This window comes from Callospermophilus lateralis, chromosome 19 (genome assembly GCF_048772815.1).
Source record: "Callospermophilus lateralis isolate mCalLat2 chromosome 19, mCalLat2.hap1, whole genome shotgun sequence".
In the NCBI taxonomy this organism is placed as follows: domain Eukaryota; kingdom Metazoa; phylum Chordata; class Mammalia; order Rodentia; family Sciuridae; genus Callospermophilus; species Callospermophilus lateralis.
Window position 1 is genome coordinate 31,351,228 of NC_135323.1, and position 72,089 is coordinate 31,423,316.

A 72,089-nucleotide genomic window follows, 5' to 3' on the forward strand; every position below is an offset into this window, starting at 1 on the left:
TCCTGAACTAAGTGATAGGACCTGTTGGGCTTTTCTACCACTAGTATGGGAGTATGGTAAAGGGAATGAGCAGGACGGAGGTACCCCTTTGCTCAGAAGGTCCTGAATAATAGGTTGTAGGCCCAGAAGAGCTTTTGTGGACAGGGGGTATTGAGCCTGATTGGGGAAGGTGTTAAGATCTTTACTAGTGGGCAGGAAATGGTGGAGGGGTGTGGGTATCCAATACAATCGGGTCAACCAGGTTCGTAGGTAAGGGTCCTTTTTAGTATGGTGTTTCATTTCAGCCTCACAAGTGGAGCAGAATGGCCAGTCTTCTGCCAAAAGGGTCAGAAAAGATGAACAGGCCAATTCTGGGGCCTGACAGATGCCAGGAGCCCAGATGTTGATTGTTGTATTGAATTTAGAGAGAATATCTCAGCCGAGCAAAGGAACTGGTCATCGGAGCATAACTAGTAATGCCTCAGAGAATGGGAAGTTGTCTATGGAACAGAGTAATTAGGGGAGTCTTTTTTTGATAGATGGTCTTTCCTCCTACCCCAACAATAGGAGAGGTGTACAGCACTGTTTGCCCCCAGAATTCTGTCAGGACTGAGAAGGTAGCCCCAGTGTCGAGGAGAAAGTCAACCTTGCACCCATCCACCTGAATCCGCACCCTGGGTTCCTGTCTGTTGATCATTATGGCCGGGGACAAGGACCCAAGGTTCCATCAATCTTCCATTGCCATGCTCAGAAGGGTGGATGGTAACCTGGCCATAGGCCTCCTATGGGATCTAGGACAGTCAGAGCCCCAATGACCTTGTTGTTGACATTTAGGGCATGGGGTATGCAGAGTGCATGGTGCAGGGCATGCCCTGGCCCAATGTTCCTCCCTGCCACACTTGAAGCAGGTACCCAGGGGGGATTTCTGTGATAGGCAGCGACCCAAGGAAGCACTCTGCAGGGCCTGGGTGAGCATCTGAAATTTCTCAGTCTGGAGGGTCGCAGGGCCTTGTTTGAGTTTTTTAAGTTTGGCCCAGATGTCGATGTAGCTCTGCAAGAGGAAATATGACATAAGGACATGATGGCCATCTGGGTTTCAGGATCTAAGTTACTGCTGAAGGGCTTTCGTAAGCCGATCCAGAAATTTTGAAGGGGTCTCTTGTAATTTTTGGAAATTGACAGCCTTGCATGCCACTTTTTTGAGCCCAGCAATAATACATGCAGAGAATCTGTCCCTACTCTGTATGCCAGCTTGTGTATTATCTGGGGCAGCAAGTGGCCCTGGAGGGTGATTGGGATTAACTCTGTGAGTTTCATCCGCATGGGCTCTGGCAAGTTCCCAGACTCTGGTACATTCCTAAAGAAGAATAGTATTAGCCAATAACATATAAGTGAAGCTATAAGCCTGGAGGACCCATTGAAACTCTCTTCTGTGGTGAATGAGCCCAAACTTTGCTCGAGTTGCATGATGTCATTCATAGAGAATGGGACATGTACTCAGATAATGCCCTCAGGTACAGCAACATCTCTTAAGGGGGCCATGATTTGTGGGACTAGGGAGTGGGACCTAGTTTGGGGGGAATAAAGGTGTCAGCCAAGTCAGGGGGAGCACCTGAGTGGCTGGACAGAGCCGACGGGGGGAGATCAGTAGGGAGGGGTTTCATCTGCTGGATAGGTCGGGGTGAGAATGAAGAAGAAAAAAAGCCTCAACATGGGGGATCTCCTTCCACTTTTTTGAGCACTTGCAGAAGTTAAACAGATCTCTGAGAATTGCGGGATCTAAGGATCCTCCTGGAGGCCATTGACTTTGATTGTCTAATTGATAGTAAGACCAATCTTGTCTGCAGAATTTAATAAGGAGGAGTCTTCAGGGAGGGAAGAAGAGGCCCCCATAGTTCAGGAGAGGGACAAGGGTGGTTGAGAGAGAGAGAGAGAGAGAGAGAGAGAGAGGAGTGCCTGTTCTTCCACCCCTCAGGACCTCTCACTCATGAACCGGGTCCAAGAGAGTCCACCATGACCGTGAAGGTTGTCGTGGGGTGCGTTCTCTCCTCCAGATTGGGCACCAAAGGTTTGCTGGACATTCACGGTCAAAGCCCCTGTATATAGCCCATCTGAAATTGGATACCTGATAGGGGAACTCACCTACTGAAGAGCTGGTGTTGTGTGAGTAGTAGCAGCACTCAAAAGAGTGGACGAGGATGGCAAGCCTTGAGAGAGGGGGCCCTCAAGCAGTGAGGCATTCCCCCCTCCCAGGTTTCGGCACTGAAGAAAGAACAAAAAAAGGCACATTGTCAGAGAAAATGCCTGTTTATTTAGGAAAACCTCTGTATATTTATAGAACTGGGTTTGACAGTTATGGCAGTTTAACAATTTAATGGTTTGCAGTTGGCATGGGGTGCTTTCTGATTGATGGGTAAGGATCATGTGAGTCAGCAGACCTAGTCTGATTGGTGGGTAAGGATCATGTGAGCCATCAGGGCTAGTCTGATTGGTGGGTAAGGATCATGTGAGCCAGCAGGGCTCATCATTGGACAGTTCTTCTCGGGAGATGGGGAAGTTAGAGGGAGAACTTGTTAGAGGGCAGATTGGCAAATGTGGCTGAATCAATGTGAAAAACCTAGCTTTGTTGGCATTTTATGTAGTCTGTTGACTCACAAATCTACCCAGGACACAGGTATGGTTGCTTTGTTTTGTGTCAACACAGCACTCATGCATTTTTTAAAAAAAATTGCTCATTATTCAAATAAAGACAACATAAAATATTCTTCTATCTAATCTGACTCTTCTATGGATAACCTAAGATGTCATCAACATTTCCCAAGAAGAGTATATAAAATATACAACCCTTTCCTCATTAAGGGAAAAAAATCCTTTTTTTTTTGCATTTTGTGTGAATTTATTCTGTTTCTACTGATTCATATTCCTTCATTTATATCCAGTTATTTAAATGCTGAGATATGATTTTAGGTATTATTCACACCTCATGTTTGATAAGAGGATGACAATGAAATAAAAACTTAATATGTATAATATAAATAAACAAATTCCTATCAGCATTAAGAAGAAATGCAAAAGTATGGCAGTCTGTGATCCTGAGGGTTGTCCACATGGTCATTACTGGTGTTTATAAATATCCTATTTCACTCCCCAGTACATACTGCCTTGGTTCACAGCTGGTCATTGTTCTTAGTGAGATGGGTGACGGAAACCTTCATCTCTGAAGGATCTGAGCCTTTATCAGTGTGACCTGACTTGGGATTTAGTTTCCTATTGCCCTCCATCACAGGACCTGGGAGTTTGAAGAGGCACTAGGAAAATGTCCTATGTCACACTTGCTCTTTCTCTCTGTATTGTGTAGTAGCAACTCAGTTTCCCCTTCCTAGTCAGAATCAGTCACTCCATGCCACAGAATCATTCTTCTTCACCTGTTGATTCAGCTATAATGAGCATCCTAAAGTGGCAGTAGAGCAATCTCAACTCTCAGAAAATGGAATCAATTTGTGTCTGGGTAGAAGAATCTCTCTCTTTGTCGCTAAGAATTTTCTAAAGTAGCAGAACTGAAAAATGCAGGAACCCATAATGTTGGTGGGTCATAGACATCAATGTTATAGGGGAAGAACACACTCTCATTTTTATCCATTGAATGCTTGGGGTCTGATCCTATGAATCCTTGTTGTGGGAGAAGCAGTACCATAAATTAGATGTAGACGTGGAGTATGTACACACCCTGGAGGACATTGCCCCAGCAATGAGAGATGTTTCCAGCTACGTGTAGCTTGAGGCAGAGTCTTACAAGGGTATTTCACCATTCCATCATGTTCTGTGTTTCAGGAAGTTGGAAGACCTATGTTTAGTATAAGAAATCCCATGAACACAGGCCACATTGCACACTTGTTTGCTGTGAATCATGCTCCTTGATCAGGAGCAATGCTGCGTGGAATACTCTTATGGCGAATAAAGCATTCTGTGAGTCCAGAGATGTTAGTCCTGGCAGCAGCACTTCAGGAGAGGAAGGAAAATCCATACCCAGAGTGAATGTCCAGTCCAGAAAAAAAAAGAGTGTTCCTTTCATGTTGAATGTGGTCCAATGTCATCAATGTGCTATGAAGGGGCTGGCTGATCATCCCAGGGAATGATGCGATGTTGGGAACTCAGATTGGTCTTTGCTATTAGCCATGAGTATTCAGCAGCGGCTTCAGACAGATTGGCCTTGGTGAGTGTACGTCCATCTTACTGAATCCAGGAATAATCTTTACCCCTGATGCCATGTCCAGTTTGTTCAAGGATCTATTGGGAAGATGCCAGGACTGAGTGAGGAAACATGGGTTGATATCCAAATTACTGGTTAACCCTTTTTTTTGGATAAGAAGATCTATCCCGTGATGGGTAGTAATAAGTATTTCTTTGTTGTTTCTGAAAGAATGACCGGACAAGGCTTCTCATCGGAGAAGTACCTGTTTATTGAGGAACAGCTTTCCACTTTTATAGAGTCAGGAGCCGTTCAACAGAGCAAGGTATTGGCACAGGGCACTTTCAGATTGGTGGGTAAAAATCATGAGGGTCAGCAGGGCTCACCATTGGGCGGCTCTTCCCACCACTGTCTTGGGGCATGGGGAAGTTAGTACCAGAAGAGAAGCGTGGTCGGCGCCATCTTTGGAGCCAGGGCAACTCCCAACATTTTCTGTATGAATCTTCTTCATATAAATTATCCAGAAAATTTTGATGTTCCAGGATATTAAAGGGGACACATGTATCAGAGGAATGAATATCTCCCCTAGGTGAAATAAAGAACTTTGGATTTTCTCCTGGAGAAAGGGTTAATGTGTTTGCCTTCATGATGGATGTATTGTCATAGTTACACATGTATCATTTTTGTATTTGGAGGTTAACCTGACTGATGGAGGTGTGCATGTGTGCCAAATTGGCAGAAGGTGGACTGTAGTGACTTTATGATGTGTGAGGTTGGCTAGGATGAACTACATCTCACCAAATTCCCTCTAATCTATCCTTTCTAGTTAAGGTGGGCCTTAGAGTAGCTTCCTGGGAGATTAGAGGGCAGAAAGTAAGCAGTCAACCTGTAGTATTAATATGTTGCTGAGATCTGCTGGCTCACACCTCACTGGCACGTAGCAGTGGCTGGGCTTACAGTTGCTCTATCTTCCCCAGGATTCTCCTTTAGGCTCTTTGAATTCTGGGCTAGGCATGTGCATTCCGCTTCATTAGAAATCTGACCTAAATTTCCCATGTACCTAAAAGAACATACCATATGGATCTCATCTGGATTTATATCCACAAGTAACTAATAAAAAGCTATAAATAATAGCAGATCAGCAGAGTAGAGGGAAGGGATCAGAGGAAGGGAGGAGGAGAGGGAAAAGGGAAGTATGGGGACTGAATTGAGGCCTATTTTACGTTTTTTAATTATGTTAAAAGAAACCCAAAAATTTTGTAGAATTCAAAAGAACCAATACAAAAAGAACCCCAGTGCCTAATTCCATAGGCAAGCAGAACTGACTCTTTTTTGTTTGTTTGTTTGTTTTCTCTTGTGGGGTTATAGCTCATGCTATTGGATTTAGTCTGTCTCTTGTCTGCCCTGCTTTGTACTATCTTCCCTTTCTACTGCTTGCCCTGTAGACTTAAAGTTTCTACATCAGACTTAAACATGACAGCAGTACACCAACTCCTTAACCAGCTTCCACAAAGAAATAAGGCCAAAGCTCTGTAATGCAACCCTTAACCATTACATGTATTAATCGAAATGTCTTAGTGGTTCAGCTGCTCTTGTTATAAGCTGCCTGAAAAATAAGAAACATAATCCAACAACCATACAACATAGACACACACTAACACAAATCACACATATGATTACACACACATATGCCTATATTTAGTAAGAGGAATCATAAGCTGTGGCCCTTAATAGAGTCTTTGAATTTCAACTGACCATGATTGTGATGACAAATTTTAGGTTTCTCTTGTTTTGAAAAACTGAACTTCAATAATTTCAACTGCAGATTAATTACAAATAGAGAAAAAAATCTCTTCACAAATGTTTGATTGGATCAAAAAAGCTGATCGCCATGTACACAGGATCCCATATTTCTGGCATCACAATTTGTCTCCACTCCCTGTTTCCCCAGGGGCTGAGAAGGGACCATGTGGTTGAGGAATCAGACGTCTCTGGCAGACTTCGTCCTTGAAGGGCTCTTCGATGACTCCCCAACCCACCTTTTCCTTTTCTGCCTGACCATGGTGGTCTTCCTTGTTGCACTGAGTGGCAACACCCTCACCATCCTCCTCATCTGTGTGGATCATGGGCTTCACACCCCCATGTACTTCCTGCTCAGCCAGCTCTCCCTCATGGACCTGATGCACATCTGCACAACCATCCCCAAGATCGTTACCAACTACCTGTCTGGCAGCAAATCTATCTCCTTCCTGGGCTGTGCCACCCAGCACTTCCTCTGTTTGTCTCTGGGTGGTGTTGAGTGTCTTTTGCTAGCTCTCATGTCCTATGACAGGTATGTTGCCATCTGTCATCCTCTGCATTACACTGTGCTCATGAGCAGGAAGGTGGTACTGATGATGGCCCTCACCTCATGGTTGAGGGCATCTCTGAACTCCCTAATTCACACAGTCATCTTGATGCACTTTCCCTTCTGTGGATCTCGGAAAATACACCACTTCTACTGTGAATATCCAGCTGTCATGAAGTTGGTATGTGTTGACGTCACTGTCTATGAGACCACAGCGCACATCAGTACCATCGTGATTCTCCTCCTCCCAATAATCCTGGTTTCTACATCCTATGGCTTCATCCTGCACAGTGTCATTGAGATTCATTCATCTGGGATTAAGAGAAATGTCTTTGCCACTTGCAGCTCCCACTTCACTGTGGTCTCTCTCTGGTTTGGTGCCTCATCTTCTCATACATTTGGCCCAGGTCCCAGCACACTCCACTGCAAAACAAAGTTGGTTCTGTGTTCTATAGCATCATTACTCTCACTCTGAATCCTCTGATTTATACTCTCTGGAATAAGGATGTAGCTAAGGCTCTGAGGAGAGTGATAGGGATACAGATCACCCAGTGATTCCACTCGCAGTTGTCCCAAACAGAGAATGGAATAGGATAAGCTCCTTATGTTGATCTGAATAAACCTTTCAAGAATCCAGGTCTCTGATTCTCTTTGCAAGAAATAGGTGACTTATGTATAACTTCACTGTTTTAGCTTGGTCTCAGGCATCCAAGCATCATGGGGCACATTTCACACCCCCTAGAGCACTAGGGAAAAAATATTAAAAGTCTCTCCAAAGAAGACTTGCAAAGTTCAGTGACACTCCAAAAAATATTAAATAAAGATATAAAGGCTTTTCTCATTAATATTTTCATCCACAAAATAGATATAAATGATGCCACTCAAGAGTATTTATGAAATATAAAATGAGAAGATCTTGCTTAATATCAGAAGCATGGGACATGAAGTGAAGGGTTTCTTGAAAGGAAGGATGAGAGATAAGTTATGTTGTTAGACTTGTAGAGTTTCCTGTATCAGTAAGTTTTTAGAAGGGAAGTATTATTACATACAATTCAATAGTACCTGTACATACTTTTTGTAAAATATGTATATAATATTAATTTGTTTTAATTAGTTCTACATGACAGTAGAATGCATGTATGCACTTTGACATGTCATACATAGTTTCTCATTTTTCTGAGTGTACCTGTTGTGGAATCATATTGGTCATGTAGTCACATATATACATACAGTAATAATGTCTGTTTTATCTACTGCCTTTTGTATCACTACAACCTCTTTCCTCCCCTCCCATCAATTCTCTCTACCTAATCTAAGGTAATGCTATTCTTCCCTAGTGTCCCCTGCCTTATTGTGAATTAGCATCTGCACATTAGGAAGAACATTTGGCCTTTGGTTTTGTGAGATTGGTTCATTTCACTTAGTATGATTTTCTCCAACTTCAACCATTTACTAATAAATGGCATAATTTCACTCTTCTTTAAAGCTGAATAATAGTCCAGTGAGTATATATACCACATTTTCTTAATCCATTCATCTATTGTGGGACACCTAGGTTGGTTCCACAGTTTAGCTATTGTGAATTGAGCTACTATAAACATTGATGTGGCTGTGTCACTATAGTATGCTGATTTTAAGTCCTTTGGGTATAAACCAGGGAGTAGAATAGCTGGGTGAAATGATGGTAAAATACATATATTTGACAAATACTTACTGAGTCCTTTTTACTGCTATGATCTAAGTACTGAGTCATATATTTGGAATTTGCATCTATGAAATTTTTCATTCTTATTTAATATATATTTTAGTTGTTGATGGACCTTTATTTTATTCATTTATTTATATGCAGTTCTGAGAATCAAACCCATTGCCTCACACATGCTAGGTAAGTGCTCTACCACTGAGCCACATTCCTATCTCCAAAAATTTAACATTCTTTAAACATAAATTTATGATTTATTTTGTCTGTATTGGTCCTGCCATATCAATTAGTGATATTATTTTTTTTTAATTTCAAAGGTTAAAAATACTTTTCTGTTTTCTGAGAGTTTCTAGTCTCACTATTTGGAATCATAACTCTGTGGATTAGAGTCTGTCACTTGCTACCACTGTGATATATGGTAAATTAGTCTCTCTAGTCACATTAATCTCAGGTCTTTATCTAGAATACTTGAGATTATGAGTTGAGAACATTAGTTCTGAGCAGATAGATAGATTCCAGGTGATATTAGCAGAAAAAAAACTGTGTTGAAGTGATGTTGGAATGATGAGAAAATAGTGGGGGAGCCCATCTTGAAGTCTATGTCCCCATATTCACCTACTATAAATTGTGGGTAGTCACAATGAATGACCACACCTTCCAGTCATGATGCCTCAGATTCTGACCAATTACTGCATTCACTGTGGCTTGGGCAGGGTCTAGCTCAGAGCAAGTGTTCTTCTTTGTAGGATGTTCCCCTAGGGTTGAGTTTCAATCACCTTTCTCTTGTATTCCTGCTCCTCCTGAAGGTTTTTGGATAGAACTTTCTAAACAAGAGTCCCCCCAATGAAAGCTCACCTATGAGCCTGTCCCTCTCTCTCCTCAGCCTCTCCTGACTTTCTCTTGCTCTCCCTTTTAGAGAGCCTGAGGCTGAGGGCTGGGGAAGCCATCATGAAGATTATGTAAAAGTAAATTGTGTCTATGTTTTATTTGGTGTCCCTGCAAATTCACATCAGTGATCTTAAGTTCAGCTGCCCACACTGATGGGGGCGGCAGGTGGTGCCTGGAATCAGGGACCGCTCAGAGTGAATTTCCAGGTAGACTGAGTGAATGTACTTTAGAAATTCATTGAACTGTTTGGGGGTTGTAGAAGAAGAAAGCATTCTGAGAGTCAGAGGATGTTAAAGAAATAATGGGCAGTTCCATGTCTTCAGAAAAAGAAATTTACTTAATGATCCTGGAGATTCTAATCAACTGAAGAGGAATACAAGTCAGGAGGGCCCAGATGGATCAATTCCTGAAACAGTTAATGACATATGCCTGTGGCTTAGTGATGAAGAGTCACCAGATTTGCGTACTTGGGAAGGGATAGGTAGAAAATTGTCTAAAGGCTGCCTCTCTGCTAAGCTATCTAAGAGTACAATAGAAAATATTCAAAAGGTCTGAACTGCTTTAGGAATGTTTCATTTTGAATATTGAGAGGAGGAGCAGTGGTCTTCAGAAGACTTGTTGAAGGGGCTCCAGAAAGCAATTAGAAGTTTGGAATCAGAGAAGTGGCCCACGGCTGCTCCCAAGCGGTTTTCTATATCTGTAGAGGGACTGAGGGCCAAGTCAATTCTCACAAAGTCTGTAGCTCACAAACCACAGTCAGGGCAACACCTAAAACCAAACATTCAGTCACAGCTGTACCAGACAGAAGCAGTGATTTAGAAGTGTGTCAACAAAACTGGATGGTAGGGGTGTGTGCTGGAGAGGAAACTAGCCCTGATGGGGTCTCTGTGAGGCTGACTCAAGATGGGGGCGAAGAAAATGGACAGAAAGAGACTGGTGAAGCTGAGCCACAATATGAGGAAACTCAGTCAGAGCGTGAGAATGATCTGGAGGAGGGTTTTGGTAGATTATGTCTGACATTTGGATCTGGCCACTGTCCTCTGGGAGAACAAGGTTTAACAACTACTCTGAATTGGCAGTAGCCATGCTTACACCCCTCCAACATGGCCTTAGAACAGCACAGGAAGCAGGGGAGGACATTACAGGTTTTCAGCTTTTTCCAGTCTTTGAGCAGATTAATGAGCAAAATCAGTGTGTCCGTATGCATGCTGCAGTTTCTTTTAAGACTCTAAAGGAGCTCAAAAATGCTTGCTGTCCAAATTCACCTTTGTTCAAAGTCAACTTGATTCCTTATGCAAAGAGCCTTTACCCCCACATTACTGGATTTCTATGGCCAAATTTTTTATGGGGGAGGGGGCAACTACCTCTATTGGTGGTCTCACTGGACTGATTATTGCACTGAACAGGCTGAGAGAAACTGGAAACAAGTCTTTGATGCCACTTTGGAGATGTTAACTGGAACTGGAGAATTTACAAATCTGGAAAGGCAATTAAATTATGATCTGGCCATATATGATCAAATTACTGCATGCGCCAAAAGGGCATGGAGAGAGATACCTAATTAGGGTGAATCAACTTTGGATTTTAGTCAGATCTAACAAGGATCAGCGGAGCCATTTTCAGATTTGGAGAAATATCTATACCAGGCAGCAAAGAGATCAATAGGAGACTTGGATGCCTCTGAGTTCCTAGTCAAGCTGCTAGCATTTGAGAATGCTAATAAAGTTTGTCAGGAAATCCTTCAACCCCATTGAAAAAGGGGTATGGTCTCCAAGTTCATTGCCTTTGTGCGGATGTGGGTCCCACACAGCTATAGGGCATAATGCTCACCTCGGCTTTGAAGCGGGTATTACAACCTAAGTCTCTGAGCTGCCATTCTCATGGGTGCTGGTCCAATTTTGGTAGAACTGGGCAAATGGCTTGGGACTATGGAACTGCACAATAGGGCACAGACCTCTCCCAGTTTGCACAGATGGCACTACCAGGGAGATGACAGCTTGGCATGGGAAGATTTGGATAGATATGGTGGCAGTGGTTCACAGCCAATTCGGCCTTCACCTCTGCCTTCTTTGGGGCCAGGAAACTGGGAACTGGGCCTGCCCTGGGCCCATCAAACAGTAGGGGCACTGCAATATACACTGGAAGAGCAGTCGCAGACTCTGACGTCATCAGGACTGGCCATGCCAGCTTGTCACTATTACCAGCCAACTCCAACAAGACTGTACACTTATGGCCAACCTTGGGAATTACTTTAATGTCTGAAATGTGGCCAACCGAGTCCCTACTGGGGTTCATGGGCCATTACCCACAAATACCATAGGCTGATTTTTGGGGTGAAACAACTTTAAAAAGGGAATTCAGGTGCTGCCAGGAGTGATTGGTTCAAACTTTAGAGATAAAATTGAAATTATTGTGCAGTCAGAGCCCGCTACTTAGCTCTCTTTAAGAGATGATTGGCACACCTAATACTCCTCCTTGTCACTCCATGGAAGGTGCAGAGTAGACCTCAACTTCTGGGTCCCCAGACCAAGTGTACTGGGCTCAATTAGTTCAGCAAGAATGCCCTCTACTGGATCTTAAAATTAATCATAAAAAAATTCAGGTATCATAGACACTGGGGCTGATAGATCTGTTCTATCTAGATTATGGCCTAGGGGCTGGCCTTTACATATTGCACCTGCCAACATGGAGGGGATAGGTCAGACCTCTCAGCCTTCACAGAGAGCTCAATATCTTCACTGGGGCAATAAAGATGGCAACTCTGGAATTTTCAAGGCTTAGGTTTTAGACATCTTGCTAGTAAATTTCTGGGGCCAGGATATTCTAAGCATCTTAGGTTAGTTATTAGTAACTTCAAATTTTATCATGTTTTTTGAGGGATTTAATAAAAAAATTTTCCTAGGGAAATAGAGGAAAATTTACAAGGGTATTTACCTACAATTCAATATTCCCAAGAGAGACTAATTAATACACCCAGCCAAAACTTTTGATAGGCCCCCTAACTTGATCCCCAAACAAGAGAACAGCAGAAAAAAAATTCATTGGCTCATAGAAGAGCCAATCTGGGTTAGTCAGTGGCCCTTAACAGGTGAAAAACTTAAAATAGCCCACATGTTAGTTCAAGAACAACTTCAGGCTGGCCATTTACAACCTATGCTCAGTCCTTGGAACATCTTTGTAATTAAGAAAAAAATCTGGCAACTGGAGATTATTACAAGATCTCAGGGCAATTAATTGTGTTATCAAGCCCACGGAGCCTTACAACCAGGGCTTTCTCCTACAGCTATCCCTTTGGATTTCTTTTAATAGTAGTAGATTTAAAAGATTGTTTATTTTGTATACCATTATGCCCAGACAACTGTTAAAGGTTTTTCTTTAGTGTCCAAGCAGTAAATTTTTAAAAATCAATTAAAAGATATTGCTCAAAAGTGTTGTCTCAGGGAATGTGTAACAATCATACCCTTTGTCAAAATTCAGTGGCATACACCATCATGCCTGTGAGGAAGAAATTTCCTGATGTATATATTATTTATTTAATGGATTATATACTTTGAGCTCATGTTAATTCAGATGTACTCCTAAATTTCTTTGCCCAATTAGAGACCTCACTCACAGCAATGGGTTTGTGCATTGCACCTCAAAATGTACAGAGGATATCTCCTTTTCAATATCTAGGTCATGTGATTGAAGGGCGTACATTCTGTCCTCAAAACATACAAATTAGAGTCAAGGAGTTGCACATTCTCAATGGTTTTCAAAAACTATTAGGTGATATAAATTGGCCGAGGCCATCTTTAAAGCTAACTTCTTCAGATTTAAGTCTGTTATTCCAGATATTACAGGGAGAGCCTTTTCCAGCTTTTCATCAGCTCAGAGCAGAATCAAGAATGGCTTTGAGGAAAGTGGAAATTGCTATTAAAAATGCTCACTTTATTAGAATTAACCCACAAGAGCCTTCATATTTATTGATATTCACCACTACTTAATCTCCTACAGGGGCAATATGGGAGTTATTGAGTGGATTCATTTAGCCTAGTCTTCTCAAAGGTCTTTAACTCCTTTTCATGATTTGGTTGCTCAATTAGTTATCAAGGGCAGAGTTTTATAGCTGGTTGGATCAGAACTTAATATTATAATCATTCCATTTTCTGCTCAACAGAATGATTGACTTTTCCAAACTTCTAATAATTGGCAAGTAGCTTTTGCTAGTTTTCCTGGTCAGATAGAAAGTCATTATCCTTGTGATAAAATTATTCAATTTGCCTTTGTAACTGCACTTATTTTTCCAAAGATTGTGCATGCACATCCAATAGATGGAGCACTAATGGTATTCACTGATGGCTCAAGCTCAAGGAAAGCAGGTTTTATAGTCATGCTCATACAGAGGTGATACAAACCTTATCTTCTTCTGCCCAATGAGCAGAACTTCAGTTCTCATTTGTGCTTTATGTCTTTTTTTGCAAGTGAGTCCATCAATATTTATCCTGACAGTTTATATGCAGTTTGAGTTGAAAAAATATTGAAACTTCAACTATTGGGTATACACCATCACAAGAATTATTTAATTTGCTTCAGACCCTCCAAAGGACAGTACAAATGCAAAACAACCCCATGTTTTATAGGCCCCATATGGCCCCACACTAATCTTCCAGGGCCTTTAACATCATGTAATGATAAGACTGATAAATTGACTGCTGTTTGTCAGCAAATATATTTATATGACTGTGGAAAAGCCTTGCATTCTTTGTATCATCAAAATGCTTCTAGCTTACATAAAAATTTAATATTACTAGAGAGCAACTTTGTCAAATTGTACATCACTGCCCCCGATGTGTTATACACACTCCATTTTTACCATCTGGGGTAAATCCCCATGGATTAAAACCAAATTAGTCATGGCAAATGGATGTAACTCACATTCCTCAATTTAGTAAGCAATTTTATGTACATGTAATTGTAGATATTTATTCTAGATTTATCTTTGCTACAGCTCATGCAAAAGAATATACTCAACATGCTATTTCTCATTTCTACCTGCTTTTGAAGTATTAGGATGTTCTTTACAAATTAAAACATAATGCACCAGCTTATGTTAGCTCCTCTTTTCAGCAATTTTGCCAAGAGTTTCATGTTGACCATAAAACAGGTATTCCTTACAACCCTCAAGATCAAGTTATTGTAAATCGAGGTTGTTTATCTATTAAGCTACAATTACAAAAATGAAAAGGGGGAAATAGGACTAAGACACCCCCCCCCAAATAACCTCAGTCATGCTCTGTTCAATTTTATTTTTTAAAAGTGTGACTCAGAGTGTCACACTGCAGCTGAGTGACACATGCCTTCCACAGCAACAGGCCCTTTAGGCCAAGTTTGGTGGAAAGATTTACAAACTGGTCAATGGAGAGGACCAAATCCAGTCATAATGTGGGGCAGAGGTCATGCTTGTATTTTCCAAGAAGGTGCTTTTCTTCCTCTTTGGGTAATTGAATGTGCCATCAGGCATGGAGGACCTAGAACCAAGGTTCAGATGACTGAGGATTGACCCAGAAATGCCAGACCTGATTCTTCACTAAGAGAAACTCTTGAAGGAAGAGGGGAAAGAAGATGGCCCAGAGAGACCCAATGGTGAAGCTACCCTCATGGAAAGAGCTAAAGAATCTGACACTGCAGGCTGAGCAAATGATTCAGCAGCAAGGAAAAACTAAGTCTCCAACAATAATGCTTGCCACAATACTAGCTCTATTGAGCTAGGTTTCCAAGAACTGTTGAGTTTTTAACATTTATATAAATGGCATCAGTATGCATGCATCTACTGTCAATTGCTTTCTTTTGTGAACACTACAGCTTTGAGATTAATACATTTTAAGATTTTGAAATCCAATTCATTCATTTTAATGGTTGGGATATGTAGTACCTCCCATGATATGAATGAACTGCAAAAAAACTAAAAATTTTGTGCTTCAAAGGACACTATCAAGAAAGTGAAAAAATATCTATAGAAAAGAACAAACATGTTACAAAGCATAATCTGATAAGAAACTGTGTAAAGAATATATGAATAATTATATTTTCACTTAGTTTATTTAAAAATTCTTTTTTTCTTTTATTTTTAATTTGTTCAAATTAGTTATACATGACAGTAGAATGCATTTTGACACATTGTACACAAGTGGAGCACAAGATGTCCTTCCTCTGGTTGTAAATGGTACAGACTCACACCAGTAAAATTCTTAAGCCTCAAAACAAAAAGACAAATGCTTCAGGTAATTGTGGACAAAAGACATGGATACATATTTCTTCAAAAGAGTGAATCTGACTTATCTTTCCTATGTACATAGATGAATACCTCATAGTGAATCTCCATATCATGTACATCCACAAGCCTGGGATCCTAATTAGAATAAGGTATGCTTTATGCTTTTATAAACATATCATGCATAACTAAAAAGAATAAATAAAAAAGTGATTAACATTGCTCAGTATCAGTAACCAACAGGAAAATGCAAATCAAAACCAAATAAGATGCCATCTCACATCCACTACAATGTCTAAACTAAGAGATGGAAACATGAAGTGTTAGGAAATAAATGAAATAATTGGAACTTTCACACATTTTTGGAAAGTATATAAATGATACAGCTATTATGGAAAACACTGACAGAAGTACTTTGTAAGGCAGCAGTTTCACTCCTGAGTATACACTCAGATAAAATTGAAAACTAGGAAAAAAAGAAAAAAATTGAAAACTAGAGTTCACAAACAAGTTTCACACTAATGTTCATAACAGCATCAATCACAATAGTCAAAAGGTATAAATAACACAAATGTCCATCAACTGATAAAAGGATAACTAAATTGTGGTATATCTATACAATGGAATATTATATGGCCATAAACATGAAGTACTGATATATATTTCACTTGGAAATAGAATGCTAAATGATATCACTTTGCATCAAAAAAGACCACATATTACATGTCTTCATTTTTATAATGTATACATCATATGCAAAGCTAAAGAGATAGAAAATAGAGTAGTGTTTGTTTAGGGTAAATGATTTTGAAAGCTGACAGTTAAAAGATAATGAGTTTTCTGAGTTTTGACAATGGTGATGGCTGCCTGTATCATTTAACATGCTAAAAATTATGGAATTTTACATTTTAAGGAATCATATAGTATGTAAATAATATCTTAATGAAGTTGTTATTTTAAAAGAAAAAAGAAACGATAATCCACATACTAATTATAAGCAAAAATGTTTGGAGGACATCTGAACCAAGGACGTTCTTGGCTTTTTTCACAAATGGATCTTGTGGATTGTTGAGGGAATTGACATTAACTCCAAAGGAGGTGCTAACGATCACATCCATGTTGTAGATCCTCAAAATTCTGAATAGAGAAAGAAATGTAAAATTTTCATCTGTACTGCTTTACTCTCCTACTACACATGCTGGAAGAAGTGATATGAGCACATTCACACACTGTCAGAAATATCTGTTGATCAAATGACTAGTCCATGCTCCTATCAAATGCCATGAGGCAGCTGCCCCTGGGCCAGGGGAGTTAGGGACACTAGGGTAGTGAGCTCAAGGAGTTCAGTCACAGAGAGACAGACACCCTTAATTAGACAAATTACATCAGTGAGTGGAGTGTAGATGATAAAAGTGATTAAGTACAGAGCTTCAGCAGGACCAGGGTGTTATAACTGACTCCTGCTAGGGGATCCAAGATAGGTGACCTTGACCTAGGTCCTGCCTAAACACAGTCTGTGCCCAGAGCTGATTCCTCTCTAGCACATCACATAGCAGCAACACCCTGTTCTGAGAGGAAGAAACATTGTCCCCCCTTCTCTGCACCCACTGCTACTGCTCCCGAGAGGTCCTGCCTCCAGGACCCAAGGTGGCCCCAAGGGCAGAATCTCACAAAAGGGAATGAGTAAGAATATTCTCAGTTAAAACATTGAAAATCTCCACAAAATGTACTTGGATGAGCTCACAACTTGGTGAACATATTCTCTCAGATTTCCCAAGACAGTATCAGTGGATGTTCATGGGTCAAAATAACCCATTTTATACAACAAATGATATGGTAGCTGTAATCCATATCCTTTCAGGACCTTATCTCTGTTGAGACTGGAGAAAGAAGTGGTGAGAATATTTCATATTTTGTATTTTGCTGATATTCTCAGTGAAACCATGAAGAGATTTGTTGTTCCTTAGCCTGCATTGTATCGTTCTTTTTTAAAATTTTTTTAAATAATTTTTTTTAGTTGGACAGCATGACTTTATTTTATCAGTTTATTTTTATGTGGTGCTGAGGATAGAACTCAGTGCCTTACACATGCTGGGCAAGCACTCTGCCACTGAGCTACAATCCTAGCCCTACATTGTATCTTTCTATCCCTGCTCAATAGGTACCAGAAACTTCCCATAACCAACATTCCCTATGCTCCACCCTCAACTTCTGAGTGATCACGTTCTTCATTGGAAAATGAGTTTTGACTTACATAATATTCACATTGACAATCAAGCAGATAAACTAATTCTGTTTTTGTGCACAGATGTCCCAGCACCCTGCCTCATCCTAGGAGCCTCTCCTCCTTGGGTGGCCCATTGTGGTTGTGACACCACACACTTACTTTTGTCTGGTCAGGGGAGTAGCTCAACAGTGGTAATTTCAGTTCCCTGGCAGGCTGCTGGAAGGTCTTTAAAAAGCTTAGAACCCCAGAGCTGCCTGCTACTTACTCCTTCACAGTGACAGGCTCATCTTTCTTCACTTCCTGGCTCAGGTACTTCACCAATGCGTCCCCATATTGGTTAATGATGGGGAACATCTAAGCACAATCACAACTCCACCCACAGTTAGAGGAGAATCGAGTCCCTGAGGCAGTGGTTTTCCCAGGATTATAAAGTATGAGATATTTATAATGAATCAAATAATATCTCTTCTAGGACATAAAGACAAAAGGTCATTTGAAATTTGTCATTGGTTCTTTTTATTTATCCATATAATAAGTTTCATTTTGACATAATTATAAAAGCATGGAAAATCATTTTGCACTTCTCCAATTGCTTGACATGTTGAACATTTTTTCTTATATTCATTGGTCATTCTTGTATTTCTTCTTTTGAGAAGGGTCTGCTCAGTTCTTTTGCCCATTTATTGATTGGGTTATTTGGGGTTTTTGTGTGTGTGTGTTAAAATCATTGAGTTCTTTTTATATCATGAATATTAACACTGTAAATGAAGTGCAGGGGACAAAGATTTTATACCCTTCTGAAGGTTCTCTGTTTATGCTTTCAATTATTTCTTCTGATGTGAAAGGTTATTAGATTAGAGAAAAATTGATGACAAGTAAATTATTAAGTTCTTACAAGTGCTTAAGATGCAAGAGACAGCTGGGGGTGTATCAGTGGGGACTCATCCCTGTATGCTCTTTCCACTCAACAACATGGCCTTTATGAGCCATGCCAGTTAGGCAGGATGATGTGGCCAGCTCTGCAGTTTTGAGAACTTGATGAGAGAAGATGAAGAGGGAGGAAGAGGCAAAGCCTTCTCTCACTTGCTTATAGAACACAAGAACTACAATAATACCTCTGGAGCTGCTTTCACCAAGCATTATTAAGAAAATGGCTGCTGAAATTAGCTGATTTCATCCTAGCAGCTTATGAAGTACACAAGGTCATGGGAACACAGTGGTTTAAAAATGTACTGGCCATCCATTCATCAAAGTCAGTAGAATGAGGTAGGCAGAGAAATCCCTGTGTACACTTCTATTGAAAATTCCTAATTGACAGTTAAAAACAAATGAAATCCCCAAGACTTTACACTTGCAGAGAAAGTTAAAATAAAAGAAAGCAGAGGTCAAATCATTTCCCAATCTGTTCATCTCTCTCTCATCTTTTCTTTTAAATGTACATAATAACCCTCAAATTTATATAAAGGTCACTTTTAATAAAGTGATAAACTTGAAAGGAGATAAAGCTAGGCATGGTGCACATTTTAGAAAGGTCTGACTTAATACCTCCTATGTAGTTTAAAAGGCTCCTAATGAAGAAAAAAATGGAAAAGGGGGTAGAGGCTGGGCACAGGAGAGAAGGTGAGGCCAAGAGTTTTGGGGTCATCAGAGCCTGAGAAAAGTCAGAAGTATGACATTCTTGGCCATGAACCTTGGCCCATGAACCTTGGGACCCTTGGCAGGAGGAGGAGCCCCTAAGAGCTTTATGATAATTAATTCCTAGTAATAGCTCTGGGATGGCATTGTCCTCTTGCCCTGGAGTGCCTCATCCAACAAGTCTACCCAAGGGAAGTTTCCAAAATACTCACCCCCACATTTTCCGATACTTTTCATGACATTGGATGTCATACTGCCAAAAACCCTGGGTGGAGAAACAAGAGAATTTATATTGTTATTTTGAAAATATTGAACCCTGCTTCTAATTGAGGAAGCAATGATTCCAATCCCTTGAAATCAGACTGGAATATGGTCCATCACTGGCAGTTAGAGGGAAGCTCTTTTTCTAACACATCCAAAGGCAAAGAAGAGGAAAATAGGTAGGATATTAGAAAAGGGAATTTAGAGACCATCTTGAATTTTCTTGAAGTATTGTACATATTGAAGAAATTATCCTCTTTTTTTAGACAAGGTATTGTCATGTTTCCTATAATGACCTTGAATTTGTGATTCCCCTGCCTCAGCCTCCAGAGTGGTTGGGACTACAGGTGTGTGCCACAGTTTCACTAGTTGTCCTTGAGTATGAATATGAAGCAAATCTAGCTTTCTGTATCATTTTCTCATGTGCAAGGACTGTTTCTGAAATCTTGCCAACTTTGAATCATTCCCTCCACCTGGATGTAAAAAAAACCAAAGCTGAGAGAAAGTGAGTGAGTTTCCCAGGGACATTTGCAAGGACACTTCACTCATTTTTTTCCCCAGATCTTTTTCATTTCTCTCATGAATCTCCCTAGAATACTGGGGAAATTAGGAAGTTCAAGGCACCAGTCACCTCTAAGTTGACCATGTTGATGTGATTAGTTTAGTTGTTGTTTTCACTACTGTGACCCTGACAAGAACCATGTAGAAAACTAAGATTTACTGGGCTCACAGTTTCAGAGGTCTCAGTTCATACACAGCTCCCTCTGTTGCTGTGGTCTGTGGTGAGGCAGAATAACATGGCAGAAGAGTGTGACAGAATAAATCAGCTCAGGAGGTGGCACCAGGAAGCAGACAGAAACTCCACTAAGCAGGGACAAAATGTATGCCCTGAAGCCAGGCCCCCAGAGACCCACCTCTTCCACCAACACCCTACCTGCCTACAGTTGCCTCCAGTTAATCCTTACTGAGGAACTCCAACTGACAGTGAGAGAAAGTGAGCACATTCGCTCCTTCCCAACTCCATTTACAGAGCCCCCCTTACCCCAAAGTCATAATGATGAGCTAAGAGAAGTTGAGACTTCATGCCCGAATTCTTAGGTTTATACTCAATACACATTCCCAGACTTGAGTGCTCCTGCAAGGTCAAGCCTGGCATTCTGCCAGGGCATTTCATTTGCATGTCTTTTTGGTATGTTGGCCCTTCCTTAATGTAGTATTTCCCAGTCTAAAAAGGGGGTGATATTTTGAAGTTACTTTGAAGAAGAGATTTTGCTTAACACAGTCTATTCAATCGCAGAGGGCCCACTGAGAGCCTTTGGTGACATTTTTTCTTACAACTTGGTCATAAAACTTTTGGGCTTTTCCTTCTTTCCATGCCATGCTCCCAGTTCAGCATCCAGCCCTTCTTTAAAATTTACTTTATACGGATCCTTGGAAGTAGTAATAATATTCTTCTGTTGAATGGCAAATGTACCATTTTGAAACAATGAGACTTCCCTCTACCTCACACAAATGTGAGCCATGTTGAGTGTCACCCAAGTCTGTTGTCAGACAATCTGACAGAGGGAAGGCTGAGTTCCCTATGTCCTCTGAGTGCTACAGCGAGGAATGAATGACTGAGGAATCATCTCCAGGCCATTCTCCCTCTCGTTGAGTTTGTTCCTCCAATTGTGGTGCTCAGATGGCAGTGCAGAGCCAGGCATGCTCATGTCCACCAAGGTGGCCAGTCACAACACAGTTTGTTTATTGCCCTCCATGCATCAACTCCCTTTGTATGAAAACCCACAAAGTCTGGTGCTCCTTTGGCCTGGCTGGCCAGCAACTCCGATGTGTCATACTCACGACCCCATGCCAGAGTGTTCTATGTCATACAACCCCTGCCCCACCATCCCAAAAGATGAGGGAAACATGGAAAAAAAGAAATGGTGTACAAGAGAGTCCTGGCAGCTATTTTAACCATGAATCAGCTAGTTCTGCAAAAGTGGCCACGTAGTGGCAGAGGAGAAAATGTGGCATGGATAATGGCCCAGCATGCTCTGTAATTCCTCTCATCCACATGAAGGGGGACCCTCCAAAGTTCAGGAGCTGTCCTGTTGACTGAGAAGAAAATATGCAATATAAAATAAGAACCCATAATGTGTTCCAGACAGTTTCAATAAGAACTTGCTGCTGCTTTTTAGAGGAGAATGTTTAAGGCAGTATAGTTTTCATATATTCTGTACAAATCCTGACATTAAATACAATAAAATTCAATTACACCAATTCATTAGAAAATGTCATCAGAGAGGATTATGTTGCCACTACACCCTGAATTAGTACTTTTCTTTTAGAGACTCAAAGCCAGATCTCTATTTTCCTTTTTCATGCTATTGTGATTCATTATTCTTAAGAGTGAAATTGGGACAGAAGTCACACATGGCCTGTGTGGAATCTCTCCTACCCACACATCAAAATATCCTCTTTCCTTCTGTTTCATGATGCCAGCATCCCATTAAGAGCAATTTCCCTACTAGGTGGTAAAGATTCATGCTTTCATGCTGGAATGTAGAGGGAAAGAAAAAAGAAAAGCTCAGTTGGGTTCTGGGTGTTTTTCAGGCTGCTAGTAGATTTTTATATGGGGGGGGTAAATAAGTATTTTTATGATGCTAATCTCCCAGAGAAAGGAAAGATAATACAAAAGGAAAGAATAAAATTTATTAAAATTTCTGTTTTTTTCTGTTCTAGGCACTCATAATTTAGATATAAAAAGGTCTATGAATTTTAGGGTGGAAGAATTGAGTTTTAGGAGGGAGTGATGTGTTAGGAAAGGTTCACAGAAAAGAGGGAATTGTTCAGTCAGCCTCCCAGGGAGTCTGAGGGGCTATGGTGCATTGTACAAATGGTTCTACAGCCAGGAGGGTGCAGGAATCACCATATTAACAGGTATAGTCCTCCAGAATGTCTTTTTTCCAGAAAGCCTAGAAGATGAAGAGACAAAATCCAAGCAAACTGGTTTTCCCCAGAATTCTCAAAGCTTGAAAGGGTGAGGTTCCCACTGCATGTGATAAGAACTTACCCATTAGCTGTATATGGCGAATTCTGGTTCATCACTCTAGGTGCAAACTCAGAGCCAATCAGATTATTCCTGGGAACACACCTCACCATAAATCCCTAAAGCCACAGGAATATAGATTTCAGGACAGGGAGAAGCTCAAGCAGTGTGCCTAAGATCAATAGAAAATTCTTAGGGGTTTATAGCAATTTCAATTCCATCATCTATTTTGATCTTCCAAATAGTTAAGGAAAACAGGAACCTGATTAGGCCACCAACTCCAGGCTTCTGGAGGAGAAAAGGCTGGACAGTGACTCACAGATAGAGAAGCATAAGGCTGATAGCCAGGAGGACCCGGTCTCTATGGAAGAATTCAGGGTCAAGTTCTTCACCACTTTCCTTCATCAGATTTGAATTCTGTATCTTTCTTTCAGCTATATGGGCTGCCCTTTGCAGAACTGTGCCTGCAGAGTGTCCCTTCTGTGACAAGCTATGATTCAGTGAGGCCAGTTTTTTGCTGGGGAAGGAGGTGAGGCCAGGGATGAATCCAGTGGAAAAGCCACCTTTGCATCTCCTGGAATTAGAGGGGTCAAGTGTCTTCTTTGCAGTTGGCAAAGAATCATGCACTCTCCTACTTTGACCTTTGTTTGAAAACAGGGACTTAAAGATGCTGCCTTCGGTAAAGACAAGGACTCTGGGGCCTGCAGCTGTACAATGAGTAACTAAAAGCAGGATAAAGCTTGGCATTCTGTCTTCATTCAGTATCCTTTACTAAACATTTGTGACTCCTCAGCTCTGCACATAAACATGTTAATAATTTAAGAAGTGCTCAGATAAAAACTATCAATAGATTACAAATTTATCTAACCTATCTTATCCCCCTTGAAGACTGAGGCAAGATTGAAGGAGCATTCAACTATCAGCTTTTTAAAAAATATTCTTTTTAGTTGTAGATGAACAAAACACCTTTGTTTAATTTATTTATTTTTATGCAGTGCTGAGGGTCAGACCCAGTGCCTCACACATGCCAATCAAATGATCTACCACTGAGCCACAACCCCAGCCCCTCAAGTGTCAGCTTTTACAGTATATTGTTTCAGAACCCCAGGGTGGTTCCCAGAAGTCTTCAGTCATTGTTCATTTGCTTCCAGGAAAGTCAGAGCCTTGTAGACAGATAAACAAAAGGAGTTTATTCCCTTAACAAGAGCAATCATCTCATGGGACCACACTGCCTCTTTTAGGATTCCAGGTCTGGTAGATAAACATCCTGAACAATAAATAAAATTTATTCCTTTCAAGTGATAAGGACTTCTCAGGAGCCACCTAACAGTACTAGAAGTGAGATAGTTTGGACAAGACTGCTTAACAATGCATATCTCTTCCCCGCTGTCCTGATTCTGTTTCTATTTAAACCTTCGGGTCATGCCAGCACCCGAAAGACATGACTTAAAATATGGATCCCCTTGTCTTTCTGGTGTGGCTGAACTGACTAAAGTTCTTTTCTTGATTTTTCTGATTACTCTTTGGATTTTGGGGGGGTGTGGTGAGTGGCCAGACCTGGATTTTGTATCTGGCATGGGAATCCTGTAATTCTTTCAATTCTTATTTTGTGGAAAATCAAGAAATCATTGTGTAATCAATAGTGCCAAAGGTTATGTGATATTATGTGAAACTAAAGTGAAACCACTGGCATTAATCTCCTGCTGCTGTATTTTTGTTTTTGTTGTTGTTATAGGTGGACACAATATCATTATTTTATTTTTCTGTGGTGCTTAGGATCAAACCCAGTGTCTCATGCATGGTAGGTGAGCATTCTATGTCTGAGCACAACTACAGTCCCATACCTGTGTATTTACAAAACATGAGAACTTTGTCAACACAAGCTCCATCCATATATCTTTGCTCACACAGGTTCCTCTGCCTAGAATATTTTTGTGCCTCATAAAAGACTCCTGCTGAGCCTCCAAAATCCAGCTCTCATAGCACCTATTTTGATAGAGTCTTTCCTTAATAATCTCAAAGAGTAGGACAACTTATTCCTTGCCTGTAATCCTCAAGACTCTATAGGCTGAGGTAGGAGGATCATGAGTTCAAAACTAGTGTCAAAACTCAATGATACCATGAGCATCTTAGCTAAAACCTTTATCAATAAATGTATATCATATATCATATAACATAACATATAATATATAATATATATGTGGAACGTAGTAGAAAGAATTGGTCATTACCCTATGTGCATATATAGTTACATGACTGGTGTATGTCTACATCATGTACAACCAGAAGGATAAGAAGTTGTACTCCATTTTTGTATAATGTGTCAAAATGCATCCTTCTGTCATGTATAAATAATTAGAACAAACAGTAAAGTGTTAGGGATGTGGCTCGGTGGTTAAGAACCTCTGGATTCAATCCCAAAACAAATAAATAATTAAATAAATAAATAAAGGCTGCACCACTAGGAGTTGAAGATGGACTACAAATATGTTTCTTGCTTTCCAGAATCAATAAGGGAGATAGGGTGGGAATATGAAATCTAAACTAGAGATACAGTAATAACTACCTCAGTAGAGTGTTACAAATTATGTGCTTCAAAAATTGCAGAAGGACACTATGAATATACTTTTCCAGCAATGCAAAAATTCACAGTGGGTTAACTGTATCTATCTTACTATTTAATTTGAATTTCTGAAAAAGCTCCATGTATTCAGTTATTGTGATGATTAAAAAATTGGGTTTTGACTTTCATTGATTCAGTATTATATATCCCCTTAAATGGGCATAGAGGCTTCAGATAAATTTTATAAGGATATGTTTATTGACTTTCTCATTATAAAACTTATCACAACATATTTCAAAGAACGCATCATATATCAATGTCACTACAAAAGCCATCACAACCACCCTCATTTTCCTTAAAAATTGTGGACAAATTTGGTGATAATTATTGATTCTCTGATCAGAGCTCAGGAGGAGCTGCCAGGACTAACTGGCGGTGAGAGGAGAGAGCCCATTAGACCCAGAAAGGGTGAGTCTTTACATCTGGGCACTGAGGTGGGCACCTCCTTTCCATCACAAAATAGATAATACTCTGCACAGACCCTGAGCAAGCTCAGCAAAGGTCCAGAATCTCTTATCATTCATCAATTGAGGAATATAGAGTCAATTTTCATTTTGAGTTTTCTTCACAAAATACATTTTTGTTCTCTGATGTTGTGGGTCCCAGGCTCTGAGGACAACAATGCACAAATCCTTAGGGGAGTTCAGGCTCCCCTTATTGTTACATCTCTGCACACAGCCTTCAGAATAATGGGCTTTTTAGGTTGAAGAAGTCCTTGATCGGCTAATTTCAGGGGAATCTGTAACATATAGACAAGCACATGGAGAAGCAATGAATAAAATACCAGGAACCAAAACAGCAAAGTAGAGAAGATACATTATGCCCAGAGATGCTCCACAAACATAAAAACTACTTTTAGTATCATGTACTTTGAATTCGTCCTACTCATTCTCTAAGGTGTGTCATGATTAGATAGTAAAATTATTCATTTATCTGAAAAATTATTTCATAAACATTTATCCTGTACAAGGCCTGAGACAGAGAGGTTCTATAAGTTCTGGTGAGGAGAACTTCCCTCAAACATCAGAACCCTGTGGTCACCACACCTCACGACAGTGCACAGGGTCTCTCCAGGAGACTTGGAGCCAAATTTGCACTGTGCTCAAGTTCACCGTCCACACACTTTGGTCTTCATAAAGCCATAGACTTAGAGCCCCCATGGTGATGAACTCCAAAAATCTCAAAGATGGTGCAAAAGTGACTCACTGGACTATAAATCTAAGAATTAAATAATGAATGAGCATATATTTTTCTGTGACTAGGCCCCTCTGTTTGGAAAAACATCTTGAAATAAAACATTATTTATATGAAAATCTACTGACCTGGGTTTCCTTACAAGGTTGGAAGGAGAAGTTCTGCATTACTTTGACAAGAGCAAGTTTCATGTTCATGAGAGCAAACCTCATGCCAATGCAGTTTCGGGGGCCATTTCCAAAGGGCATGTATATGTAGGGATCAATGCTGTCCTTGTTATTCTTACTGAACCTGGTTCCACAATAGATGACAAGTCAACAAAACATTAAAACCACAACAGTTACTTGTTTCAGTTTGTGCCTTAGACACCCACAAGCAATGGTGTAAAAAATGATTTCTGGGCTAGTCATTGAAATCCAGCTGTGGTTTTGCTATGAGAATTGTTAAGCTATGGAGTTTTTCCACCTTTCTCCCCCTTAGTCTATAGGATCTTTCAGTCTTTTTAAGATGAGATAAATGCTGTTTCAAAGGAAATCGTGGTAAATTGAGATAGTAAAGGAAACAAAACACACATAAAATATAAGGAGTATAAGAGTGAATACATAAAATGAAATGAGATAGTGGTTATGTAGGTTATGGCACATGCTATAAAATTTGAAAACACAGAACACAGACACACACACACACACACACACACACACACACACATGCATACACACAGAGTCATGGTGCCATATCTGAGGAGAATTAGTTTTAGCATCAGAATAAACAAAATCCTGGGTGATCAAGTCTCTTATAAAAATAATGGGGAACTACTTGTATAACCTATGCACATCCTGAAATACATTTTAAATCATCTCTGGGTTGCTTATAATAACTAATAATATTTAAATACTATGTAAATACTTATTGTATTAGACTGTTTAGGGGAAACTGACAAGAAAAAAAGTTTATTTAATAAGTTGAAATTATAGATGCAAAAACCATACATACAGGCTGAGCACAGTGGCACATGCCTGTAATCCCAGTGACTTGGGAGACGGAGACAGTAGGATCCCAAGTTCAAAGCCAGCTTCAACAATTTAGTGAGGCACTAAACAACTCAAACCCTGTCTCTAATAAAAAACAAAATAGGGCTACGGATGTGACTCAGTGGTCGACTGCCCATGAGTTCAGTTACTGGTACCACCCCAAAAATCATACATGCAGAGATTGAATGCATATATTATCAAGTGCTAACAAAAATCAAATAAAATATGATACAATCTAGTTTTGCAAAAATATCTATATATGCATAGAAATATGTTTATGAGAACATGATCATATTATTAATTCATGATTATTTAAAGAATTTAACAAACTAAAATGTTTCTTCTCAGCAAAAGAAACAATATGTGAGGTGAATAAAGAGCCTACAGCTTGGGTAGAACATCAATCTCTAGGGTATATAAAGAACTCAAAAGAAAGCACCAAAAAAAATAATAATAATAACCTAATCAATAAATGGGGCAAGAACCTTAACAGACACTTCTCAGAAGAGGATACAAACAATCAATCAACAAATATATGAGAAATGCTCATCATCTCTAGCAATTAGAGAAATACAAATCAAAACTACTCTAAGATATCATCTCACTCCAGTCAGAATGGCAGCTATTATGAAGACAACAATAAGTGTTGGAAAGGATGTAGGGAAAAAAGTACACTCATACATTGCTTGTGGGACTGTAAATTGGTGCAGCCAATATGGAAAGCAGTATGGAGATTCCTTGGAAATCTGGGAATGGAACCATCATTTGACCCAGCTATTTATCTCCTCGGTTTATACCCAAAAGACTTAAAAACAGCCACATCAATGTTTATAGCAGCACAATTCACAATAAACTGTGAAGCTAATCTAGATGCCCTTCAGTAGATGAATGGATTTAAAAATGTGGAATATATACACAATGGAATTTTACTCAGCATTAAAAGAGAATAAAATTATGGCCATTTGCAAAGTAAATGGATGGTGTTGAAGAAGATAATGCTAAGTGAAGTTAGCCAATTCCAAAAAAACAAATGCCAAATGTTTTCTCTGATATAAAGAAGTTGACTCATAGTTGGGTAGGTACGGGGAGCATGGGAGGAACAGATGAACTCTAGATAGAGCAGAGGGGTGGAAGGGAAAGGGAGGGGGCAGAGGGTTAGCATGGGTGATGGAATGTGATGAACATCATTATCCAAAGTACATGTATGAAGACACAAATTGGTGTCAACACACTTTATATACAAACAGAGTTATGAGAAATTGTGTTATATATGTGTAATAAGAATTGTAATGCAGTCCATTGTCATTTATTTTTTAAAAAATCAATTAAATTTTTTTTAAAAAAGAATTCAGGATAGTGAATGGACATAGCATTCATTTTGTTCTTTGTCACAAATTCATATAATTTTGCAAGAAAATGTTACATTTGTAACAGGAAAACTGCTTAAAATACAAAGACATATATAAAAATGATAACATAGCTACCTGTATTTCATCTATGATAAGAAATACAAGGACATGCTAGGACAACCCTAGTCCAGGGTGGTTCCCTTTCCCAGAGGCCCTGTACCTTTCAGGGCGGAACTCCTCAGGCTCTGGCCAGTGCTGTGGGTCTCGATGAAGAACATAGCTTGGCATCATCACCACTGTCCCCTTCCTAATGGGCACTCCATTGATTTCAACATCTTTCTTACAGACCCTCTCAAGTCTTCCAGCAATTGGGAACAACCTGAGAGTTTCATTCACCACCATGTCCAGGTACTCCATCTGTAACACACTATCATAGGTAGCAGGTGCCTGAAAAGAAAAAAAAGAGATTTTTTGAAATCCATGTTTAGAACTAACTTTAAATTCAATCTACATAGTTTTATTAAAGTGTTAGGAGGTCCCAAGAATAACAGAATGGTGAAGGAGAGTAGTGCTTACAATTGACTAAGCATTGTAATAACAATCATGTCCATTTGACAACCGTGTCCATGGCCCACTGAGAAGTGCAGAGTAGTTATGTACATAAGAGACCTTTGGGAAAATCCCAAATTCAGTGTGTAATATCCTCAGCAGCATCATGTACTACTTTTTCTCATGTGAGGAAAAGTAACTAATAGAATATGAAAATTACACTCAGGTAAAATATGTGAAAGTCACTGTAACCTTTCACTACAAAAATCACATGTCTATTTCAAGGAAATAGAACATAGAAAAGAGGAAATAACCCATTATACATCTGTTTTTTCTTGAATAATCCTGCTTTGAAAAAAAAATATATATATATTAGATATAACACTATATCATGTAAAAAAATGTTGGAAAAAATGGTAACTTCTACCCTAACACCACCAAAAGAAGGCTAAGATTGGATGGCACCATGTCACACAATTTCAGTTCCAGAAAACGTTCTAAGGAGAACAGGAAGCCACTCTCAGCCCGACCCTCTGTTGCTGGCCCCATCTTCTGGTTGTTCTTCAGGGCTTCCTTGTGAGCTCTGAAGAAGAGGCTTTGTGCCCACTTCACTCCAAACCAGCCATGCCAGCCCCAGAGACCAGGTGTCTTGATATCTGATAGACTCCCTGTTTAGGCAGAGGTGTGAGGACAGCAAGCACAACATGTGGCTAATGCCTGGTATGACATTGGAGAGGACACAAGGTAGAAGTAAAGAGTTTGGTTCAGGAGCCAGAAAACCTGACTTATCCCTTGGCAGCTTCTCTCTAATACATGACTAGAGTGTGAAGATGTGTGGAGCAGAGCAGAGTCAGCCTGCACACCAAGCCCAGGCTCACTCAGTAGACAGCCAGGCAGGAGCTCATGCCACAGCTCAGCAGAGCCAATGATCTGGACACTTGAGTGACACATGCTTACACTTCCTAGGTATCATCATGGTAACTGGTAATGGGATAGTGGGTACAACTGAAATTTCACTCTTAAAAATTCCTTGTAGTTTTGGAAATAGCATTTTCTCCAAAATACTGTTTTCTCCTTCATTTGTCTCTTCAGATCTTTTCCAAATAGAGCTGGTGAAAAGAATCAGTGACTATATTTTGGTCAAAGCCTCCTAGGAAGTGAAAAGGAGGGAGTCTTGTTGAGGCTCCCCCTCTCTCCTCCCTCTCCAGGTACCATCTTCTCACCTTATTGGGCAAAGTCGCATCAATTTCCTGCTGCAGTTTGGTCTGGGCATCAGGATGGGTGGCCAGTTCATACAAAATGAAGGAAAGAGCACTACTAGTGGTCTCATAGCCAGCAAAAATGAAGATAATTGATTGGGCCACAAGCTCCAGGTCAGACAGGGCTAATGGAAGAGGAAACACAACTTAGGTAAATCCAGCAAATCACAACATCAGGGTTTGGATGAAGTGAAATCACATTAAAACCCACAATCACCAGGCAGGACCATGGAAAAGCAGTTCAGGGTCATTCTCAGAGTGGTTTTCCCTCTCGTGTTTATCTGATAGAGGAGACAATGGAAAACTTTTTTAAATCCAGTTTTCCTGAGGTCTATACCACACTTGGACTTGGCTTCTAGCTGTGCCATTCTCAGCACCACCAAAGATAGGTAATTTCAAGAGACACCATTTCTATCTAAGATACACAGTATGATCACTATATCCCTTAGTTTTGTGTAAGTAAAAAAGGGGATGATATTCTCATCCAGGAAAATTTTAAATTATTCTAGGTAACATATAGCTTGAAACACTGATTTGATTGTTTATAATACTAAGGTTTCAGTGTGTGGTCAACTGAAGAATCTTTCATCTAAACATGTTGGAGGAAATGTAAGGAAATATTGGGCAGCAAAGAGACTGTTGCTTCTCAAAGCCTGGTCCATGGACAAGCAGCATCAACAACATTTGGGAAATTATTAGAAACACAGAATCTCAAACCCACCCTAGAACTACCAACTCAAAATGTGAACTTCCATGAAATGTGATGATTCTTGTGCATATCTTCCCTTGAGAAGTAGGGCTCATGCCAGTGAGAGGCATCAGGTAATAGAAGAACTGGGGCACCTGTCTTCAAAATGGATGATCTCATAATACACAGAAACTACACAGTAACACACAATGTTAGAAGAGTAGTGACTGACACTGATATAATGAATGTCATTAAAGTAGCAAAAGAAAACTGTCAACAGAGAGACAGTAAACATGACACGTGGGGAAAAAGTAGGGTGTATTTTAGTAAAACAAAACACTATTCAGACACGAGTGAATGTCACCTTCCCTAGAACATGCCCTCTCTCTGCTCTACTTCATGCACACCAAACAGCTCTTCTCATAGAAGCTGACCTCCATCTTGATTTTTCTCTTGACAGAAGCTAAGCACAATCATGAAATTAACTCATGTATCTTGGAATGCATCAGGACTTTTAGATACCTGGGGCCCTGAAATAAACATGGTCCCTATGCCAAACATGCAATTTGGGGAAAAATAAATAATACACAAAACAAGTGTTTGAAAGGTCTACAGAGTTCAGATTTACTGAATGTTTTTTCCTATGATGTTTTTCTATGATGATGTCTTGGGAATATCTAATTATGAAATCTTTTATCCCAGTGAGTCTGAACCCCATGAAATAGGACTAAAAAGTCAAGGTTTGGGCCATGTGCAGTGGCACACACCTGTAATCCCAGTGGGAGGCTGAGGCAAGAGGATCACAAGTCCAAAGCTAACCTTAGCAACAGCGAGGTGCTATACAACTCAACGAGACCCTATCTCTAAATAAAATATGAAGTAGGGCTGGAAATGTTGCTCAGTGGTTGAGTGCCCCTGAGTTCAATCCCTGATACCCCACTCCCCAACGCCAAAAAAAGTCAAGTTTTGAAGCTTAGATGTTTGCATTCGTAGCTACCAGCCATATGTGAATGTTTAAATTTTAATTAATTAAAAGTCAATACACTTCAGTTCCTCAGTGGCACTAACCACATATCAAGTGCTCAGTAAGCACATGTGTTTGGTGGTTATTTTATTGATGAGTTAAATTATAGACTGTTTCCTTCATCATAGAAAACTGAATAGAACAGGTAATACATACAGGATAAATGGATATATGAATGGATAGATAGATAGATGGCATGTACATGTGAACATAAAAATATGTACACTGGGGCTGGGGTTGTGGCTAGTGGTAGAGAACTCACCTAGCACATGTGAGGAACTGGGTTTCGTCCTCAGCACTACATAAAAATAAAGGTATTGTGTGTACCTACAACTGAAAAATATTTTTTTTAAAAAAAATGCATACACTGGCAGGCTGTAGTAAGCCCAGTCCTCATCTCTAGAATTAATTGCTCAACATTCAGGAATTTTTTCAGATGGTTGTCAAGGCACTAGGTACCTCAAATTAGAACTGCAATGGGAGTATTTGTGTATTACAGAAATAAGCTGTAAATTAGGGGAAAAAATTTGAAGGAGAGAGAAAAATAGTTTATATCATTGGATGGGAGTAGATACAGACATATTTCTTTCCTCTGCTCCATGTAGAAGTATTTCATGTTAAAAATCTTGTCTGCTGAGAGTATCTAAAAGCAAAAATCCACAAGATGATCACAAATTTTGATTTCTAAATTCCATTAATTGCAAGAAAATAAACAAAGCTGTCAGGAGAAACAGAGCAGAAACCTGGAATATCTTAAATCAGAAAGCAAAAAAATACTTGGAAAATAAATAAAAAGGGCACAGAATACACTGTATGCTACTATAATGTGGATACATGTCATAGAATGTACAAGACCAACAGCAAACCCTAAGGAAATCTGTGGACTTTGAATGATAGAAGTGTGTCAATACAGGTTCCTGAACTGTGATAAATATAACTCTCTGGTGGTGGATATTAAGAGTGAAGCATGACTACATGGAGAACCTCTATGTTTTCAGTTCAATATTGCTATGGCCAGAATAAACAGAAGCTACTTTTAAAACAATCATTAAAAAGGTGACAAGAATAATAGAGGATTCAGAAGCTTACATGAAAGGGATTCCAGTGGACAAATATGGGAGAAATTGAGCATCAAAATAAAAATAGTAAGAAAATAAGTTGAATAAAAATACCATGCTGGTAAAAGAAATATTTGTTTATATCAGCTTCAACATTTGAACATGGTTTTAGATGTGTTTCTCTAGGAAGTTCCTCAGGCTACTGTATATAATATCCAAGCATGGCCTTTCTGCAACTTGGTAGAAATGCTCTTCTTCCTCAAGAATCTCCTGCACATTTCCAGAACACACTTCCCTCTGAGTTTCCCCATCAGTAGATGAGATAACAACCTTGTTTACCTTTATGAGACTCCACATCTTTGGAATTCTGAGAATTTATCATAAGCTGAAGCAAATCCACCCGATGCTAGAAACAGAGAGATTTCAAAGATAGAAGGTTAATTATGAAGTCAGAAAAAAATTAAGAGTGCAGAACTTATCTTCCCTTCTGAGACTATGACTTCTTTAAATTCAGAAGTCCAGCTGGAATTTCCTAAGTCATCAGGGAAGAAAAGTACCCATCTACAAACTTATGAGCGTAGGACATCTCCCTGAGTGAAAATAGGCTGTGGTGTCCAACAGCTACTGGTCTTTGCTCTCCCTGCTTGTGAGCTTCTGTGGATTCTGAACACAGCCTCCTGGTCAGAGAGTGGCTGGCTTTGTCTCCTGTTACATTTGTTTGCTCAGGGAAGAGTCCTGGACTGCAAAATTTTGTTTTACTGCCTTAATTCTTCACCAAAGATGCCACAGATTAATCTCCTGCCATTTTTAGAGCTCATCATCAGATTTTGGGCAAGCTTCTTGAAATATCCCACCATGCTTGAAGCTATGAACTTTGTCCTGACACCTGGAGGGCCCATCTTGGCTCCCTGGCCTGCACACATCCTGTACTGGGCTTCATACATGAAACAAAACCTTCACCTAAAGAACCCATGCCTGCTCCATGAGGGGCCAGACAGTACCAGCTACCCTGAGGATGCCTTCTGTGGAGAGTTTTGTAAAGTGAGAGGTTTGGAAACGCAATGATTCTTTGCCAATATAAAATCTGATGAAATTAAAGCATCAAAAAATAATTTTTATGTTGAAATTTTATCTATTGAAGAAAGGGATATTATAAAATGTTTTTCTTCTATTAAAATCATTTCAACTGATATATAAAACATTAAGCTGTACATATTAACTAGGTAACCTGATTACTTTGATATATGTATATTCATTTTGATGTTTATGTCAGTTTAAATACATCTTTAATTGCATTTATCATTTCCTGATGATGGATGTTTTCAAAATCTATTTGGCTCAATTAATAGGAACAATTTTAAAATAGTGCAACAATAAACATGGTAGTACATATCTCTCTTTGACATTCTGATTTCACTTCCTGTGGCTAGATACCCAGTAGTGAGATTGCTGGATCATATGGTGGGTCTGTATTTGATTTCTGAGGGCCCTCCACACAGTTTTCCATAAAGGCTGTCCTAATTTACATTCTACTCAACAATGTACAAGGACTCCTTTTTAGAGTATTTGGGACTTTTTCTATCAGCAATATTTATGCCTTGACAAACTAAATTCCAAGCCCATCATTTAACTGTAAATGCTTTCTCTTTGGTTCACTATTTTTTCAGTATTTGGAATATATAATTTTATTTATTTAAGTCTTTTTATTAGTTCTTTTTAGTTATATGAGAGTAGAGTCCATTTTGACATAATTATAAAAAGCATGGAATACATCTTACTCTAATTCAGTTCCCTCTCTGATTCATTCTTGTATCTCAATTACCAGATGCTAAATTCTTTATTCTCTCCAAATGAAAACCCTATACTATTCTCAACCAAGAGATCTTCATCTACCTTTTAAAAATATACAAAGAAGTATGGAAGTCATTCACCCATAGCAAATAAGTTATCAAAAATGAACCTCCTCTGTAACCACCACCAGATTTTACCTGTTGTTTCTCTTGAAGGCGACTTTCTTTCATTCTGTTTATAGCTTTCTTAAAAAAATTTGTGACATCCTTTGGAAACATAGAGATATTTATTGCCTCATAAATTGGAGTAAGGAATGGAAATATTGCTGCAGGAGAAAGAAAAAACAAAGGACACTTCAGTGAAAAATGTAAAATTTACCTGGAGCAATTACATCTTTTCTACCAATCAGAAAAGTGGAAGTCATAAGGGTACCTAAAGAGGAACTGTTCCTTCTGAGACTGCTGATTGGGCTCCAGGCCACTGGCTGAGCAAAAGGATGTCATATATAGGGCCACCATCATAGTAGTGAGATCAGTGGCCCCTTCTGCCTCTGTGGCATGATCAAAGGAGAAAGATGAAAACCCTGACCCCTTTCCCCTTCATGTACTGGAATAGAGTGTCTTTGGATAAAACTAGGCTTCAGTCTGAGGCTGCAGTTAATCATGCTCTTCAAGAAAGAGCAGTCAGGATGGGACCAACAGAGCATGTGTTCTTCAAGCACCACAGGAGGAATCCAGAAGGCATTATTAGAAAGAAAATTGGGAAACTCAAAGTATGGGAAAATTAATCAATATACACCTAAATAAACACTGGATCAAAGAAGAAATATAGTGAAGTAAATAAAGTATTGAAAGGGAAAAAAGGAGGCATAATATATCAAACTTGTGGAATGGAGAAAAGGCCATCATTGTGCAGAGAGAAATTCTTATCTATTACATAAAATAAAGAGCACAAATGAATGATGAAATTTTACACAATAAATCATGAAAAAAGAAGAGCAAATTAAACTTAAAGGAAAAAAAAGGAAGAAAATATTAAGGACCAAAGTGGAAACTAATCAAATAAAAAAATAAAATCAATAGAAGTAATTAGTGAAAACAAATGCAATTCTTTGGAAAAAAAATAACAAAATTGGCAAAATAATAGCTACACTGACCAGAAATAGAAAGGCTACAGTTACTAGCATTCAAAATGAAAACTAGGGAAATATGTAGAAAGAAATATAAAGACATTGTAACAATCAGATTATCACAACAATTAACAAATTACATAAACAAAATGGATAAATTCCTAAAAAGACACAAAAACAGAAACTGACACAAAAAGTAATACAAAATATATATTTACATACATCAGGTGATGAGACTAAATTAGAAACTAAGTACTTTTGTACAAAGTGAACCTCAGGTCCAGATGTTTCATGGACATTTCTACCAAACATTAAAAGAACTAATACCAATTCTTTACCTCTTCACAAACATTCATAGAAATATCTAGTATTTTTTAAATATAGAGTACAGTGAACACTTGTAAAAGATCCTAAAATACCCATATTAACCTAATCCTAAGACTTAACAAAAAGATAACACAGGAGAACTACAAACTGATATATCTTATAGTTATGGATGCAAAATCTCAACAGAATATTAGCAAATGAAATAATTTGTTGTTCTCTTATCTACCTCCACCTCTCTCTCTCTTTTTTCCACTTATCTGTCTCCCAAAGTCTCTTTCTCTCTTTTCTCCTGCTACTAGCCAACATCTTTTGATTCCTCTTTTATGTTTCCTAAGATCTAATAACTCTATATACTCATCTCCTACCTCCTTAAAAATCTCATCCTAACCCCTCCCCCAAGTTCTCTCTTTGTCCACCATTATAAACTGTAGATCCTTTTGCAAATTACCTCTACATCATTGATAATAATTAAACTCACCATTTCTGTCTATTGACAACACTGTAAACATCTCAATAGAAGCTATTTGGTTTAATTAAGCCTACATATTGTTTGCATTGGGATATGTTAATATTGATCTCTTCCTTAAAGGAGAGGCAATGGAATCCTTCAGGGACACTATAAATCTATCGATAAAAACTCTAATACATTGGATCTACACTGCTAAAGGGAAAGACACACAAACAATATGGAAAAAAAAACAAGGAAAAAAAGTGCCCCAAACAAACCAAGATACATTACTAGAACCAATGGCCAGCACAGCAGAAGAGATGTCCAAGAAGAAGTTCAGGATGTATGTAATTAAAATGTTCTGTGAATTAAAGGATGATATAAGAAAGCAAACACAGGTAACAAAAGGTCATTTCAATAAAGAGCTACATAGGCAAACACAGGAAGCAAAAGATTACTTCAATAAGGAGATAGAGATTCTACAAAAAAGAAAAAAAAAGGAAAAGAAATCCTTGAAACAAAGAAAATGATAAACCAAATTAAAAACTCAATAGAAATCATCACAAACATACTAGATCACTAGAAAGATAGGACCTCAGACAATAAAAACAAAATATATAATCTTGAAAGTAAAGTTGACCACACAGTGAAGATAATAAGAAACCATGAGCAGAACATTCATGAATTATGGAATAACATGAAAAGGCCCAATGTGAGAATTATTGACAAAGAGGAAGGCATAGAGTTCCAAAACAAAGGAATGAACAATTTATTAGATGAAATAATATCAGTATCTTTTCCAAACGTGAATAATGAATTGGAAAATCAAATACAAAAGGCTTACAGGACACCAAGTGTACAAAATCACAACAGATCTACAACAAGGGGAATAACAATGAAAATGCCTAACATACAGAATAAGGAAAGAAATTTAAAAGCCACAAGAGAAAGGAATCAGATTACATATTGGAGGAAATCAATTAGGATCTCTGCAGATTTCTAAATCCAGACCTTCAAAGCTAGAGGGTCCAGGAACAATATATACCAAACTCTGAAAGAAAATGATGCCAATCAAGAATCCTATATCCAGCAAAATTAAGCTTTAGATTTCATGATAAAATGAAAACCTTCCATGAAAAACAAAAATTAAAAGAATTTACAACTAGAAAGCCTGGACTAGAGAACATCCTTAGCAAAATATTCCATGAAGAAAAAATGAAAAACACCAATGAAAATCAGCAAAGGGAGGAACTACACTAAAGGAAAAGCCAATCAAAGGAGAAACCAAGTCAAGTTAAAAACCAAAAATAAAGCAAAATGACTGGAAATATGAACCATATTTCCCTGATTGTTAATGGTCTAAACTCATCAATCAAAAGACATAGACTGGCAGATTGGATTTTTTACAAAACCAACAATATGCTGCCTTCAAGAGACTTATCTCATTGGAAAAGACATCCACAAACTGAAGGTGAAAGGTTGGGAAAAAATATACCACTCACATGAACTTTGTAAACAAGCACAGGTTTCCATCCTCATATCAAATAAAGTAGACATCAAGCCAAAGTTAATCAAAAGGAATAAAGAAGGACATTTCATACTGGTTAAAAAAAACATTCATCAACAAGAAATAACAATTATAAATACTTATGCCCCAAACAATGAATTATGGGATAACATGAAAAGGCCAAATGGAAAGGCCATCTACATTCATCAAACTCTTCTAAATTTCAAGAGTAAAATGGACCACAATACAATAATACTGGGTGATTTTAACACACCTTATTCACCACTGGATAGATCTTCCAAACAAAGAAACTATAGAACTCAATAATACAATCAATAACTTAGATTTAACAGACATATAGAGAATATTTCATCCATCAATGAGTGAATACACTTTCTTCTCAGCAGCACATGGATCCTCCTCTAAAATAGACCATATATTATGCCACAAAGCAACTTTTAGCAAATACAAAGAGAGATACTACCCTGCATGCCATCAGATTATAATGAAATTAGAAATTAATGATAAAATGAAAAACAGAAGCTACTCCAACACCTGTAGACTAAATAATATGCTACTTAATGAGCAAGGGATAGCAGAAAACATCAGAGAGGAGATTTAAAAATTCTTAGAGGTAAAAGAGACCAATTATACAACATATTGAAATCTCTGGGACACTATAAAGGCACTACTAAGAAGAAAGTTCATTACATGGATTTCATTCCTTAAAAAAAGAAAAGGTCAATAAATAAAGGACCTAACATTACATCTCAAAGCCCCCCAAAAAAGAACAATCAACACCAAAAATAGTAGAAGACAGGAAATAATTAAAATCAGAGCTGAAATCAATGACTGAAACAAAAGAAACAATTGAAAAATTGTCAAATCAAAAAGCTGGTTCTTTGAAAAAATAAACAAAATTTATAAACCCTTAGCCACACAAATAAAGAGAGAGAAAACTTAATTAATAAAATTTGTGATAATGAAGGAAATATCATGATGGACACATCTGAAATACAGAAGATAATTAGAAACTATTTTGAAAATTTATACTCCAATTAAATAGAAAATATCAAAGACAATGACAAATTTCTAGAGTCATTATCTACCCAAACTGAATCAAACTAATATACACAAATTAAACAGATCAATTTCAAGCAAGGAAATAGAAGACACCATCTAAAGCCTACATACAAAGAAGAGCCCTAACCAGACAGATTTTCATAAGACCACCACTCCTCAAATTATTCCATGAAATAGCAAAAGAGGGAACACTTCCAAACTCATTCTATGAAGCCAGTATCACCCTTATCCCTAAACCAGCCAAACACACATCAATAAAAGAAAATTTCAGACCAATATCTTTAATGAACATAGATGCAAAATGTCTCAATTAAATTCTGGCAAATCCATACTACAAAAGTGTTATACACATTTAATGCAATCCCTTTTAAAATCCCAAGATGTTCTTCAAGAAATATAAAAGGCAATCATAAAATTTATTTGGAAAAATAAGAGACCCAGAATAGCTATCACATCACTATAACAGACCTTAAACTATACCACAGAGCTATGGTAACAAAAACAGCATGGTATCTGCACCAAAATAGACTTGTTGACTGATGGTACAGAATAGAGGACACAGAGACAAACCCACATGAATATCATACTAGACAAAGGTGCCAAAAACATTCACTGGGGAAAAGAGCCTATTCAACAAATGGTGCTGGCAAAACTGGAAATCCATATTGGTCCCAAAACAGACATGTAGACCAATAGTAAAGAACAGAAGATACAGAGACAAACCTACACAAAATCACTTATCTCATACTAGACAAAGGTGCCAAAAACATTCATTGGGAAAAAAACCTCTTCAACAATGATTCTGGGAAAATTCAAAATCCATATGTAGCAAAATAAAATTAAGTCCCTACCTCTCACCATACATAAAACTTAAGTCACAGTGAATCAAGGACCTAGGAATTAGGCCAGGGACACTGCACCTAATAGAAGAAAAAGTAGGCCCAAACTTTCATTATGTCAGATTAGACTCTGACTTCCTTAACAATACTCCTAAAGTGCAAGAAATAAAATCAAGAAACAATAAATGGGATGGATTCAAACTGAAAAGTTTCTTATCAACAAAAGCAACAATCAATAAGGTGAAGAGAGAGCCTAAAGAATGGGAGCAATTTTTTACAGCATACACATCATATAGAGCACTAATCTCCAGGATATATAAAGAATTCAAAAAAAACTTAACACAAAAAAACAGCACAACAAATAACCCTATCAATAAATGGGCTAAGGAATTGAACAGACATTTCTCAGAAGAAGATATACAATTGATCAACAAATATATGAAAAAATGTTCAACATCTCTAGTAATTAGAGAAATGCAAATCAAAACTACTCTAAGATTTCATTTCATTCCAGTCAGAATGGCAGTTATGAAGAATACAAGCAAAAATATATGTTGGTGAGAATTTGCAGGGGAAGGCACTTACATTGCTGGTGTGCCTCTAACTTTGGAAAGCAGTATGGAGATTCCTCAGAGAGCTTGGAATGGAACCACCATTTGACCCAGCTATCTCACTTCTCTGTTTATACCCAAAGGACTTAAAATCAGCATACTACAGTGATGCAGCCACATCAATGTTTATAGCAGCTCAATTCACAATAACTAAACTGCAGAACCAACCTAGATGCCCATCAACAGATGAATGGGTAAAGAAAATGTGGTTCATATCTACAATGAAATCTTATTCAGCATTAAAAGAGAATAAAATCATGGAATTTTCAGATAAATGGATGGAGTTGGAGAATATCATGCTAAGTGAAGTAAGCCAATCCCAAAACAACAAAAGCCAAATATTTTCTCTCATAAGTGGATGCTGATCCGTAATGGGTGGGAGGGTCATCTGAGGAATGAAGAAAGTTTGGATAGGGCAAGGGAAATGGAGGGGGGATGAGTGTAGGAAAGATGGTGGAAAAAGATGGACATCATTACCCTAGGAACATATATGATGACACATATGGTGTGAATCTACTTTATGTACAAGTACAGAAGTGAAAATTTGTGCTCCATTTGTGTTTTATGTAGTGAAATGCATTCTGCTGTCATCTATAATTCATTAGAACAAATAAATAAATAATTTCATTCAAAAAAGAAATGAAGTACTCACAGATTCTTCAGGATGGAAGAATTTGAAAACAATGATAAATGAAAGAAGTCAGACTGCAAAGCCACATACTGTGGGATTCATTAATAGACAATTCACAGTATCAGCAAATCTATAGAGTCAGAAAATAGATCCATGGTTGCTTAGGCTTGGGGAATAGAGAGTTGATAATGAAATGGTAGCCTGTTTCTGAGTTGACAAATGGTCACAAGTGATGGCTGAGTATATCTTTGTACTGAAAACCATTGAATTGTATAAACTAAGTGGGGAAATTAAAAGGTATGTTAATTATGTATCGATAATAATCTTATTTAAATAGAGAGAGGGAACAAATAACATGGTAGTCCACATACTTATTGAGAGGAACAAAGGGTCAAAGAAATCAAATTTTAAGAGCTTCTTGATTTTCTCCACAAAGGGATCTTGTGGGTTGTTGAGGGAATCGATGTTCACTCCAAATGATGTAGCAGTGATCACATCCATGCTGTAGGCCCCAAAGATGCTGAATAGAGAAAGACATGGAAAGTTAAAACCAGTGCCTCTTCCCAATCCTTCTACTACACATGCAGCAAGAAGTAGGAGTAAGTTCACATACCCAGGCAAGACAAGCAGAGAGCCACACACTGTCACATTATCTGCTGGACTATGAGTCCATGATCCTTTCACACTGACTATGAGGCCTTTATGAGTTGCAAATGAGGTACTGCCCTTGTGCCAGGACTGATAGGGACAGTGAGGTGAGTTAGACTCCCCTCTGAACTCAAGGAGCTCACCCACACAGGAATCAGATCCAGAATCAGACACACTACAGTAGCACAAATAGAATGTGGATGATGACAGTTGTATACAAACTGAGCTTCAGCAGGACAAGGGTAGAATAACTGAGTCTTCCTAGAGGGCTCAAAAAAGGTGACCTTGACAGTACTTTGTCTTCTAGTATATCTAAAGTCATAAATAGCAGCCAAACAAACCTTGGTGGGTACAAGAGAGATCCTTTCTCCCCCAGCTGCCCTGTCTCCTCCTGTATGAACAGTTGGAGTTGTGACTCCAAACTCTTGCTTTGTCTGCTCATTGCACTAGCTCAACATTTGGAATTTAGTTCGGTGGCAGGCAGTTGGAGGGGCTCCTGGTGGAGCTTGGAATGCCAGAGCTGCCTTGCTACTTACTCTTTCAAGTTGATAAACTTGCCCTTCTCTGATTCCAGTCTCATGTTTTTCACCAACATATCTCCATACTGGTTAATGATGGGGAACATCTGCACACAAAACACAAGATCACCCATAGTTAACTGAGAGACTCAGTCCCCAAGGCTATGGTTTTCTCAGGATGAAGAAGTATGAGACATTTATAATGAATTTTACTATATCTCTTCTAAAACATAAAGACAAAAGAACATTTTTAGGAAGTTCAAATTCAGAGGACTATCCCTTGGAAAGGGACTATGATCCATATCACTTTCTACCCACACCCAGATTTATTCTTTAAGTTTCCAGTGAAAAGCCTTCCTATTTTATTACCTCCTTGAGTTTTCCACTGGTGAAGGTTGGAGACAGCAGTGTTCTTATTCTCTTCCATTCTTCATCCTCAGACAAAGAGATGGCTTTTTTCATAAATCCCACTGGACCAAAATCCTAGAGCCCAGAGGAAAAGAGATTTTGTCCTACATAAATTTGGAGGTCTCAACAGCGGCAAAAGTTTGTTAAACAAGCCTGATTTACTTAAAAAAATGTTTAGTGACTGCCTACTAAGTAGCTAGACCTATGTCAGACACTCATCAGTATTTATTCCAAGTACCTAGCCTCCTGTGAGTTTGGAAGAGACACCCAGGCACCTCACATCATTTTTGGACTTTATATTGCAACCTTTGTTTAGATGTAAAATTCCCCTTGGTTGGAAACTTTTTCCAGGGGAATAGACTGGAAGAAGACCTAAGAAGACCTAGTACAACCTCCAGGGCTATGCATAGCAGAAATTGGTTGGTGACAGATATCAGGTGTTCTTGATCAACTGTATGTTACCTAAGATCAATTCTGTCTTTACATGCATTTACAGCATAAGTATCTTGATAAGGGGGTGCTTAGATACAATAATTTTAAAAATAATAATATTTGAAACTTAAAGGATTTTGAATATAAGTGTAATACAGGAAAAACACAAGTTATTAATGGAAGTTCTTCCAATATTTTCTACAAGGGCAGAGGGGGAAAGGAAGATAATTATATTTTTCACCTGGGAGCTAGCCCACCAAAGCAAAACCCTTGAAATTTAGTTCCATCATCTAAAATATATTTTTGTATTAAAGTGTATGCTTCCAGTCAGGCACAGTGGTGCATGCCTGTAATCCCAGCAGCTCGGGAGTCTGAGACAGGATGATTGCAAGTTCAAAGCCAGCCTCGGCAACGGTGTTACTTACTATTTCAAGTTGATAAACTTGAGTAAATAAGTAATGGTGAGGTGTTAAGCAATTCATTCACAGTAAAAATTTAGGAGATTAGGAACAGAGGGAAGTTTCTTCAACTTGACAAAGAGATTCTACAAAAATCCATTTTCCGCTAACAGTATACTTACTGGTGGCAAACTGAATGCTTTCTCCCAAGCACCAGGAACAATTCTACAATGTCTGCTCAGTCATATACAGAAAGACAAGTAAAAACGTTCATCTGAGTGCAGATTAGTGATTTGGACATGTTGGGAAGTAAATAGAGGCTGGATTTGGGCAGTGTGGAATATATGTATGTATTGAACATATTATCATACATTAATCAAAGTTTTTTAAAAATTTTTTTGTGATGCTGGGAATTGAACCCCAGACTTTGTGCCTGCAAGGCAAGCACTCTACCAACTGAGCTATACCCAGCACCCAAAGTTTTTAAAAAGTGAAGATAGAGATTGTATGGGAATACACACACACACATCAGCCTCATCTAAAATTGGGGTAAACTTTGGAAGTTTAAGTCTATATCCTTCAAAAGAAATGTTCACTCGCCTGGCTCTTATTCAACCTCACACTGGAACTCCCGGCTGATGTCAGAGGAAAAGAAAAACAAATAAATAAAAGGCATACACATAGGATTTTAACTATTTGTAGGTGCAAACATTGACCAATGTGGTAAACACACAAGAAACCAGGCACATTTCTAAGGTTAATGAAGAACTGGTGAAAACACATTAAAAACACAATCTAAATCTACACAAATGTAGGAATGTGATACATTTGCACAGAGCTGCACACTCATACATATAGGCACACAAAACAGGAAAAATGAAAATAAAAAGCCTAGATTGTATCAATTTCCTGTTACTATAGAAATAGGAACTTAATAAATGTATAGTCATGTGAGAAATTATCTTTGGGTAAAACATAATAAATTATACATGCAACTGCCTGGTAATGTTTTTGGCAAAGAATGCCCTCTGAATTTATAAATATCTCAGGATAAAAATTGAGTTAATAAATAAATAAGTAAATGTTACTTTGGGTTAGACAAAGGGGAACAAAGGGAAGGGTGAGGGGATGGTAATAGGAAAGACTGTAGAATGAATCAGACATAACTTTCCTATGTTCATATATGAATACACAACCAGAGAAACTCAACATTATGTCCAAACACAGGCTTGGGAAGTTGTAGGTCATGTATGTATAATATGTCAAAATACATTCTAGGGTCGTGTATAACTGGAAAGAATAAATTAAAAACTTAAAAATAACTAAATAAATGTTAAAATGTTGAAAAGTAAATGCTTACCCGTCGGTTAGTGAAGGCAGAATAACATTCTTTGATGAGCACTGTTTTGATAATGCTGGGCTCCGTAATAACCAAAACAGGCCGTCGACCATCATATATGCTGTATTAGAAAATAGGGCTGATTAAATCTAACATACCAGATTCTGCAGCAGAAATCCAAACTTTGATCCTGATGTTACCTATTTTACCTGCCTAGTCCTACAACACATAGCAACATGAAGTTCTGGTTGAAGATTCTGACCACAGAAGCCACTGGAGACTTCATAGCATAAAGGGTAATGTAGGTAAAGTAGGTAGGAAGAGAAATGTAGAGACAAAATACACTTCTAAGAGATAATAATTAGAAATAGCATTGGAACACTTGTTAAATCTAGATGGTGAATATAATAGTATTGCCTACACTACTTTCCATAACTTATTTATTTATTATTTATTGTAATTGTAGGTGGACAGAATGCCTTTATTTATTAATTTTTATATGGTGCTAAGGATCAAACCCAGTGCCTCACATGTGATAGGCAAGTGCTCTGCCACTGAGCTACAGCCTTAGCCCATAGTCTCCATACTTTTCACATCGCAAAATATTGAATTATTCAAAAAGCTATTAGGTTAGTGAAAAAAATTGAAGGCAGATAGTTGGCTAACTGGTCACAATTACTAAGTTTTGTAAGCGGTAGCTGGAGTGGAGCCTTTGGAGATCCAGCAGGGAATGCTGTGTCATGGATCACATGGTATCTATGGGCCATGTTAACTGAGCAGAACACTGTGGTCAGCCCTGTGGCTTTCTGTGGATTGATGAGAGAAGATGAAGAAGAAGAGTCAATGTCTTCTACCACTATTTTTAGTGTAGAGGAAAATGATTACACTTCTTCTATGGCTCTCACCAAACCCCCACCAGCTCTGAAAGGGAATAGTTGCTACAATTAGCTGAGGCCACCCTCCAATATAAACCCCGTCAATCCACCAGGGAACTCACTGGTGGAACTACATTCTATGTCTGGTCTTAACGTCAAATGGATGAAGGAGAAAAAGAAATGCTTGGGTCTACTTCATTGAAAAGCCAACACTGAAAACTTAAAAATGGCATATAAGCAACAATAATGATGACAATAAAAAAGAAGAAAGAAAGTAAAGGAAATGAAGAAAACTGAGCATAAAGGACTTCCCATCTGCTTCCCAGTACCTCCCAGCCATTTGTTCAAAAGCATACATTAAATCTGAAAATTAAATAAGGGAATTTTGCTTTTAAACATCAATGGAGGAAAAAGATAATGCCATAGACTTATAAACCCACGAGAAAAAAAGTTCTCAAATAATACATATTTTTCAATTAAAGGAGTCAAAAACAAACAAAAATGGGGGAGATTGGAATAACCAGACATTGGACATAAAGTAAGGCTAGGAGACTCTGGGGTCATCAAAAGCAGGAGAAAAGCCAAAACATGCAACACTCTCAACCTAAATCAGACTATGGAACCTGACTCCTGATGACATGCAGGACCCTTGGCAGGACAAGACTCCAAGGACTTTGCAGCACAGAGGGTTGCATCCAAAAGCTCGGGGCTGAGGTTGTTCTCACGCATTGGGGAGCCACATCATAACCAGTCTACCAAAGAGAAATTTCCAGAATACTCACCCCCATGTTTTTCCATACTTTTTATAACATTCTACATCAAAATCAAAAAAGCCCTAGGAAGAAGAACAAAATGAAATTCCGTTATTGTTGTAAATGTACTGACATCACATCCCATGAAATCAGGCTTAATGTTCCTAACAGGTGGTTAGAGAAAAGCTCTTACTCAGAGGCTTCTGAGAAGAAAAGAGAAAATATGCAATATTTGAAATGAAATATGTAAAGTCACTTAAATTTTCTCTAAGTATTATACATACTCAACTAATTGCCCTTGTCTATGAATACAACATGCTTGTCTTCTGCAGTATTTCTTCTTCTACTTATGTTGTCTCAGAAATACTGGGACCTTCTGAATTATTACCTCCATGAGCACATGAGGAAACCCAGGGTGAGGAAAAGTGAGTGTTTCCCAGGGCCATCTTTTGTCTCCTCATCCAGTATCATTTTAATTTATCTCATGTTGTCTCTAAAATTCTGGTAGCATTAGGAAGTTAAAGATACCAGCAACCTCTTCTAGCCTAGGAGATTTATGTTGTCACAATCATATTGTTGAGTAAGTAAGTGAGATAGTAAGCAAATAAAAAGTGAACTTGCTTTCCTGTGTCAACCTAGGAAAAGGGGAGATGCTACTTCTCTGCACATAGAACACAGATAGATAGACACTGGCTCTGAGTTTTCATCATAGAAACTAAGCAATTAATCTTCCTCATTTGTAATATTTTAACTGTGCAAATAAAGCATCCCAGAGGTATGAGTGTATCTTCCTAGAATCTGCACTGAGAAAAAAAGAAAACTCTGTGAGAATGCTCTCAGTCTGAACAGAAAGTCCACAGATTACAGTGTGTTTGTGCCAGAGTCCTGAGCTCATCTACAGAAGTGAACCTGACACTATGAGGAGTTGTAAACAGAGCCCCAGGGTAAACCAGACTGTGCTTTGGATGGGGCCCTCACACAGTTTCTGAAGCTTAGAAATCTTGAAACTTCTCTCATGGAGCTGAATTTCTACTGATGTAACTAAGCAGATGTGTGCAACTATAAGAGGCAAAACAGGGAGCTCAAATGACACTCACCCGGCGATAATTATGAACAGTTCCCAAAAAGGGCAGAGGTGTTGGCCCTGGAATTCCCAGCTTCTTAAAATATCCATGTGAATGGGTCCCATATCTACAAAGTTGAAGAGAAATCCAGGTCAAGGGATTGTGACTGTGTGTATACAGAGGCTCATGAGTCACTGATTCAAGAATGGGAACAGTGAAGCCAGGCAGATAACATGTAGGCCATAAATAACAACAAAAACTCCAATGGCCCTAATTACATCTGCTCATCATCTCCTCTCTCACATTCCCTGAAGGACCACAAAAGTCATATTAATTAGCTCAAAGCAGCTAATTCCATCATTAGGCTCCCAATGCTATAGTAAATAGCTGATATAAGTCCTCCAAAAATGAACTTGAAAATTCCTGAGCAATTCAGCCTATATTTCTTCCAGGTCACCTCATTCACTGGTGTCAGCTTAGCAAGCTGACTTGATACCATCATGCTGGCCCCTCTAGGGGCCTCCAGTGGGGGTTGTCCCCACTCTTGGTCTTCTTCCCTGAGCAGACAGGAATAATCCCCCACTTTTTCATAATTCCTATCTGGATGCCTTTTATTGCATCCCTGGTCCACATTCTCCCTTACTCATCTGCTGTAAAGGATTAAGAACACTGGCATACAGGAAACTGTTGAGTAAGAATAACCAGCTGGGCAGGTGTATTTAAAGACCTGTGCAATCTACATCATGGTTGTATGTATTAAATTAATATTTCTTCAATTGTTCAAAAGAGATGAGGTCATTTTTAAACAGATTGGTTTTCACAAATACAGAATCCAAGAGTCCTATTTTGACCTTCAGAAGGAACATGAGGAACTTACCTCAAAGAAATTGAACAGAATGAAATTAAAACATTTCCATTAATTTTAAAATGCCACTGGAGGGAAAATTGATGTAACAAAAGTCTGAATACTACCCTTTACTTCAATTGCTACAACCAGGTTTATATCTTTATTTTCACATCATTATGAATACCTACTCTTATAAAAGTGGATTTAAGATAGAAGTCAAAGGTCTCCTTGGGGCAATGTCTTCTACCCTCAGTCAGAAATAACTGCTCTCTTCACCTGCTCCATGAAACCAGGAATCCCACTATTTTTTAAATATATTTTAGTTGTAGGCAGACACAATACCTTTATTTTATTTATTTATATTTATGTGATGCTGAGGATTGAACTCAGTGCCTCACACATGCCAGATGAGCTCTCTACCACTGATCTACTACCCCAGACCAGGAATCCCACTATTTAAAGGACTTCTTCTACTAGATTATTTTATTCATGCTCCTGTACTGTAATATCATGGAAAAATGTTTAAAATACAAAAATGGGCTTGTTAACTTTTGTCTCTTGAGGCTGCCATTAGATTTGAAATCAAGGGAGAAACAAATCTCTACACTGATGCTAACTTAAGGAATAAAAGTTCCAAATTTCTCCCAGGTCTTTGCTCAATAGTTTTATCATTCAGAAGTAACTGCATAATGCAGGGTGGAGCATTTGAGTTTTTGGAGGGAGGGCTGTTCCAGGGAAAGGGAAGAGAACAGAGGGAAGAACTGAGTCTGAGCCTGTGGTAGCACCTGGGGTGCACTTGGTGCATTTTACAAATGGTGCTGGGACGAGGGGAGGAGGAGCAGGAACCACCTGTTCCACAGGAGATGAGCCTCCTACACATCTCTTGTAGTGCACATAAAACACAAAAGATAAACAATGACACAGAAAGTTGTGTAAACCCCTCTTTACCCCCAGAATTCTGAAAGTTTGCAAAGAGTACATCACTTTTCAGAAGGTGTCCAGTTGTTTGTAATCTGCATCTACAGAACTCTGGCTGATTAATCTAGGTCCAAACTGAGACTCAATCAGAAGTTCATTCCCCAAATCAAATTATGTTACTAAACCTCCTATTCACAGAAATGGGAGGTTTGAAGAGGAGAGGAACTGGGACAGTTACTCACAGATAGAGAAGCACCAGGCTGATTCCCAGGAGAACCCAGGTTTCCATGGAAAAGTTTGGGATCAGGTCCATCACTACTTTCCTTCTAAAATTTTCTCCTCTGAGTTTGACTTCCAGCTATGTGAGCTATCTTTTCACAGGGGAAGGTGCCAAGCTTGTCTTCTGTGAACAGCTGTGAGTCAGTCTGGCATATTTATATGCTGGGAAAGGAGGTGGGGTTGGGTGTACAGCCAGTAGAAAAAAACACCTGTGCCCCACCCACTATTGCAGAAGCCAGATGCCCCCTCCACCTTGGCAGTTGGCAGTGAGTCATGAGACATGCCTACTTTGATCTTTGAGCTCAGGTTTATAAAAATTAATAAAAACTTTGATCAGTGTTATCATTATGCCCTAAGGTTATTGCTTCTTATCAGAAACTCAAGTGAAACATTGGAATTAAATGTCCTCTAATCAGTTTTTGTCTCCTTGGGTGTTCTCATTACAAAATCCTTGAATTCCCCCCAAAAAGATTATATCTAAATAACTATTCATGCACTTTCCTTTGCTTACAATGCCCTCTTGCTTCATGGAAGACTTTTTAAAAAATATTTTTTCTTTCTTTCTTTCTTTCTTTCTTTCTTTCTTTCTTTCTTTCTTTCTTTCTGTCCTTCTTTCCTTATTTATTTCTATGCAGTGCTAAGAATCAAACCCAGGGCCTCACACATGCTAGGCAAGCACTCTACCACTGAGTCCCAGCCCCAGCCCAGAAGACTCTTAATCATCCTTCAAAACCCAGCTCAGTCAAAACTTCATCTGATAAAGGCTTTCAATACCACCTCTTCACAGAACCACTTCCTACCCTGGACAACTTCTATTATCCCAGGAACACATTTCTCTTGTTGTTGTTCTCTTTACTCTCCAACAACATTGTTGGATTCCACCTTTGTTTAACTTTCCAGAATGTGAACTTCTCTGGAGCAGGGTCTCTGTACTATTCATTATTACGCCCCTAGTCCCTAGCAGAGTTCTTTACAAAGAGCTGGTATCTGGGACATTTGGTCATTGAGTCAGGAGAGATTGCTGGGCCTCTGCAGGTTCTTTCCCTGTGTGTCTCTGGTGACCACTTCATCTTCCTGGTTTATTAATACAGGAAGATTATTTGGCTTGTTTGGGCCACAGCCACCTTCCCAGAACATTCAGGCTGTTGTGCCAGTACCCTGATGGGGAGAAGTCCCCTAAAAAAAAATAGTGGGCATGGACAAGATGAAGCTGATGGATTCACTGAGTAATGTCAATCCAGGCTACTTCCTGTGCCACCATTAAGAGATCCCTGCAGTAGGCAGAAAGTTCGACAGATTTTAGAGAAAAGAATAGCCTCTGTCTCTGAAAATAATGCATGTCCATGACCAATGGGTGTGAAAGGACAGAAGAGGAGAACAGCAGTCTGCATGTCCAGGTGAACCACAAATCTCTACCCACCCATCTCATGGCAGATATCACCACAGAGAGCACATCCAGCACCAGAACTCCAAAACGATGATCCCAGATTTTTCATTAGGCCAAGAGGTGTCTGAGCAGATGGCTTCCTGCTTTTTGGTAAATGGGTGTTTGTTGGTGGAGAGCAGACTCCAGGAGCTGGTTTAGGAGGAGACTTATAAGAACAATTGTCACTGTGAGACCCTCAGCAGATTCCAGATGTGAGTGATGCCAGGTCTGAGTGTTTGGAAATTGTATCAGCTCATTATCTCAACTCTGAGTCAAATTCTTTGTCTGATTAGCCTGAGAATCTGAGGATTAGGTAACAAAGTCTCCAAGTTCTCAAAACATAACAGAATGAGAAGACATTCAAGCTGTGCTTGTGTGCTTCCTTCTCTCTTTCTTCCGACTCTGTGCCAACTGATACTCACCCTTCACCAACCCTTCCCACATCTCTGGCATGCATTCAAACAAGGAGAGATTGTGGTGTCATTTGACAACTATTGACAATTAACAGCCTTGAAACAGACTGAATTTGGAGGCACCCCATCTGAAATTGGGAATGACTTCCTCATGCTGAGAGTAGAAGTTGGAGGGCCATGGGGCTTCCACCTCCCACCCTAACCGGCACCAAAGAAAATGGAAATGAGGATTTCCTTCCTTATGGGATAACACATACTAACTAAATCTGCATGTGTGTATTTTCTGCCTTTTTTTCCAGATTGCTCCCTCTAAAGAACAACTGAATTTACACATGTATATCACCTGGCTTTTGTTTCTGTAAATTATAATTGTGTCTGTGGGATAGTTAAGGAGAAACAATCTAATGGCTTCCTTCCATGTTAATCAATGGCATCAAGTTCAATACTCATTTTACCATCTTCTATCTATTTATTATGTGGGCAGACAGTCAAATCCAGCCAGCTAGGATCAAAGTAGGTCCCAGGGTTAGGTTGTCAGTAATAATCTCACCATAACCCAAAATCTTTTTTATACTTTTTGCATGTAAAACCTCTATAGAACTATATAATTTGATCTTTTTTCAAGACATATTTGGCTAAGATGATGAAATAACCAAGGCTAATATGATTTTCCCCCTGTCCTACTTATCTCTGGTCCTGGTTGGACTGGTTGTGATTTGTACCACAAGGATGGGTTAGTCATTCCTTGAGATGAAAAACGCATCCAGTGCTGGGGCCCAACCTATGCAAAGGTTCTTGTTCTGCAAAGGACAATAAGAGAAGCCATACTCTAGCCAGGCAGGGTGGCAGACATCTGTAGTCCCAGCTATTCAAGAGGATGAGGCAGGAGGATCACTTGAGCCCAGGAGTTCAAAGCCAGGGAGAAGTTATCACATACATGAGCGCACACACACACACACACACACACACACACAGAGAGAGAGAGAGAGACAGAGAGAGAGACAGAGAGAGAGTGAGAGAGAGAGAGATTCATCATGAACTTAATTCCATAGAGGATAATATCTTCAAACACGAAGTGATTTGCATACTAAATTTGTGCTGCACCAAGGCAGGAAAGCATTATGTGCCAGGAGAGTGCCCTCGTGACCTCTGGCCGCTCCTCCTCACACATATTTAGTGAAACACTTACCACATACCTTAAAAGGTCCGTTCTAAATATTTAAGTACTCAGATGACTAATGCCCAGTTATTATTCTGGTTGCAGATAGAGACAAATAAGGATGTAGCATAAACAAGGAAATAAGGAAATAAATAAGGGGGGAAATCATATTAGTCTAGGTTATTTCATCATCTTAGCCAAATATATGTCTTGAAAAAAGATGAAATTATATAGTTCCATAGAAAAAGTATAAAAAAGATTTTGGGTGATGGTAAGATTGTTGCTGATAGCCTAACCCTGGGATCTGCCTTGATCCTAGATGGCTGGATTTGGATGCCCACCCACATAATAAATAGACAGAAGATGGTAAAATGAGTATTGAACTTGATGCCATTTGATCAACCTAGGAGGAAGCAGTTATATTGCTTCTCCTTAACTATCCCACAGACACAATTATAATTTACAGAAACAAAAGCCAGGTGATATACATGTGTAGATTTGGTTGTTCTGAAGAGGGAGCAATCTGGGGGGGGGGGGAGCAGAAAATACATACCTTAAAAGGTCTGTTCTAAATATTTAAGTACTCAGATGACTAATGCCCAGTTATTATTCTGGTTGCAGACAGAGACAAATAAGGATGTAGCATAAATAAGGACACTCCAGCCACATAAAATGAATCATACAGGTATGAGTAATATATAGTCCTTATCAACATGAATGGTTTATCTCCTTTCTTGTTCTCATTGACAACAGGTAAAAGTTCCATCTCAGATAACATTCAGGGAGGCATCAGGCTGATATAAGTGTAAATGAACAGGTGATCCATCAAATCAGTGATGTAAGGATGACAATCATTATGGTATTTCCATTCTTTCATAATGGTGGCCCACGTGGTTCCTCTCATGGGAAGCCTATCTTGACTTGCACTGAGTGAATTTCTCTGGGTATAGAGAGGCACAGTAGTGCTCTGGAATGATTTGTGTATGAGGTTCAAATTCCACAATTCATAATTGTGATTATGGAAAAAATGCAAGCAAGATTACTTGTCTAACTTAGCTGAGTGCCCATTCTTCTCAGTTAGGTAAAACTTGATCTTGCTAATTTGGGGAACCAGGTGGTATCTAAGCTTTGGTGGATGAATGATGGGGTCTCATGGTTGGGAGTGCCAATGAACATGTTGGGTCCAGAGAAAGTTCCTCATGGCACTGGAGGAGGTGTGTGCTGCACCTCAGTGTCACTGTGGATTGGAAAGGCTGCCTGTCTGTTGTATTCAGGACCTGTGCCAAATATTACCCAAAAGCCAGTCAGAATCTTTGCCCTTATGAGTCTCAACCTTGATTAATGGTGAGGGATGCTAACCAATTAAACACGAAAATACTATTAAACTACAAATTCAGATAATTATTATGAAATAAAATAAACCTTTGCTGAAGTTCCCAGCAGTGTTTGACACAGGTGACCTCTATTGTCAGGTTTTTGTTGCTGTGATAAGAGATTAGGAATGAAACCAATATATGACCCAGCTATACCATCCTCCATATTTGTCCAACAGAATCAGCACACGATAGCAACACATGCATATCCATGTTTATGACAGCATACTTCACAATAACAAAGTTATAGAACCAACCTAGGTGTCTATCAACAGATTACTAAATAAAGAAAATGTGGTATATATACCCAATGGAGTTTTACTCAGCCATAAATACAAATGGAATTACATCATTTGCAGGAAAATTAATAGAAATGGAGAATGTTTTAGTTGCTTTTTTGCTTCTGTGACTAAAGGACCCAATCAGCACAATTGTATGGGGAGAAAAAGTTTATTTAAGGGCTCATGTTTTTAGAGGTCTTAGTCCATAGAAGGCCAGCTCATTACTCAGGGTACAAGATGAGGCAGAATATCATGGCAGAAGAGTGTGATAGAGGGACCCAGATCACATAATGATCAGAAAGCAGAGAGAGGTGTTCACTTGCCACATACAAATATATACACCAAATCCATGCCCCCAGTGTACCACACCCCACCTGGCTCCAGTTACCAATCAGCTAAACCCATCAGGAACTAATTCTCTGATTGGACTAAGGCTATGCTATATGACTCAATCATTTCTCCTCTAAACCTTCTTACATTGTCTCACACCTGAACTTTTGGGGGACACCACACATCAAAACCATAACAGAGAGCATCATACTAAGTGAAATAAGCCAGATTCAGAAAGTCAAGGGTTAAACATTTTTATTATATGTGGAAGCTAGAGACAGAAAAGGGAAAAGAGGAAAACATGAGAGAACAATAGAGTAGAGAATTGGAATCAGGGGAGGGAGAAGGTGGTGCAAAAAGAAGGGGGTACACGAGAATGAAATAAACCAATGTATGCTATGTGCATATAAGAATAGATCACAAAGAAAGCCATTATTATGTATAATTATAATGAACAATATAAAATTTTAAAACCACAAGAGAAAAAATAACTGAGAAATATTAAATAAAGAAGAAAAGATATATTTGGACTCACAGTTTAAGAGTTTTCAGTCCATAATCACTTGGATCCATTGATTCTGAGCTGTAGTGAGGCAGATTGCCATGGCAGAAGTGCACCATGGAGCAAAGTCACTCACTTCATGGTGACTGGGAAGCATAGGAAGGGCAAGGTGGGGGCCAGGTATTTGATAAACTCTTCCAGGATCTGCACCCAGTGACCTAACACCAACTAGGCCCTAGGCCCTGTCCTCTCTACCACTTTCTGATAATGCCATAAAATTATGAATCCATCTATGGAACATTCACAGATGAGGTTAGGGAAGCTCATGATCCAATCACCTCCCCCAAAGCTCCACCTCCACCTGTGCACTGCTGCATTAGAAACTGAGCCTTTAACACTTGAGCCTTTAGGAACATTCAGATCAAAATCAGATCACGACTTTTACTTTACCCCTTAACTCTCTCTTACTTTGAAAGTTATAAAAGCATAATCCACAGGACTTGAAGGGTGGGGTGTGTCAGCACTTGGGTGTGCCTAGCTCTGTTTCCTCAACTTTGGAAGAGGCTCAGTCAAGGTCCTTCAAGTCACAGGACCTTACAGGACTGCCAGCCTCTCTCTACTCTATAATTCTCTTGAACTTCCAAAAACACACCATCTCCTCATTATTCTCTTTATATTGCATATCACTGAGAGTCCCCCAGGCTCTCCAGTCCATCCAGGAACCAAGAACTCCTGGGAATAGGATGAAGCACAAAGATGGAATAGACTGGACCTTGGAAAAGACATTTGTTAAGGAGGTCCTAATTTTAAAATGCTAGACTAGTTTCTCAACTAGGACTACAGAGGAAAGGGCAACACACACACACACACACACACACACACACACAAACACACACTTGCCCACAAACACAGAGAGAATTTTTTTTTAGTATCAGTGATTGAACCTAAGGGTGCTTAAACACTGAGTCACATCACCAGCCCTTTTTATTTTTTATTTTGAGACAGGGTCCCACTAGGTTGCTTACAGCCTTGCTAAGTTGCTCAAACCTTTGAACATGCAATCCTCCTGCCCAGTACACTCACAGAATTTATCTCAAGTAACAATAGTGTTACCAAAAGCTCAGTCTTGTTCCTGATGCCAATTCAATAACAAGAATGGTTTTGAGACAAAGAAGGAAGCTTTATTGCTCTACTAGGAAAGAAGCACAGGGGACTCCTATCCAAGAGGCTATGATTCTGCCCATCAGGGAAAAAAGAGGGATTTTATTTATTTTTTGTGGTTTTAGATGGACAGAATGACGTTATTTTGTTTGTTTATTTTTATGTAGTGGTAAGAATTGAACTCGGTGCCTCATACATCTAGACAAGTGTTCTGTCACTGAGTTATAGCCCCAGTCCAAGAACAGAGGGTTATTAAAGAAGTGATCCATCCCAGGTTTTCCCTGTGAGAGGTTCAATTCACTTGTTAATGGGAGAGAGTCATTCTTCTGGTACCATTTCTGAAGTCTGAATTACTTGTTTCCTGTGGTGGGTATGTGCTTAAAGACAGATCACTCTGCCTAGGATGGGTAAAAGATAGTTTCCCACCTCCAGGTTATAGAGGGAGAGAGGGAGGAGAGGAAAATAAAATCATGTCCATTTTAAAGTAAGCCTTAGTTGCAGAGAATCCAAAGACTGCATTCAAAACATGAGGTGGATCACTGTTACAATAGGTGAAATTTTTGTCTAAAAATATTTACCTCTGACAACCATAAAAGACAGGTACTATTAAGAACTCACAGAAAAGCAAATGAAGTTCCAGTAATATCAACTGATCCTTGCAAGAGCATATAGGTAATTCCACACAGAGTCACAATTCAAATTTAGATAGTCTAGTTTTAGAATTCCCGGTCTTAATCTTTTAACACCAGCTCAGACTTGCCCAAGGCCATCCAGAATTAGTGGACGATTAGCACCTCAGCCCATGCCTTCTGAATGGGTTATGAACTGACCTCTGCCCATACACAGGTCAGCGTGAAGAACTACAGTAAGTTCACTGATGAGGGATGGAGTGAGGGAGAGGGTTGTCCTTTCTGACCCCCTTGCCCTGGAGGGTAAGCACTTCTATTGATTTTCTGTTAAAAAAAAAATGGAACCAAACCAAACGGCTTTGGACTTTGGTGTTAGAAAACTGATAAGCACAACACAGAGATGAAACGGTGAAGAAAAGTTCATTACTTGCAGCAAGTATGGAGAGAATCCTGGATAGGGAGAAATCCCAAAGCAATGACTCCCCTAACAAAAAGAGAGGGTCTTTTATTGGGGAAGTGAATGTCTGTTCATATTGGAAGACTCCTCATCACAGAGCCGGGCACAGTCCTGCACAGGCTCAGTGACATACCTGCCTATTCATGCATCACATTTCAAGATGTGGTAGAAGGAAGCTTTATAAGGAGATTATAATGAGAAAAGTTTACTTCACTTCACCTGAATGAGGAGCTGAACTGCCTTGGCTGGTTTGGCAGGTTCTTTGTGATTTTCTACTGTAGGGCCTCATGCAGAACAATGTAGAAAGCTTATTAACAATTACTTAAAGAGCGGTAGCTTCTCCTTTCCCCACAAACATAGGTGCTTCCCTCTAAAAGTAGCTGCCAAGCAGCCAACAGAAAGAAGAAAAGTACATGGCTGCTCACCTTCTACTCCATCCAGTGTCTATCCTGATAAACTATCTGCTAACACCTCCACAGCACTTCACAGTTTACAAAGTGCTTTCACATCTCCCTTCATGGATCCTTATGGTGATTCCATGAGCTGAACATGGTGGTGCCCCCTCTTCCACCAAAGAATCTTAAGCTTCTCCAGAGACCCTTACCATAATTGTTCTTATTAACAAAACATCAGCAAAAAAATCTGAAAAAAAAACTGAATTTGGGAAAGAACTTCCTATTTTTTTGTGAGGACTAAATTGCTCTTTCTTGCAAAAGTTAGGTTTGGCCAAAGACTTGATAGTGCTACTTCTGCTTTTGTGATAAAACTTGGAAAATCTCGAATTAATCTTAAAAAATGGGACAAAAAGCACTTTTCATGTACACTGCCAACCTCTCCCCCATATAAACTTCCAAGAATTTCCAGAATCAAGGTCCAAAGAATTTTTCTGGTGATAGCCCCTCTGGACACTGTAGCCAATAAACCTGCTAACTGAAAATTCCTTGGGTGTTCAGCCTCTTTTTTCCTACATCAGGAGTAGAACTGGGATTATTTTAATGAGCACTTACAGATGTGCTCATTAAAATAGAAATGGGGGATAGACCTGCCAATGAATTAAAGCAGGAATCCAGGCCCTGGAACCAGACCTTGTGATTCCAAATTGTGCTGCTGTTATGCTTGTTTGCATATGAAGCAGCCTCCTGAATAACCTGGCAGGTTACCTCTTTCCCCCACTGGATAAATATTTTCTTATGCACCTCACAGAATACACCCAATGTAGTTACAAAATGTTACCGAGATGTTACAAAGAAACATCCATAAACATAAACCCACTGTGAACTTGCATATTCCCTGAACTCCTGGTATCAGGAGAAAAACAGACATCACAAATAGTTATATTTCCCAACCAGAATCATTTAGGGTGCGAGGAGAGCATAAAATAAAAGGTGATGAAATCAACAAGTCAAAGAAAAACCAGAGTGTTGGCCAATTTCAGAAAACGATACTGAAATAAATAGGCAATATTTAAAGGAAAAGATGAACAGAGGTGGTGAGTGGAAATGGAAGGTGGGAGTGAACCCTGATGGGAATTATAGGAAGGATTAAAGCTCAAGCTAAATCTCACAACCAATAGCCTTGATATTTTTTCAATGCTTTTTAAACAGATTTTGATTGATACTTGTAACCCCTAAGCTAGCACACCAAAATGGGTTTTCCTGCTCTCTTGCCCCCTCCCACATCAGGAGTTCTATCTCTTCTCACTTCAATAAATCTTACACCATTTACTCTTCCCTTCCATCATTGTCCATGAATTTTATTCTTTAAATTTGTGAGAAAAGAACCCAGAAAAAAATTGGTGAAATGGGGAATCAAGTCTCATCTCAAAACTCTGGTTGCAATCATTCTGACAGTACCCTCCTAATCAGTTTTTTTCAGACCCCAGGAGTGAGTTATCCAGGGAATTCTCTGCTCAGTCTGCAGTCAGAGCCTCATGAAATATAGATCTTATAACATTCCTTATTTGCTCAAATCCTTCCAATTGCTCCCCAAACCCATGAGATAAAATTTAAATGCCTCAGAATCATAGCACCAGACCCCTCTCCATCTGGCAACAGCTGGTTTCTTCAGAGATATGTGATGTTTTAAGAAACTGGCACATTTTGCCAATTGCTACAGTCCCCAAAAGCGGCATGTCCCTGTCTCTTTAGTTTGCACAAATGATTCTAGAGCCTGACATGGACCCAAACAGTTTTCTATCTGGGAATTCCTATTCTTCCTTCAGGGGTGAAGCAGGACATCATCTCCTCCAGCCACCCACTTCCACTGCCTCAGCAGGCAGCTGATAGGGAGAGTCCCACTTCTGCTCATCCACAGGTCCTATTAGTGACAGTCAACTCACGATGCACATTAAACTCAATGTATATGGGTTTCTGTATTTCAAAATAATACAGAATTTAGGGACCACCAGGTTACAGCAAAGGAGAAGCAATTGCACAGGGGCATAAGTCCTAGGACACAGGGCCATGAGCAACCATCTAGAGGCTGTGAATACACAGGTGAAGCCAAGAGACACCACAGTGTCAATCAACTCAGAGACTTGAAAAAGAGGGCAGTGTGTCCAACTCATTCTAGGGGAAACAGCAACTAGATCCAAATTACAAACAAAACAAAACAAAAAACAAAACAACAAATTCAGGCTAATTGCCTATCTCTGTCATGAGGCTCAGTGCAAAATTTTTAAACAAAATAACAAACCAAACCTAGTAGCAGTGATCAAAAGATAGTATACACCATGACAAACTGGATTTAACCCTGGAACAACAGGGTGGTGTTCCAGGGAAAGAAATACAGAGGGGAAAAAAACACAGCCCTTTGCATTGCTGACTCTGCTTTCTGGAATGCTCTTTCCCTGGCTGCTCATGGGGCAGTTGCCTAATATTTAATGTCTCAGCTTAAAATACCTTGTACTCAGAAAGACTTCACTGACTCTCCCAGGCAACTAGATGCCCTATTACTTGCTCTCTCAACATTCTATTCATTTCCTTCTTTGCAATTAAGCAATGGGTAGTTACTGAATTTGTGTTACTGCCTGTGGGCTCTCTCTCAGCCCTAGCATGTGACCCTCTTGAGGTAGGGATCTTTTATCTATTTTACCTTTGTATCTTCAACATGAACAAAGTACCTGACACACAGTAGAACTTTACAAATATGGGTTGAATAAATTATATTCTGGAATTCTAAGGATCATAGGCAAGATACTCCAGATGGTTCCAGTCTGTTTTCACAGAATCTATTTCTTCCAAGAGGAATGCATACCCAGGACAGGCAGATTTCCTTCAAGAACAATGCCTACTTTTACTCCAGATGGGGGGACTGCTCAGGTGACTGCAAGGTCTCTCTGCAAAATTTGGAATCATTTTCTTTTGATTCAGTACCATTTCTTTCTTTAGGAGGACAGCCTAACAGAAGTGAAATATTAGCAGTGTTCAAGGACAGAACCCCTGTGCCCACAGTCTGCCACAGTCTGGCTGGGCACAATTCATGAGCCACTTGTCAAGCAGAAACGAACTTTATTTTTAGAACACACATGCTGCACCACAGGAGCTCTTCAGGAATTCCCTCAGAGCCCAACTGCCACCCCCACCTTCCCACGAGCCTCTCAACCCCACTCCTCCTCTCTTGAGGCCGATTGTCTTGGCCACATGGGCAGAGCCAAAAGAGTCCCCCAATGAGCAGCTCCATGGTCTGAAAGGGCGGGGAAACAGCCCAATGAGCATCACCACAGAGGAGCCAATCAGCTGGCGGCTGGAGGTTTGCTGGGGCCACAGTGAGCCAATTAGCTGGAAGTTTGCTGGGTCCACTGTGAGCCAATCAGCTGGAAGTTTGTTGGGGCCCCTTCAGCTGTGGCTCTCAACATCTCCCCCCTCTGTTTAAACAACAAGCATGTGGCTTAGGGACCGTACCTGCCTTAGGTAGTCCAATACTACATATGGTCCTTACCTGTCATCGAATGAGCTGACCTCAAGGCGTCAGCCTCCTGTCTTAGGTTGGTACCATTGCAATTGGATCTTACCATCATTGACTACCCGTCCAGCATACAGCCACACCTGTGGAGAGGCCTTTGTACCAGTGGGGGGGTGAGGTTCTTTGCCTCACCTCTATTGGCCCCAAAATTTTAGCTGAACGACCATCACAAGCAGAAGGGAGGAGTATATACCAAGCCAATTGATGGCCCCTTTTGGAAAAATTGTACCACCGATGACACCATCACAAAAATACCCCAACACTACCACAAGTCGCTGCACCAACAGATAGTTCACAATGCATACAAGTGATACATAGTCCAGGCAAGTTCTGCAAGCAGTTCAGTGATAGCTATTGCAGAAGCTGTAGATTGGTTTTATCTTTGTCTTCACCAGCACTGGGATGAAGATAAGAATTCTGGCAATAATGGCTAAAGAAAAAATTATGTAACATTCCAGCAGGCACTAAAAGAAAACAATTTTCTGAACAATTTACATTATCCTGAACAGAATTATTAAATATAATGAAAAGGAAAGGTGAAAGTAAACAAACAGATCTGTTAACCTCCATTTTTGTTCACATATTAAAACAATCCTCAACAGCTGTTTACCCAATTTAAATTAAACCATTTAAATCACGTGAATAAGAAAAAAAATTTGGATCCATTTTTTCATGAGCATTCATCATATATGATATATAGACATACGCACATACAAACATACAACACAAAACACAAGTGTGCACACATAATATAATACATACAACACATAACATAATAGTAAAGGCCTTGTAACTTTTTACAGGTGAAATCTCCATTGTTATGTTTAAAAACTCCATAGTTAAAAAATAGAACTGATCAGCAAAACATTAACCTAGGTCTGTATGATCTCAAAAAAAAAAAAAGAACTTTATGATGTGGGAAAGGGCAATAATAAAATAGATATTGGAAAAAATCCTGGTTTCATTAGCCTCCAGGTGTGGGAGAACCACTGTCGCAGATGTAAAGATAGCCAAACTGGAGTTCTGGATATCAGCTGGTATGGATTTGAGCCAAATAATCATCTTTTTGGTCTCTGGAAATCACTTTAGTTAATCTCTCTAGAATCCAAATTGGCTGCTGTTCTCCCTGTGGAAACACACAAACAGATCCCCGACTTCAGACAATCACTGGGTCAGGACCTTTCCATTGTTCTATTAGAATATCCTTCCAAAGTACCTTAGGCTTATGTACATTTTTTGAACACATATGCCTTTTCGCAGCACTAATCCCTGATGAATCCAAATTTTAAAAGTTTAGAGTAAAAATGGTTATTTTAAGTTTATCTTTCCAATTCCCTCTTTTTGCTTTAATAAGTACATTTTAATAGTTTGATGAACTCTTTCAACTATGCCTTGTCCCTGTGGATTGTATGGGATTCCTGTTATATGAGTAATGCCAAATGATGAGCAAAAATGTTTAAAAGAGGTAGAAGTATAGCCAGGGCCATTATCTGTTTTTAATTGTTTTGGAACACCTACAGTGGCAACATTTTGTAAGCAATGAGCTATAATATCTTTAATTTTTTCTCCAGTATGAATGGAGCCCATCAAAAATCTGGAAGAAGTATCAACTATAACATGCAAATATTTTAATCTTCCAAATTCTGGCAAGTGTTTAACATTCATCTGCCAAATATGGTTAGGACTGATAGTCCTCTAGGATTGACTCCAAGATTAACTTGTGGTAAAAAGGTCACAAAATTTTGACATTGTTTTATTATTTGTCAATCTTGTTCCTTAGTTATTTTAAAATGTTTTTGTAAAGTATTAGCATTGACATGGAACCTTTTATGAAAATTTGTAGCTTCTTCTAGTGTAGAGAAAATAAGTATGTCATGTGTAGTTTAACTTGCTAAATCATTGCCCAAACTAAGGGCTCCAGGCAATCTGTATGTGCCCTGATATGTCCTATAAAGAATGCATCTTTTCTGTCCCAGATTAGACTTTGTATAGTGGAAAACAAAGAGAAAACAGTAAAGGAAGGGGAAATCCTACCAGCATCTTTAAGGGATACTATAGCATTAACTATATACTGACTATAGGAAAATAAATTAAATACAGAATCTTTAAACATCACAAAAGCTTGTAATACTGCATTAAGCTCTACCTTTTGAGCTGATTGTTTGGGTACTAAAAATGTAAAAGTTTGATCAGGGGTAACTACTGCTGCTGTACCATTATTTGACCCATCAATGAATATATTTGGAGCATTCATTATAGGTGTTTTTCTTGTCATTTTTGGAAAAATTAAAGGATGCGATGACCAAAAAGACAACAAAGGATTAGATGGTAAGTAGTTATCAAATGAACCATTATATTTGCACATGATTATTGCCCAAGTATTTAACTCATTAGCTAACTCATCAATTTGATCCATAGTATGTGGAATAATAATTTTATTGGGAGAAATTCCAAACACTCCCTTTGCTGCTTTTATTCCTTTGAGTATTAATTGTCCTACAGCCTCAGGATACCTAGTAAGAATAGTGTTAGGAGAATAAGATAAATGTATCCATAATAATGGACCTTCTTGCCAAAATACTCCTGTAGGAATATTTTTTGTTGGTAGTACAATAAATAATAAAGGCAAACTTATATCAATTCTATCCAAATGCATATTTTCCATATATGTTTCAATGATTTTTAATGCCTTTTTTTCTTCAGACATTAACATTCGGAGTGAATTTGAATGTGATGGACCTTTTAGGATATCATATAAAAGTCCCAACTCTCCTGTTGGTATGCCTAGATAAGGCCTTATCCAATTTATGTCTCCTAATAGCTTTTGAAAGTCGTTAAGTAATTTGAGTTGATCTAATCGTATTTGAAATTTTGGTGGACAGACCATGATTGAGGATAATAGAACTCCTAAATAATTAATTGGAAAATTTAATTGTACTTTATCTATTGCTATCTCTAGATTATAATTTTTTAATAAGTTTGTAAGTGTGGCATAACATTCTATCAATGTGTTTTTAGCTTTGTGTGCTAATAATACATCATCCATATAGTGAAATATTTGTAGTTCAGGATTTTGATTTCTAAGTGGATGGATTACTTTGTTAACATAAAGTTGACACATAGTGGGCTGTTAGCCATCCCTTGAGGGAGTTCTTTCCATTCATATCTCTGATCAGGACCTTCATGATTCAGTGCAAAGACAGTAAATGCAAAACGTGGACTATCCTCAGGATGAATTGGAATTGAAAAAAAAAATCTTTAATATCTATAACTAAAACATACCAGGTTTTTGGCAAAGCAGACAATTGAGGAATCCCCAATTGAGCAGGTCCCATAATAACCATCTCATTATTAATGGCTCCTAAATCTCCAATAATCTCCATTTACCAGATTTCTTTTTGATGACAAAAATGGGAGTATTATGGGGAGATACAGGAGGTTGTATATGTCCTTCTGCTAATTGTTGTTTGACCAGGTCATGGGCTGCTTGTATCTTTTTCTTTAGTCAGGGGCCACTGAGGAACCCATACTGGCCTTTCTGATTTCCATGTAATTTTTATTGTCTCATTTACCCCTCCTGAAAACCCAATCCATGTTTGTCTGTTCCTTGATCTATTTGTATTGGTACTGATATACATTGTTCTTGTCCTCCTAGTCTTTTTCCTTTCCTAAAACCTTGTCTAGCCATAATAGTGGATGCATTTGAATTGATGTTATTTGTTAATTTTAGTCCTAATTATTCTAGGACATCTCAGCCCCATAAATTTACGGGAAGATGATCCAATACATATGGCTGTATAGTTCCTTCACATCCTTCAGGATCCTTCCAATCTAATACCATTGCACTTATATGGGGATTATTCACCACTCCTAGGCCTCAAAGCATTTGAGTGGCTTGTTGTAATGGCTAGTGTTTTAGCCATTCTTGACAAGAGATGATGCTAAGGTCTGCACCTGTATCCAGTAGCCCATTAAATTCATGTCCTTGAATATTGAGTTTTAGCATGGGGAGAGAATCTAAATTAAAAGAAAGCATAGCCCAATCTACACCTGTGGAGCCTAATCCCCTGGAACCTCTTTCTACAGTATGACTGGAAAATTTATCATGTAGGCTGGGTATTATTAATAACTGTGCTATTCTATCTCCTGGTGAAATTACTGACATACCCTTTGGAGAACTGGCTATAATTTTTATTTCACCTCATAATCAGGATCAATTACCCCAGGACTTGTCTTAAGTCCTTTTAGAGTAGAAGAACTGCGTCCCAATAATAAGGGCCTCTTCCTTTGGGAAGAGGCCCTTTTACCCCTGTGGAATGATTTGAACTCCCATCTCTGGAGTTAGTACTGTTCTGGCGGAGGTGCAGATATCCAATCCTGTGCTTGTTCTGGTTTGTCTAGTGAGGGACCTAATGGATAATTTGTCCTGGGCACTACCCTGATGTTGTTGCTGGGTTCCTCCAGTGCCCCGTATATTTGTGGTCATGGGCCCCAGAGCATTGGGCCCCCCTGTCCGTTTTTTGACAATTGAGCCTGATGCCTTTCTCCACGATATTGTGGGTAGACACCTGGTCCTTGTTCATTTTTTGATAACAGAGTGAGCCAATCAGCTGGAAGTTTGCTGGGGCCCCTTCGGCTGTGGCTCTCAACAACAGTCCATACCAAACTCTTGTAGAAAGTCAGTCCAGTACCTCTCTCCAGGGAATGCATTTTCAGGAATAATTCAGCAAAGAAAAACACACAATGGCCAACATCAACTACACAACAGGAAGCATTTTATATGCTTTTTGTGTTTAATTCACTGAGTCCCCAAATAATTCTATGAGGTAGATACTATTACCACCCTCATGTTCCAGATGAGGAAACCAAGGCCCAGATGAGTAAAGAAACTTCTCCCATGTCACACAGCTGGTTCATGTTGGAACATGATTCAAATTCATGGTATCAGATGCCAGAGCAAGGGATGTGAGCTCAAAGTGATCTATGTAGAGATGTCCCTTGTGACAATATTTGCAGTAGTAGAAATCTGTGCACATTCTCTTACTCCACTCACTTTCAATCTGTGGCTATAGTCACTTGAAATGAACTTCCAAGGCTTTTCAATCCTATCACTGCTTGTCTGGTCCCTGGTCAATTATCAACTCTCCTTAGGATTCCTCTCATTTCCAAATTAAAATTAATCCTGCACTGTCTGATGCAGTAGGACCTCATGATTGAGCTCTTGAAATGTGGTTGCTCCCCGTTGATACCTGCTATCCAATGTCATGTGAATTTACTAGAGTGAGAGACTCAGTGTGAAAAATAGAAATAAGGTATTGAAAATTTTTATAGTTACCATATATTGAAAATTATAGTGCTAAAGTTTGGATTTGGTTTTTACACCAAGGGATCATGTCAGAAACTTGGTCCCTAGTGTGGTGATGTTATCAGCAGGTGCGACTTACCACAAGTTTGGTATAGCAGGAACTCATTCCCGGCCCATCCTCATGGTCTGGCATACTGTCTCTTCCTGTCGTTTTGAAGCCAGAATTAGGCAGATAGGCAAGTGTCAAATCCAGAGAATGGAAGAATTGAAATGTTAATTCCTTTAGAACCTATCAAGGTAGCTTCTCACCTTTTGGCCATCCCACCAAGCATCTCCTAGGCCTAGTCACATACAGAAAGGAAAGAAAAAGAGATAAGGAGAAGAAAGTAGGAGAACAAAGGAAGCCTAGGACATATTTTTTTTAAAAAAGGCAGAACATCTCACTTCTTGGGCTACCAGGATACCAGCTATGGCCCCCTTCTCCCTCCTTGGAGAAGTCTATGTTATCCCTTTTTAAATAAACCCTGCTTTATATGCTTGCCTAGGCATGTTTCTCTAATGTTATACTTCAACATGTGGAGAAGCAGTACTTGTCATTGGTAACCAATAGTATCAATTTCTCCCTCTTTCAAGTGCTTCTACCATGATGACACCTGATGGATGGAAGCCAGAAGAACTCTCACAAGAGCCAAATCCATGCTGCTGCAACTTTCAGCCATCAAAACTGAGCTAAAGATCTTGAATAATTTTTCTTATCAAAATTATTTTAAGAGTTCATCTCACTTCCAGTCAGAATGACAATTATCAAGAATACAAGCAACAATAAATGTTGGCGAGGATGTAAGGGAAAAGGTACACTTATACATTCCTGGTGGAAATGCACATTGGTGTAACCACTATGGAAAGCAGTATGGAGATTTCTCCAAAAACTTGGAATAGAACCACCATTTGACCTAGATATCCTACTCCTCAGTTTATACTCAAAGGACTTTAAATCAGAATACTACAGTGACATAGCCACAGCAATGTTTATAGTAGCTGAATTCGTAGTGGCCAAACTATGGAACCAATCTAGGTGTCCTTCAACAGATTAATGGATAAAGAAATTGTGAGGAAGAGATCCAAGATATCAGGCTAGAGGGAGGCTGCATACCTTGTCACTCCATGACCTAGAATTCAAGCAGTGGGAATACTGTTTCTCTGTGAGTTATTAAAGGACCCCTGACATCTGCTCCCATGTAGGAATCCTGGCTGCCATGTCCACTCAGGTCCCCTGACCTCAATGTCTGTGCAGAACCCCCAGCATCAGTGCCTGTGCAGGATGCCCAGCTGCCACTCCCATGTGGGCCCCCATCTACCAGCATGGGGATCCCCTGTCACCTCCATCTTGAGACACTGTAACTGTTGCCATAGTCACTTGCACCTAGGGACAACTGACAGGGTCTAGAGACAGCTACCAGCAAAAACACTGCATGCTACAGAGCAGCATTTCTGAGCATGCTGCCCAAGGCCACCGCCTGACCCTACCTGACACCCCATCTCTGAAAGCAGCTGCCTCTATTTTGAAACACTTTTGTTGCCATCTTTTGTTGGGGCAACTCCCAGATTGGGACACTGGCTGAGACCTAGAAGCAATATCAAGGTACCTTTAGTTCCACAACTCCCCCTTCACCCCCACAACCACTAACCTGGCACAGTGCTTGCAGCTATGTCATTGGTCAGTAGCTCACAAAGCCTGGTCCTGATCTGCCCAATACAAAACAGATCTCCATGACAGGTGCACAGGCCCCAGAGTGCAACCCACAAGAATTCCAGAGAGAGAGAGAGGTTCGTGAGTGGGAAGTAGAAAGAGAGTGGGTGAGTGAGATAGCGTTTAGAGACTAAATTAGAGACCAGGAATTGTGAGGCCTACAGGTGATATAAGCAGATAAGACGAGGTGCCAACATCATATGAGCAGGCCCCAAAGTAGATCCTTGGGGTGCAGACTCCCAATGGGGACTGGCAAGGGCTCTACCCCATCTCCAGGAGTTCCACCCCCAATGCCAACCCTCCCACCCTAATAACCTTCACCATCCTGAGGGTGGAGATAACAGCAAACAACTATCTATTGGATGAGAAGGGAAACAATAAAGATACTGAACTCCCACAGAAACAATCCTTAAATTTTCCTTTGAGTTTTTTTCTTTTCTCTTTTTATTATTTTCTCTCTCTCTTCCCCCACTCTCACATCCCCAACATTTGTGAAACCAAGTACTTTTCATACATTAGGCTACTAAGGACTGGAATGTCTGAATAGTATACTACAATTGCATTGTATATACTTTTATCTCTTATTTTTACATTTTTATTTTTTCTTAATTTTTATATTTGTTCGTTTTTTATACTCTATTGTCTTCTCACTTGTCTCCCCAAAATCACTTTCTATCTTTTCTCCTGCTACTAGCCAACTTCTTTTGATTCCTCTTTCATGCTTCCTAAGATCTATTAACTCTATATCCTCACCTCCTACCTCCTTAACATCTCATCCTACACCCCACCCCTAGTTCTTTCTTTGTACACCATCAGAAACTATAGACCTTTTGCAAACTGACTGTTTATATTGTAGATAATTATTAAACTCACCATTCCTGTGTATTGTGACAAAACCACAAACATCTTAGTAGGATGTTTGGTTTAAGGTTTTATATTGTTTGTATTAGGATCTGTTAATATCAATCTCCCCCTTAAAGGAGAGGTATTGGAACCCTGCAGGGACACTATAAGCCTATAGGGTAAAAACTGTAGCACCTCAGATCCACAGTGCTAGAATGGAAGATACAGAAACAACATGAAAAGTCAAGGGAAGAAAATGCCCCCAAACAAACCAAGATACTACATTATTAGATTCTATGACCAGCTCAGCAGAAGAAATATCAGAAAAGGAGTTCAGGCTGTACATTCTTCAAATATTCTGTGAATTAAAGGATGATATAAAAGAGCAAATACAGATCAAAGAAAGATCATTTTAATAAAGAGCTACATAAGTAAATACAAGAAGCAAAAGATTAATTCAATAAGAAAACAGAGATTCTAAAAAAACCCAGAAATCCTTGAGACACTGTAACTGTTGCCATAGTCACTTGCACCTAGGGACAACTGACAGGGTCTAGAGACAGAACCTCAGACAATGAAGACAAAATATACAATCTTAAAAATAAAGTTACCACACAGTGAAGATGCTAAGAAACCATGAACGGAAAATCCATGAATTATGAGATAGCATAAAAAGATCAAATTTAAGAATTATTGAGATAGAGGAAGGCATAGAGTTACATACCAAAGAAATAAACAATCTATTCAATGAAATAATATCAGATTTTAAATTTTTAAAAATAAACTTTTAAATTTTAAATTTTAATTTTAAAATAAATTTAAATTTTAAAATAAATTTTCCAAACATGATAAATGAATTGAAAAATTAAATACAAGAGACTTACAGAACACCAAAATGTACAAAATTACAACAGATTTACACCAAGGCACATTATAATGAAAATGCCTAGCATACAGAATAAGGAGAGAATTTTAAAAGCCACAAGAGAAAATAATATGATTACATATAGGGGAAACCAATTAGGATCTCTGCAGATTTCTCAAACCAGACCTTCAAAGCTAGAAGAGCCTGAAATAACATATATCCAATTCTAAAAGAAAATGGATGCCAACCAAGAATCATATGTAGCAAAATTAAGCTTTAGGTTTGATTATGAAATTAAAATCTTCCATGATAAATAAAAGTTAAAAGAATTTACAACTAGAAAGCCTGTACTACAGAACATCCTCAGCAAAATATTCCATGAAGAGGAAATGGAGGGAGCAATACCTTCTCAGCAAAGAGAGGTATTACACTAAATAAAAAAAACATTCAAAGGAGAAACCAAGTCAAATTAAAAACCAAAAATAAACCAAAATGACTGGGAATACAAATCATGTCTCAATTGTAACCCTGAATGTTAATGGCCTACTCATTAATCAAAAGACATAGACTGGCACACTGGGTTTTTTAAAAAGACCAAAAAATATGCTGCCTTGAAGACAGTCATCTCATAGGAAAAGACATCCACAGACTGAAGATGAAAGGTTTGAAAAAAACATATCACTCACGTGAACTGTGGAAACAAGCAGGAGTTTCCATCCTCAAATCAAATAAAGTAGACTTCAAGCCAAAGTCAATCAAAAGAGATAAAGAAGGCTATTTCATACTGCTTAAGGGAACCATATATAAACAAGACATAATAATTCTAAGTATATATGCCCCAAACAATGGAACATTTACATTCATCAAACAAATTCTTCTCAATTTCAAGAGTCAAATAAACCACAACACATTAAAACTGGGTGACTTTAACAAACCTCCATCACCACTGGATAGACCTTCCAAACAAAAGCTAAACAACAACAACAAAAATATAGAACTCAATAGTAAAATCAATAACTTATACTTAACAGACATATAGAGAGTATTTCATCCATCAATGAGTGAATACACTGTCTTCTCAGCAGCACATGGATCCTTCTCTAAAATAGACCATATATTATGCCACAAAGCAACTCTTAGCAAATACAAAGAAGTAGAGATACTACCCTGTATTCTATCAGATTGTAATGGAATGAATTAGAAATCAATGATAAAATTAAAAAATGAAAGCTACTCCAACACCTGAAGACTAATAATATGCTGCTGAATGAACAATGGGTTGTAAAAGACATAAAGGAGGAGATTAAAAAATTCTTAGAGCTAAATGAGAACACACAACATCATACTGAAATCTCTGGGATACTACAAAGGCAGTAGAAAGAGGAAAGTTTATTGCATGGAGTTTATTCCTTAAAAGAAGAAAAAGTCAACAAATAATTGACCTAACATTACATCTCAAAGCCCTAGGAAAAAAAAAGAACAAATCTACACCAAAAGCAGT

The 72,089-nt window shown here is 38.9% G+C and overlaps 1 protein-coding gene and 1 pseudogene across 2 annotated transcripts; one reads left to right on the forward strand and one right to left on the reverse strand.

Annotated features, from left to right (window-relative positions):
• Positions 1-6,135: 6,135 nt before the first annotated feature.
• Positions 6,136-7,070, forward strand: LOC143384897 (olfactory receptor 2AE1-like; annotated as a pseudogene).
• Positions 7,071-25,778: 18,708 nt separating this feature from the next.
• LOC143384723 (cytochrome P450 3A9-like) lies at positions 25,779-50,165 on the reverse strand. Of its 2 annotated transcripts, none has more exons than XM_076839813.1 (13): positions 50,095-50,165; positions 48,121-48,214; positions 47,054-47,106; positions 45,418-45,517; positions 43,189-43,302; positions 42,838-42,926; positions 42,025-42,173; positions 35,276-35,403; positions 33,627-33,693; positions 30,482-30,642; positions 28,930-29,156; positions 26,458-26,620; positions 25,779-25,874 (listed from the first exon to the last, which is right to left on the reverse strand). In XM_076839813.1, the coding sequence occupies exons 1-13, from the start codon at positions 50,163-50,165 to the stop codon at positions 25,779-25,781; spliced, it is 1,512 nt and encodes a 503-aa protein (XP_076695928.1). The 2 variants fall into 2 exon arrangements, with proteins under 2 accessions (XP_076695928.1, XP_076695927.1); XM_076839812.1 differs by having other exon boundaries at positions 48,115-48,214.
• Between the last annotated feature and the right edge of the window lie 21,924 nt (positions 50,166-72,089).

Bases quoted from the DNA above. Each gene is read 5' to 3' on its own strand.
- LOC143384723 (XM_076839812.1), bottom strand. From the start codon at position 50,165: ATGGACCTGATCCCAAACTTTTCCATGGAAACCTGGGTTCTCCTGGGA. The intron at 47,107-48,114 runs GTCATTTGAGCT...TCTTCTTCCTAG, and splicing joins ATAATTATCGCCGGGTGAGT to GGCTTTTTTGATTTTGATGT. The intron at 29,157-30,481 runs GTGAGAAGATGG...TTTTCTTTTCAG, and splicing joins ATGCGACTTTGCCCAATAAG to GCACCTGCTACCTATGATAG.